The 72,089-nt window shown below is 38.2% G+C and overlaps 1 protein-coding gene across 3 annotated transcripts; it reads left to right on the top strand.

The window, feature by feature from the left end:
* Positions 1 to 15,994: 15,994 nt before the first annotated feature.
* On the top strand, positions 15,995 to 47,430 carry LOC149170709 (uncharacterized). 3 transcript variants are annotated; one of them, XM_089427336.1, is made up of 2 exons: positions 15,995 to 16,589; positions 47,143 to 47,430. In XM_089427336.1, exon 1 carries the CDS (start codon positions 16,094 to 16,096, stop codon positions 16,577 to 16,579), a length of 486 nt encoding a protein of 161 aa, XP_089283462.1. In that variant the 5' UTR covers positions 15,995 to 16,093; the 3' UTR covers positions 16,580 to 16,589; positions 47,143 to 47,430. The 3 variants fall into 3 exon arrangements, with proteins under 3 accessions (XP_089283462.1, XP_089283464.1, XP_089283463.1); XM_089427338.1 differs by lacking the exon at positions 47,143 to 47,430 and adding an exon at positions 46,817 to 46,835; XM_089427337.1 differs by lacking the exon at positions 47,143 to 47,430 and adding an exon at positions 16,991 to 17,450.
* The last annotated feature ends 24,659 nt before the right edge of the window (positions 47,431 to 72,089 follow it).

Raw genomic sequence — 72,089 nt, forward strand, 5'->3', positions numbered from 1 at the left:
CCCAACAAAATGCATTTGCGGAGTTGAAGCATTGCTTATGCTCTGCACCAATGCTCACATTACCAGACCTCCAGTAACCATTTAAGGTTGAGACATATGCCTTCGACTATGCTATTGGTGCAATTCTTACTCAACGGGGGCATCCAATGGCTTACCACAGTGAGACACTGTAGTGTTCTAGCTAGGGTACTAGACTAGACTATATTAATTATCGACCAGGATGCGTAAGCTTAGAGGCATGCGTCTAAAGTATATAGACATAAAGGATTGTTGGCTAAGTGGTTATGATGTAGGTCACAGGGCTTCTTTACGGAAGACTAGGGTATGTTACCTATCATCAAACACTCAGGTCACTCTGCTAATATACCTGATTACAATGCTATCATTAAATGCATTCACACTGAAACTAAACACTGTGTATCACTGCAACAATGATCTCAATCTCCTTACAAAGACATTACACATAAAACCCTTGTTCAGTAAACACCCAGCATTCGCTAACATTTATACAATATCAAAATATACAGAGATCATAAATGAATTGTGAAATGAAAACAAAGTTTATGATGGTGCTCTTAAAAGACAACACAGGGATCGAATCCCTTACAGGACGCACTTTCAGATCTCAGTGGTGACTGTTCAGCATTACCATAAACGCAAACCAACCATAAGCGCAAACCATATACACTCAATGGAAGTCAAAAGCTATGGAAATCGAAACCCAAGTAATCGTAACTACTGTGCAAACCATATAAGTCCTATTGAAATTGAAATCAAACCATACGATAACCTAAGTGTAAATAAAATGAAAAGAACAGTATACCGATTGAACGCAGGGCCCGTCCGCGTTCCAGAGGTACACTGGACTATATTCGATCGGCTGTCAAATCAATATACGAGACACAAATCGGAACTGTAACTGGTTCTTAGTATTAAGTTTCAAAAACAGAGTTTTTAGAATGATACAACCATTAACCTCCTATCCATTACTCGGACTGTATTTACATAACCATGTCATTTCGATAATGAATGTACATTCGGAATTTGGCTGTTGCCGCTTTTATTACATCGAGCTTTTCAAAATGTTTCTATCCTAACTGATAAAAAAGAACAAAAACTAAATCAAAATAGAATGAGCTGTTGTTTCTGCCTTTGTCGCCAGTGTGCCATGCTTTGACCTGAGTTGACCGCGCATGTAGGAGAGTCGATCCGGCTGTAAGATAGGTGTTTGTCCATGCTTGGACATTCTACTTTTCATCCATGCCTTTCGTTCTCGCCCAGATGTTGTGCCACATGTCAAACAATGAGCTAATTACAGGATGTTGGAACTTCCTGTAACTATTTCAAAAAAAACTTCTAATTCTTCAACATAAAATCCCTAAATCAATTCCAATGCATTTTAATAACTATAAGACTATTAATAATTAATTTTCAAGGATTCTAAGGAATATATGATGAAAAGGAATGGGTAAATGATGTGTTTTTAGGAGGAAAAAGGGGTCTTGGGATGATACCAACATCTCTCCCCGACTTAAGGAATTAGCATGTCCTCATGCTATCCCCGAAGTGCTTCCCTTGAACTCTGTCCTTGCCTGGATCTCCGCTACCTTGAGCAATGTGTCCACATTCTTTTTCACCTGGTTATCTTTTTTACCCTTGAGCTCCTGTTTTAACTTTTTGTATTTTTCTTTGAGGGTCTTCTTCTGATTGTACCAATTAGTGGCCCAGTTAGAGATCTCAGTTTGCTGAGCCTCCAGTTCACTGATTCTTTCCTTTAACTTTTCATTCTTCTTCTGAGTTTCTTTACTCTGCGCCCGGAGCATTTCATTTTCTCTCTTGATAACTTTTTCTAGCATATTAGCCTCCATGAGCTCCTCCTTTAATTCTTCAATTTGTTTTTCTAGTTTCTTCTGTCTCTTGATGGGAGGCGGTGAACATTTTTCCTGCTTGTTATTGCTTTCCACCTCTATATCAATTTCTGGTCCTGGTAGTGAGTGGTCACCACTCTCAACATCCATTTGTGCAGGTGCATTGGATTCAAGTTGGTCCTCTTGTAACTGGGCTTTTGGTGTCCTCCTTGTTCTTCATGAGTAAGTGGTGAAAATTTTATCTTTTACGGCCCTCTTAGCATCTTCCTTTCTCATGTTCCTAGTCTTTATGCTGCCCACAGGTAGAGGTGCCTTGCTGGTTTTGGATACTGGGATTTCTTCATCAATGTCCTTCATGAACCCTGAGTCCTCTTGCACTTCTTCTTTATCTTCCTCATCTCTAATTTGATTAACAGCTAGGAATTCTCTCCATGGTTTCCCTCTTCTCTGCAATTCATGCTCAATAAGGATTTTAATTAAGCCAAAGTGATACAGGCTTTTGTCTTCGTTCCCCTTCTGCTTCTGGATAGTCTTGGACATCTTGGTTAAACTTTGTAACAGAAAATATGGTACACTGATAACACATTGTTTCTTCAAATGGAGGAGTAGTTTAATGTGGTATAGATAGACAATACTGTAGCGGCCTTCACAGGTTATGAATTTTTGAAGGATGTAGACCATCTCATGCCAGGGATGCATCAACCAACTTCTTGGAACACCCTTCTTCCAGTTCATTGATGAGACTCTAGATCTAGACATAAACTGTGTCCACGATTTCTCTTTGAATTGCTTGGTTTTAAAATACTTCTCCCCTTCTGGACTAATCCCTATTGCCTGAGCTATAGTATCCTCTGAAACCCTGAATGAGAAGTTACCTATAAGGGCTTTTTCTCCATTGAAGGTGAAGGCAAATTGCTTGGTAACCTCCTCATTGCTTCCGTGAAATTTCTCTAGAAATGGTAACCACTGTATTTCTCTAAGAATTTCAATGCAATCCTCATGATATTGTGAACTGTCGAACACACTCGGTTCGACCCTATTAGTCATAGTGACAGAGGGTCGTGCTTCTAACCCTTCTCTGTTTATGTTTTTATAATTTTAACAAAGAAATTTCAAACTGGTTACCTGGTGTATCGCTTCCCTTAGTCTTCAAGATGATGCTCGGCCGGTCGATTGTCTTATGACTGTGGTGGAAATCGAAACAGAGTGGTGATACTTCCCTCTTTCGGCGCTCACTGCCTCCAATCCTCACTGTGTAAATCGACCCAAATGATAATACTTCTTGCGGCGCTTACTGCTTCTGATTTTACTTTGAAAGTTATGGGAATCGAATGCGGAAATGATAGATACCCGGCTGTACTCACTTCACAACGTATTCATTCATTTTAAAACAGAGGAGTGCTGTACGCTTACATAGATGTCACCACAAGCTGTACGCTTACATAGATGTCACCACAAGAGCGCTGGGAGCATGTATATATAATGCTGGGTATGGTTTTGGGAAGTCCCTTGAATCATTGGGTACGTCGGGTGGTGGAGTTATGATTTAGGTGTGTGGAATGAAATAGATAGGCCGCTTTACATTTGTCTCTTTCCCTTGTATTTAAAAACACAATCCGCCACGTGTCCTATTCCAGTTGGTATTCTGTCAGATGGAGGATGTTGGTATGACTGTAGGATGTATGACAAGGTTGATGTATTGGTAATGAGTTTGGAAGTATGAATAGGTTGATGTATGAGAATGATGAGAATCGGTGGAATAAGGGATGATAGGAAATGTATATATCCTTGAAATCAATCATAACAGTTCACAGTCATCAAAGTTACATTAAAAATCAATCTAAGAAATTAAATGTTTAAGAACAAGAAACATATTACCCTTTTGTTGGTCATTGTTGTATTAACATGCTGAGTAGCTAGTCCCTTTTTGACTGATCTTTGCTTGTTGTAACAGGTCCTCTAAGGAAGATTGAATGCATAGGTCCTTTGAGAAAAATTTGAAGATATAACAGGTCCCTTGAGAAAGATTGAATGTAACAGGTCCCTTGAGAAAAATTTGAAAATGTTCATGCAACTCCTTATATTGATACAGGTTTACTGAGCTTGGGCATTTGATGGAGCCTTGGTGCCCAAATCCTTGTAGAAGCTTGATGAAACTTTGTTGAAGTAGCCCTTGGTGTCAATTTCTTTAACAGGTCCCTTCTGAATGTCTTAAACAGGTCCCTTACTGCTGGTGTTGGTAGCATAGTTGTCTGGACAAAACAGGTCCCCATGCATAATGTTTATAACCAGGTCCCTCTGAGATAAAACAATGACAAAACAGCTTATTTATTGAAGTCTGGAATGCTGGAACAAGCTGCTTTGGAAATTTACAGTGAAGATATAGAATAAGAAATCTTTAAGAATTTACAATGGAGAGATAAAAGAACAAAGTGCTGATGCCTCTCTCCCCGACTAAAATTTTGACTTGTCCTCAAGTCATGATTCAGCTGATAAATCAAACAGTAAACAAAAGAAAGAGAATTCGTACCCGCCAGAGACTGGTTTTCAAGTAGGAATTCGAGGTTAGAGTGTGCCAGAGACTGGTTTTCACATCTAACCCATTATTTTTTTTTTTTATATTTTTTTTAGTTTTTGTTTTATATTAATTTTTTTTATTGTTTTTTTTTTTTTTTTTTTTACTCTGAAAATGAAAGGAAATGAAACTAAGGCAGTGGTACTGCAGCTGAGGGCTGCAATACCTCAACCTCTCTTTGCTGAGATAGTGTATGGAGAAAATCTTGCTTGCTGATGGGCTTGGTGTAGAGTTTCAGGCGATGACCATTGACTGTGAAAGAGTGACCTTCTCCATCAATAGTTTTGATCTTAACTGAACCATTGTCATAAGCCTGAATAATTTCATAGGGGCCCATCCAATGGGTGGTGAACTTGGCTTTATGATCTCTGAATTTTGAGTCGAAAAGTAAAGCCCAGTCACCTTCCTTAAACTGCTTCTTCTTAATATGTGCATCATGCCACTGCTTCCTTTGTTTTTGCATGAGGATTGTGGTTTCCTCTGCTTGCTGCCTCATCTCATCCAGCTGGTTCAACTGCTGAATTCTTTCTTTTTGTGCTTGGTCCAAATCAATTTGTAAATCTGCAGCCAGTTTAAAAGTATGTATTTGGAACTCAATAGGAAGCATTACCTCTTTGCCGTACACCAATTGATATGGTGTAAATCCTGTAGTATCTTTCCAGGTAATCCTGTAAGCCCAGAGTGCATCTTTGAGCTTCTCTTCCCAGTTTTTCCTGTTTATTGCAACAGTTTTAGTAATGATGCCTTCCAAGGTTTTGTTTGTGGATTCCACCTGCCCATTGGCCTGTGGATGGTAAGGGGTACTTTTCCTATGCTTGATTTGGTATTTGTCTGTGATGTCCTTCACTAGCTTTGAGGTGAATTGGGTACCTTGATCAGTCTCAATTTCCCTGGGTACTCCATACCTCACAAAATCCTCCTCAAAAAGGAAATTGACTACTGTGTGTTCGGTTGCTCTAACCAGTGCTTTTGCTTCAGCCCACTTTGTGACGTAATCAGTACATACTAAGATGTACTTCTTACCATTGGAGGTTGGGTTAATGGGTCCTATAAAGTCTAGAGCCCACTTATCAAATGGCTCTAAGTGAACTTGGGGCTGAAGGGGCATCTCATCGGTAGCTGTGGGCCTGCCCATTCTTTGGCAGCTGTCACAACTCTTTACATACTTCTTGGCATCCTTGAAAATGGACGGCCAGTAGTATCCAAGAGTAAGAACTTTGAATGCTGTCCGCTTCGCTGCAAAATGCCCACCACACGGTTCATCATGGCAAGATTTTAAAATATCAATTACCTCATCATTTCTTACACATCTCCTAATAATCATATCATAACCAGTGTAAAATAAATCGCCATTAAGCCATGAATATCTAGCACTTTGTTTGACTAGTCTCTTCCTTTCCTTTGCGATAAAGTGTGGAGGTGTCCTTCCTGTAGACAAATAATTGGCCAAATCAGCATACCAAGGAGTTACTATGGAAATTGCAAATAAATTTTCATCTGGAAAAGAATCTTCAACTGGAACAACCTCACCTGAATTTTGCAGTCTAGAGAGAAAATCTGCCACCTGGTTCTCTTTGCTTGGTCTATCTAACACTGTGATGTTAAATTCCTGTAACAATAGTAACCATCTGGTAACTCTGCCACTAGTTATTGGTTTATTCATTAAATGTCTAATGGCCGAATGATCAGTATGTACAAAGACCTCATAACCAGTTATGTAATGTCGGAATTTATTCACAGCATAAATGATGGCAAGTGTTTCCTTTTCTGTAACTGTGTAATTTAACTCTGCAGGTGTTAGATTTTTACTAACGAAATAAATGGCATAAGTACAAGATTCCTCTTTTTGGCCTAAGGATGCACCTACTGCAGTGTCGGATGCATCTGTAAAGATATGAAATGGTAGGCTCCAATTAGGCCCTCTCAAGACTGGTGCGGTAGATAGTTTCTTTTTGAGTTGTTCGAATGCTTGTTGGCAGTTCTCATTCCAGTTGAAAAGTACATCTTTGGTTAGAAGTTTAAACAAAGGTAAAGCTATCTTACTAAAATTTTCAATAAATCTGCGGTAATAGCTTGCATACCCAAGGAAACTTCTTACCTCTCTTTGATTCTGTGGAATTGGCAAATCAGCTATGATATGGATCTTGCCTGGGTTAACCTGAATGCCTTGAAAAGAAATATAGTGGCCTAAAACTATCCCTTCGTTTAACATCATAAAGCACTTTTCATTGCTGAGGGACAGGTTAGCTTCAATACATCTTTTCAAAACTCTCTCAAGATTTTCTAATGCATGTTCAAATGAATTGCCATATACTGAAAAATCATCCATGTAGACTTCAACACAATCATGAATTAAATCAGCGAAAATAGCTAACACAACTCTCTGAAATGTAGCTGGTGCGTTACAAAGTCCAAATGGCAAAACATTGTAGGCATAGGTTCCCCAAGGATAGGTGAATGTGGTTTTGTCCTGGTCTTCAGAGCCTATCCTGATCTGGTTGTAGCCACTGAAACCATCAAGAAAAGAAAATGATGATTTGCCAGCTAGGGTGTCTAACACTTGATCAATAAATGGCAGTGGGAAGTAGTCTTTGAGCGTTGCTTTGTTCAGCTGTCTGTAATCAACACAAATGCGCCACTTACCATTTTTCTTGGGCACTATAACCAATGGGGATACCCACTGACTGTCAGAAATAGGATATATAAAATTAACTCTCAAAAGTTTTTGCAATTCCTCTCTGACAATATCTTGGAGCATGGGGTTCATTCTTCTCTGTGGTTGCCTCACTGGTTTAATGGTGCTATCTGTATAGATGTGGTGAGTGCATGTGTCGGGGTGAATCCCATGCATATCGGTATAGTCCCAAGCAAAGGCTTTTTGGTATTTTCTCAAGAGTTTAATCAATTTCTCTTGTTGAGATGAGTCTAGGTGATTGCCTATGTTCAGAGTTTTCCCTGGACTAATCTCTATGATCTGACTCTGTGTATTGGTGATGGATTGAACTGGAAAAATGTCGTGAAATGTAGTTTGCAAAGATTGGATGGTGCATGTTTCTTGAAAGCTTTGGGCCAGAAGTACATCTGCAGCATGATATTGTTCACTTCTCAAATTTTCAGACATATCAGGTTGAGAAAGGAATAATTCTACCAAATCATTATTGTCTTCTTGGAAATCATAGATTTGGTCAATGCTAAAAACAGATTGTACTTCTTCTTTATCATTAAATTTATCATCAAGCCACAAATTATGTGTTACTGCTGGTGATTGTGCCGATGGATAAAGGGTGAGTTGTTTTCTTTCGGTCCCCCTTGAAATGATCATGTTGCCTGATCGACATCCTATAAATGCATCAGCAGTCGCTAACCAAGGTCTACCTAGAATGATAGGGTGTCCTCCTAAATTGGATTTGGGTTGAAGGACTAGGAAATCCACTGGATACTCCCAAGAGTCCAGTGAGACAATGATGTCTTCCAAAATCCCTTCAGGAATGACTTTGGACCTATCAGCTAGTTCAAGAACAATCGTGGTATGTTGCAAATTCATGAGTTGGAGTGTTCTCATGGTTTCAAGAGTCATGACATTGATTGCAGCTCCAAGATCTATCAAAGTGTTTGGAATCTGTATGTTGTTAATGATGGTGGTCACTTTGGGAATGCCAGGATCAACATACTTCTCCATGGAGATGGTATTGGTCATAAGGCTTGCTAAATTTCCTAAAACATGAATGGTTTGAGGATCAATCCTTTTCCTAGCAGGCTTCTTGAGGCACATGTCTTTGATGGCTTTGGTATAGATAGGAATGTCTTTTATAGCTTGCAGCAGTGGGATTTTTATGTAGACATTTTTAAGCTCATCTAAGACATCAAATTGTGGTATAGACAGTGGTGGTTTTACTTGGATCAATCGGTCTGGAAAAGGTGGATGCAGTGGTTGCATCTGTTTATCTTTGGTATCATTGATTGGTTTTGTTGGATTTGTCATTTCATTTTCCTTTTCTGAGTTTTCTTCTTGCTTATCTGTTATTGGAGAATCCTTGTGAAGCACCCTACCAGACCTCAAATTAATGTTTTGCAAAGGCAGTGTGGAATATGAGGTTCCTTCTTCTACATTGTAGGCTGGCCTCTCTGCTCTATTATTCGGATTTGGGACAGTTTGAGCAGGAATTTGAGTGGGTCTGGGAGGTTGTGAGTTAGCTGGAAATTGCAGCTGTGGTGCATTTATTGGTGGAGGAGCAGGCAGAGCTTGTTGAGGAGGTTGGGGCTGATAGACAACTTGCTGAGGATACTGCTGATATGGTTGAGAATGTGATGGATACGGTTGTTGGTATTGTTGATATGGTTGTGAGTAAGGTGGGTATGATTGAGGATATGTATGATAAGATTGGGAGTACTGTTGAGACGGTCTCCATTGGTGTTGTGGTTGGTTTTGTGGTTGCTGCCATGGCATAGGTACATTCCATGAGTTTTGTGCATACATTTGATCATTCATAGGAAACTGCAGATTTTGATTTGGAAACATACCTTGGGTTGCTGGCCTTGGTTGCCATGGTTGCTTTGTGCCAATGTAATACAAGTTTTCCATCTCTGCATTGGCTGCCATATTACAGTTCTGCAAAATTTTAACTTTAGGACAGTTAAACATATCATGATGTTCAGTACAGAAAGCACAAACTTGGATATTCTCTAGAGGGCAATCTTTTAATGCATGTTTCTTTCGGCACTTTGGGCAAAAGATAGCCATGATGTGATCTTCATCTTCTTGTTTCTTCTTGGCTTTTAAAGTGTCAATTTGGTTCCCTAGAGTGCTTAACAAATCTGTTTTAAACTCTTCTAAAAGATTCCCTATTTCGGCCCTTGTAACACTTGCAGAGGCAGATTTTGTGACCCTTGATGACAGGCTTCTCTTTCCCATTTTAGCTTTACTCCTTGAATACTTTTCGCACAACTCAGCGATTTCTTCAAAGGGTAAGGCAGAAATGTCACCTTTGCCCATCAGGTTGAGATCATCCATGCATTCCTCTCGGATACCTTTCAAGAATATTGTGCGGACCAGATCAGGAGGCATAGTTCGGTGTTTAGATTTTTGTAAGTTATAGACAAACCGTTCTAAATATTCCTCTAAGGTTTCATCCTCTTGCTGACTCATTCTAAAGATATCATCTTTAGAGTCTTTGGATCTGCAATAAGGCTGATATTTCCTAAGAAATATTCTCCTCATACCATCCCAATCAACTATAGCATGCTCACCAAGCCCCATGAACCATTTCAAGGCCGATGCCTTTAGTGTGGCTGGGAACAATCTAAGCCTATGGGCATCATCTGTATAGCCATAAGTTCGACATACAATGTCAAACTCGAACAAGAATGAGTCTGAATCCTCCAAAGCCATACCATAGAAATTTGGTAGCACGGATGGGGGTATGTTTTTCATTTTGATCTCCTCATCCTCCTGTGGTTCATGTATAGGGAACTTAAAAGTTGACTCCTCTTCATCTCCTTGGCGTGGTACTGAGCCGGATCCTTCCTCAGCCATTCTAATTGGTCTCTCTGTGTCAGTGTCACTTGGTGGAAAAAGGAGGAAGGAAGATTGTTCGGTAACTGTACTACTTTCTCCTTGTGTAGAAGGTTTAGGAGAGTACTTCTTCTGCGATTTATGTGTGAATAAAGTTTCCCTCTCAATAAGAGTAAGTTCCTGTCCTGAGTAAAAATTTTCTGCCAATGTTTGGATAACTTCCTCAGCTGGTGTTGTATTCCCTAGAGAGTCTGCTCCGGATGATGATGGGTTAGTTTTTAGATGGTGGGGGGTTTTTACAAATCTCCCTTGACTGTCTCTAAATCTAGGCATAAATGAACATGATTTCTAACTGTGTTTTTGTTTATTTTTGTGTGTTGAAATTTGTTTCTTTTTGTCTGAATCCTTTAAGTACGCCTCCCCAGCAACGGCGCCAAAATGTAGTGTTCTAGCTAGGGTACTAGACTAGACTATATTAATTATCGACCAGGATGCGTAAGCTTAGAGGCATGCGTCTAAAGTATATAGACATAAAGGATTGTTGGCTAAGTGGTTATGATGTAGGTCACAGGGCTTCTTTACGGAAGACTGGGGTATGTTACCTATCATCAAACACTCAGGTCACTCTGCTAATATATCTGATTACAATGCTATCATTAAATGCATTCACACTGAAACTAAACACTGTGTATCACTGCAACAATGATCTCAATCTCCTTACAAAGACATTACACATAAAACCCTTGTTCAATAAACACCCAGCATTCGCTAACATTTATACAATATCAAAATATACAGAGATCATAAATGAATTGTGAAATGAAAACAAAGTTTATGATGGTGCTCTTAAAAGACAACACAGGGATCGAATCCCTTACAGGACGCACTTCCAGATCTCAGTGGTGACTGTTCAGCATTACCATAAACGCAAACCAACCATAAGCGCAAACCATATACATTCAATGGAAGTCAAAAGCTATGGAAATCGAAACCCAAGTAATCGTAACTGCTGTGCAAACCATATAAGACCTATTGAAATTGAAATCAAACCATACGATAACCTAAGTGTAAATAAAATGAAAAGAACAATATACCGGTTGAACGCAGGGCCCGTCCGCGTTCCAGAGGTACACTGGACTATATTCGACCGGCTGTCAAATCAATATACGAGACACAAATCGAAACTGTAACTGGTTCTTAGTATTAAGTTTCAAAAACAGAGTTTTTAGAATGATACAACCATTAACCTCCTATCCATTACTCGCACTGTATTTACATAACCATGTCATTTCGATAATGAATGTACATTCGGAATTTGGCTGTTGCCGCTTTTATTACATCGAGCTTTTCAAAATGTTTCTATCCTAACTGATCAAAAAGAACAAAAACTAAATCAAAATAGAATGAGCTGCTGTTTCTGCCTTTGTCGCCAGTGTGCCATGCTTTGACCTGAGTTGACCACGCATGTAGGAGAGTGGATCCGGCTGTAAGATAGGTGTTTGTCCATGCTTGGACATTCTACTTTTCATCCATGCCTTTCGTTCTCGCCCAGCTGTTGTGCCACATGTCAAACAATGAGCTAATTACAGGATGTTGGAACTTCCTGTAACTATTTCACCAAAAACTTCTAATTCTTCAACATAAAATCCCTAAATCAATTCCAATGCATTTTAATAACTATAAGACTATTAATAATTAATTTTCAAGGATTCTAAGGAATATATGATGAAAAGGAATGGGTAAATGATGTGTTTTTAGGAGGAAAAAGGGGTCTTGGGATGATACCAACAGACACTTTCAGACACAATTCAAAAATTTCCCACTTACGACAAAGAAATGTATTCCATTGTGCAGGCATGTCGTCAATGGAAGCATTACATTATGGGAAAGGAAACGATCATCCACACAGACTACCAACCCCTATAGTTCATATAGACACGAGAAGTTGTAGAACGATCGCCATAAAAAATGGTCGACATACTTGTAGCAATTCCATTTGAACATTAAGTACAAGAAGGGCAGCACCAATAATGTTGCAGACTTCCTTAATGACCACCAGTCATGGCACTGATCACTGTGCTCGACTCCTGTGGGCACGAGACTTCGGGGTGGCCACATCTTACGAAAGCGATCCAAAATTCGACAGCGCATACTAGACACTCCTGGAAGGTAAACAAGTTCCAAAATTTCACCTCCAGGATGCACTGTTATGCCACCTGGGACACATATGTGTTCCTTCAAGCGAGCATGCCAAGATGATTTGGGAGGCGCACTATAGTCGGGTCGCTGGACATTTCAGAGTAGAGAAAATAGTGGCAATACTGTAGAAGTATTTTTATTGGCCAAACCTTCGTAGAGATGTTGGGAGGTACATTAAATCCTGCACTACCTGCACCATTTCCAAACCAACCATCAAGAAGCAAGGCCTATATACTCCTCTGCCTACTCCTATTAGACCTTGGGAATCCATCTCCATGGATTGCATGTCGGGCTTCCTTCTACTAAGCACGACAATGACTGCATTTTTGTGGTTGTCGACAAATTCTCGAAGATGGCCATTATGGCAGCCTACAAGAAGAGTATCACAACAGAGACCACTGCTAAGCTCTTCTTTAAGCGAGTGTGGGTACACTTTGGGATCCCACAATCCATTGTCTCTGATCGGGACAACATATTCCTAAGTGCATTTTGGTCAAGTCTCTAATCGATGTTGGATACCAAACTCACTAAGTCCACAACTTTCCATAAGTCGTTAACAGGATGATCATACACATTCTACACATGTACAACTCAAAGCATCCACACACATGGGATGAAAGCTTTCCCTATGTCCATCACAACTACAACAGAGTTCTCCACAGTTCAACAGGCCACAACCCCTTCAGATTGTGTTGGGATTTCAACCATTATGTCCCATTGATGTGGCCATACCATTTGCAACTACTTAGGCAGATTCGACTCATGTCCAGTCCGAAGCTGATAGGGCTAACAACTTCATTGAGTGCATTCAACACATCCGCCAACATGTTCATGATATATTGGACAAAGCCAATGCTAAGTAGAAGCAGCGCTATGATTAACATCGGGTGCCGCACAAGTTCCAGGTGGATGACAAAGTTTGGCTACATTTGTAGAAGGAGCGCTTCGCTGGACCCCATCGTAAGCTTCACCCGCTCCAATATGGGCCATACACCATCACCAAGGTTGTAGGGGACAATGCCTTTAAGCTGAACATTTCACTGTTCCTTGGTCCGCACCCAATGTTCAATGTAGACCGCCTTCGACCATACTGTCCACCATTGCTGGACACATTCGACATTGCAGAACAATTCACACCAACAATGCTAAACCCAAACTGCATGGAACATGCCACAACTGATCAGATCATGGACACACAAATCAAGAACACTTGCCAACAAAAGATCCAACTGTATCAGGTTGACAAAGCTGGCCAAATCCTGCACCAAGGCAAGTGGCTCACCAGGGACCAAGTTCAGCAAAAGTTTACCCATCTCATGGAGGCACTCAATGCAATGGGGACCATTGCTTCTTAAGGGGGGAGGACTGATCCAGGTGGATATTGGTGGCCACCCTCCTATTCCACTTGGACCCCAAACACTGTCTCTTTCGGTTTTTCAGTTTCCTTAATTGTAGCACAATTTACTATTTTTGACAGTTTTTTTGAGTCTTGAACTTCCAAAGCCGTTTTGAGGCCCTAAACGACGCTTTTTGGGAAAACAGAGAGATCAAAAAAATCTTGGTTGAGTACCTCTATTTGTTTTTGGCCTACTCTTCGAGATCTTCGAAACAAGGTATTATGATAGCCAAATGGAGATCGTATCCCAAAGTTACGACCACGGGAAGTTGATGTACCAATTTACCAAACAGGGCCCACAATTTTGGCGCTTCCTCTCCTAGGGTTAGGTTTCTGGATGTTTAGGGTTTTCCATTATTTCTCAATAAGAAATAGACTTTGGAGCCTCATTGTAACACAATTCAGAGGCATGTAGCCACTACATCTATTCTCAGAGATCAGCTATCATTGACCGAGCTAGTTTATTTTCATTCTGTTTGTAAGCATATTTCAGTATTCTGATATTAATGAAATGAAGTGTTATTTCTTTTGCATTTCTATGTTTATGTTTATATTTGTATTTTGTTGTGTTTTTGTTTAAGTTCAGATCACCCTCGTGGTTCCATTAATTTGCATTGTTTTAGGGATGATAATAATTATTGGTTGGCCAATCTATTAGCAATATAATTAAGATCGTTAAACACGTGTCTAACTTAGATTCTTGGGAATGAGGCTAGATTTTTCATGATTCTCTTATGAAGGAGGTTTAGATTAGAGTTTGTAGGAGCTGTTCCAAGATCGAGATGCTGGATTGTATTATTAGATTCCCCTATGATGATGAGGGATTTAATTGGAAAGGATGCAGCTAGATTGATGCCTTGGAGGAGGGCATACATTTTTGTCTAATTATTATAAGCTTTCCCTAGGTTCCATGAATAATATACTACTATTTGTACTTTAGGGCCATAGAGGACCCCCCTGGTAAATGCCACACTTAAAAGAAACAAATTTGGGAATACAATAATGTAAGAAATGTAATTCAAATATTAATTTATTAGTTTCAAAAAATAACCCCACCCATCCCGTCCCCACACAACCCCCACCCGTGCAAACCCAAAAAGGGGCATTGCCACATTCAATGTGGATCATGCTTAGATAACATTATTCCCTATAAATTCTTTTTCAATTGCATGTCAAAACTCAAAAGCATAGATGAGTTTCAAGAACTTTAATTTAAAAAACATCTAACGTATCAAATTTTCATTGCAACGTTTAACTAAAAGGTGGGACACATATTCATGGATTCACCCAAGGTTAATATCAAGAACTTTAATTTAAAAAACATCTAATGTATCAAATTTTCGTTGCAACGTTTAACTAAAAGGTGGGACACATATTCATGGATTCACCCAAGGTTAACATCAACCAATGCAACTTTGACACAAATATGACACAACTTTGCCACAAGACGATGCAATGTTGACACCAACATACACACTCGAGATGCCAAAATCAATAATACATTGATTCTTAGTTCTCAAGCATCCCTAATATTTTGAGCATAAGCATCTGCACTCTATTGAAAGGTAAGATGTTATATCGCACTTGATATCATGTATGATATTTGAACTCGACTTAACATATGTTGATGATGACTTTTACTGATCAAATTACCATATTGTAAAGACACATCAACAAAGAGAAAATGAACATATCAATTGAAAAAATGAAACTCTATCAAACATTTAGAACAACACACTCTCACCTACCCAACAAACCCCTCATTATGCACTAAAATTGAAATTACCCCCTCATTTTTATCCTTTTTAAGATATAGGAGAATTGATAACTAACCGAGATGACTTGGGCAAGGCCTAGTTCAAAGCTAATTAGCTACCACTATAAACTCTAAGCTAATACCAAAAACTTATGAGCCAATCTAACAACAAACCTTATAACTTAGTAAATACTTAAATGTCCAATTTGAACACACTTGTAAGTATCGCACTCCAAAGTGACATCTATCCTTCTAACCTTATTAGAAGAAGTCGTACATTGATGTGTGGTTTAACAATAAGTCTACTTGGGCGAAGCTCAAGAGACTGCAGTTCAAATCTCATTGAGTACATTGATCTGCTGTGGTGGCGGCTCAAGGAGCAGATTCCCCACCCCACCTTGGCTGCACATGAGTCTCGCTCTTGCTAAAATCATAGGATCTTAGTATATCGGACTTGCAGGTAGTTGAATGTACTCCTAGCGTTATAGTGGCAGCGACGAGAATTGATCTTAGGTCTCCCATAGATTAGCCCTGACAATGACCTATTCACCTTGTGTTAAAAAAAAAAAAAATTATTAATAGAAGCCATAAACCATATAGTGTATGAATGGTGAGTATGGTGTGTCCTCTTTAGGACACCATTCCTTAAAGTCCGTCAACTAACGGAAATGAAATCAACAGCAGCCCTATTTCACCGTCCTCTGACGTTTACTTGCATTCATTTTTTAATTCCAAAGCCCGCTCTGCAAGCAGCTGAGCTTAGAACTGTCTTTCATGGTGATTACGAATGGCCGTCCTACATCGATTTCTCAGGAACTCAACCTCAAAATCTCTAAAAGTCTCTTCTTACTACATTATTAAACCCTTTTCTTCTCTCCATGCACACGGGCAAAGGCCGGCCGACTCGCAGCCCTTGTTTACTCCCTGGCTGGCGCAATCGTTAAACCCTCAGCATCACGGCATTCTCGATCTGCTCAAGAAATCTGAGAGGCCCCCGCATTTTGTTCCCGGGGCCGAAATTTCTCGAAATCGTGGCGCACCCGAAAGTTTTCGGCAGCTTCTAGAAGAATGCGGCATTCGATCGCATTTAGAAGAAAAGCCGACGAATCGAGAACGTTTCGACCCGGAGATTCTCGAAGATTCTCGATCAAATGACGAGGAGGAGAGGCTGAAGGTCTGGGCGGACAGCGTGAAGAAGAAACGGAGAAAGAAAATGAACAAGCACAAGTACAAGAAGCTGCGGAAGCGTCTGCGGAGAAAGAAAAAGAAATAGAATTTTGAAGGTACTTCGTTCTGCAGTGCAAATTTTACACGATTGGAGGAGATTAGTCGGGGACAGATTTCTCCCCATTGCTCTGTCATTATTATGAATTTCTTTTCTCGTTTATTTTTGTCCCCGCCTAAAAAGCTGGATTTTAGAAATCTTCATTTTAAACAAGCAGCGGCAAATAAAAGATCGTGTTTCAGTTTGTTAACTTTATCAGAGAACAATGTGCTTTTTTGGCATTTTGCAAAAACTTATTCTAGAAAAGCAAGAAAATATGAACAGGCATTAAAATAAATTGAATTTTAGGGCCTGTTCACAGCAGTGGTAATTAGGGTTTCTGTGAGTATGGAAGTTTTCCTCAACGCAAAAAAACGTGATGCTAACTGGTGTAGTTCATGTGGACTTGCTGGCTTACAGTTATCAAATATATTGGTGTGTAGTCGATTGCTCTCACATCATGACACCATTGAACTCCCCGTTGCCTCTGGATTAATATCCACTGGGCCACTTCAGATTACAAATTAGTTATTAAAATTTTACAAGAAAGAGTTCATCTTTTAAATGAATCATGTTCTCTCTATGCCTGGTCGTGGTGCACGATGTCAGTGAAGCTGATCGAGTTTGTTCTTGACAGAAACCTTACAGCCTTTTTCCACGCAGAGTTTAACTAGTACAAAGTTAGAACTCGAGCAGCCTTGCATAATATTTTATAAATATCATGTTTACTTTATTGCATGTCCAAAATAAACTGCATCACCTCATCTTTTTATACGGAAGCATGGACAAAGTGTATAGCAAAGCCATTTCAAGTCCTTAATCCCATTTTACAGAGTGGTTGTTGTTGAGATACCTTTAATAAAAGTTGTCAGATTTAGTATTCTTAGTTCACTCTAATCTCAAAAGAAAATTGACATATTGCTATTCCAAATGATTGAAATTTGATTGGAAGCTTATCTTATGTTATATGCTAACCTGAAATGGCCTTGAGCTCAATTTGGTTTTTGCTAACCATAGCAGAAAATATTAATATACTACAGTTTCAAATGGATGAAATCTGATTAAGAGTTTATGTTAAATGGGCTACCCGTGTGAAGCAGCTCTTAATCTGCTTCGCCAAAGTGGCCCTTAGGTTGTCTTTCTTAAAGGTAAAGAATGATATTTGTCTTGTTTGTTGCAAAGATGTTGAGATTTTTGATGTAAATTTTATTGTGGGCAAGGGATTTACTTGCCTCTTCTTATTTAAGAAAGTTTGGGATTATGGGCTTCAGAATTACAATGCATTCAAAATGCAACTTAGATCCATTATAGAATTTATATGAACCTGTTGGACTTAATCTGATCATAAATTTAGCTTTTATTTTATTATGTGGTACCAAAATGATACTATAGCATCACAAAAGCTCATATTTAAAAACTATCAATGTGTGATATCCCTCTTAAGAAATTACACTTGGGGTGAGATTTTGGGTTAGGGTTTCCAGTAAGGACATGTATTTTATAACAGTAATTGGAGTACTTTTTCAATCTATAAAACAGTGATGATCATTGAATGCGCAAACAATTGATTTTACCAACAGCACTATAAGTAGGGCCAATTCAACAAGTAATTATAAGATTTGCAAATTCCACAGTTTTCCAACAACACAGATATAGTTTCCAAACTTACAAACTGTAGCTATCACACCAGCTAACCTACACTGTTATTCAGCCCCTGACTTCTCCCTTGGATCCTCACTGTTAGTCAACTGCAGCCCCAGATTCCTGAGTGGATCCCCCCTGGGCTACTTGATGCCTTGAATGAACTTGCTGTAGTTTTGTATCCAGTTACAGGCAGCCCACTAACCCTGTGCCACAGATAGCCAAACACTGTTCTTGTTTCGGTCCTTGCTGCCTAGACTCCAACCCTTGCATGCCCCAAAAAGATGATCCACTGCTTCGGGAGGGCTATTTCCAATCCTTGCTGGCCTCACCTCAGTAAGGTAACCCGCTGCCTCAGTAGGACTATTTCCAGCCCTCACTGAGCTTAGAAAGCTGGTTCGCTGTCCCAGGAGGATTAGTCCAGCCCTCGCTGCCTCAGCCACTAAGTTCCCAGCCTTCGCCTGCCTTAGAAAATGACCCTCTGCCTAAGAATGATCAGTCCAATGCTCCCTGCCTCAGAAATGAAGATTCCAGCCTTGGTGTTACCTCAGAAAGATGATCCTCCAATCAGAATTCAGCCCTGTAACGAGAAAGGTAGAAGGATTGGCTAGGGTGGGATCTTTCACCAATGAAACCAATAAACAAAAAGGGCCTTAAAACCCTCCAAGAGCCTCAGCCTAAAATCAGAAAGAACAACAATCCATGATGATCATAATGAATCTCCTCTCTCGATATTATATTCTCTCTGGGGTTTTTCCCTCCTAATTTCAATTTTGAGTGGCTAACAAGTTTCCCTCCATTTGCCCCGAAGTAACTATCATTATGTAATTTTACCCAAGTAACATTAAATAATAGTTCGTCCTTCCATTTGCCCCAAATTAACTATCATTGTCTAGTGTTACCTAATTAACATTAAATAATGGTTTCCCCCTTTTCAAATGACTACAACCTATGGGGTTAAATAGGCTACTACATCCTCCCTTGGGCAATTTAACTTGAAGAGGACATTACATAATGCATGTGTGTTATGAGCACAATACCAATGATGGAATGGAATTCACACATGTGTATATGTAAAGAGACAAATATGCAAGTACAAGAGAGAATTCCGTGCACTGTATGCATGTTGTAACTTGTACCCTTGTTTGTATCTCCTATGTATGAGAATACAAAATTGTGAAAGAGTGATTAAGTTTGACAAAGTCTATAATAAAATATAATAATTTTAGACTAAATCACCCAAAAGTATAAAGCGTATTACAACACGAACTAGGTAAACTGCAATTGTAATACATGTTTACACATGTTCCCCAGATTAAGTTTTGTCAATTCCTCTTTGCTTCAAGGAATTCATCTTCAATTGCTACTAAAGATGTGGAAATTGTTGCTCAAGCCTCAAACATCGAGGCATCCACTTGGAATTTGTGGGTAAACTGCCCTTGTGACCCACGATGGTGATGCAATGCTATCTTGTGGATACGATGCAGAAGTCAAGAATGTTATCTTCAATATGGGGAGGTTGAAAATATGGATTTATGGTCTTTGGGTGTATGATTTGAAAATATTCCTCCATGTGAGGGAGCTCATACAACTTGATTTTGATGACATTTGCCATGTCATGGATGCTATGTTGAGGTGGTATATTCAATTTAAAGGCGTTGGAACCCATCTTGCGTGATGGTGTAAGGACCATACAAACTTGAGGTTAAGCTTGTGACGTTGCTGGCTTTTGAAGTGTTGTTTATTAATGTGGTGCCAAATGCTATCGCCAACCTAATAACATGTTTAAACCCATTGCCAGTGTTCGAATGCCTTGTACATGGGCTCAGTTTGTTGAAGGATGTCATGGTTGATACGGGCCTTGGCTAAGTTTTGCACAAAAGGAATAAACTTTGTCTCTCTCCCTTTGTTGATGAAGTGTGGATGGATTTGGGAAAGCAATTGGAATCTCGTAAGCATAAAGAGGCCAAAAATTAAAGACTGGCCTCAAATGGGGGTGTCTTGTAGGGATGTGAGCAAACTCTTTGTAATTACACAACAATATATTCAAGCATTGATCCTTTGTTTGTTTTGTTGGCGGTAGCTTAGAGAGCATGAATTGAAGTTTTGTTCACTACCTTGGTTTGGCCATTAGTTTGTTGATGAAAAGAAAAAGAGAACCTGAGTTGATATCCCAAAATATTCAAGTACCGATCCCATTGTTTTTGTTGGTAGTTGCCGTAGAGAGCATGAACCAAGGTTCTATTCACTACCTTGGTTTGGCCATTACTTTGTGGATGAAAAACTTTAGCGAGCTTGTGTTGATAGCCTAAAAAATTCCATAAGCATTTTCAAAAGTCTTTTAAAAGTTTGGTGTCACAATTGAAAATGCTGTCAATGGCAACCAAAGTAGATTCAAGCTTGTTGGAAGACAAGTTTTGTAGCTTCAAGGATGTCAATGGCTTTGTTGCATACTACCACAAATATGTATTGCTTTCTCTAAGTGGTGGATAAATCATTAATGGAAGTCATGGAGATGGATTCCCAACGTATGGGGTGGAGATGGATTACTTTTGGAGATTTGGCAAAGATTTGTACAATCTAAGCTTCCTATTAGCAAGCTTGCTTTGGTTGCGTTGGGAACATCTCTTAGTGTCATCTTCCATTCGTTTTTGCATGGAAGGCCAACAAAAGTAACTTTGCATATGCAACATAGTTTTATGCACACTAAAATGCCCTCCATAAGATGAAGAGTAGGCCTTAATAAGAAGAAGGTAGCCTTTGCAAGAGGGTTCATTGGGTAGATCATTCACTTTATTTAAGTGACCTTTGGTATATTTGATGACTAAATGAAATTGCCTAGGAAATGTATTTGTTCTTGAAACTTAGATTAGGGATTAAAAATTAAGGGGCTGATTATTAGTGTGTTACATGGTTTCCTTACCAAGGAAGTAGTGCGGTCATTGCTTGAGTGCTTGAACCAGTGCATAAAATTTATTGTTTTAAGTGTCGTTGAGCTTGGCTTGGGACAAGGTCTTTCAATGTTATGCCATTGGATGTTCTCCTTGTTCAAGAACAACATCTATGGCATATTTGGAAGCATCTGTCCTAGTCTCAAAAGGTCACTACAAATATAGAAGAGCAAGCCCTAGGGTATACTAGAGAGCATCTTGGAACTTCTAGATGCCAGTTTTGCTTCCCAAGTTTGAAGAGTCTTTTGATTGTTGTTGGATTCAATGGGTGAGCCAAATCGGTTCAACTTTGTTAGAGTCCACACCTATTCAGCCGAGCTCGTACTAGGTTGGTTCACTCTAGGGTAAGGCACCATTTTGGGGGAATAACAATTTTTTTATAACTTAAACTAAAGTTTCTATCAATCCTAAACCCTAAAAGCAAATTTCATTGATTATTTGAGTTCTTTTGGAGTAGAAAGGTAGAAAGGGAAATATAAACTTTCTACCCTTTTACTTACACTTTTTTATATTTTCATTAATTATTTCAGGATGTTTGAGAAGGGTTTCAACCTCATCGTACCTCATACAGTGACAATAGAATTTCACGTCCCATGCAAATTTAGTAAACTTAGCAGTTTCATAATTCCAAAATACTAAACTACACTGAACTGAAGACAAGTCCACTAAACTATCAAAAGATGCCAAATATCACCCCACTCCTCTACTACATGCTACGTGAAAAATATAGACTTGCTAAAAATAGACATGCCAAAAACAATAGTTCCAACTCAGAAACAAGAGTTTGAGAATGGGAAAGTAATTGCTTTAGTTACTAAACAAAAGACCTGATACAGATCTCATTATGGTGGATGATATTGATCCAACCTCAGAATGGGTAGAGGAGACTTACTTGGTAGAGTTTGACCTTGATATTGATGACTTGGGGGTGGATTTGTTTGAATTTGGATCCACAAATAAGAGTAGCACCAGTCATGGCAGACACTAACTCATGTTGAGGATCCCATTTCCAATAGTCGAATTGAGTTTGATGATTGATCACGTTGATCGGTGATATGTGGTAGGCTAGTAGCTTGGGGCGTGTTGGTTTTTGGATTTTAAAGGCTATTTAGAGCCTTGTTGATTAGGCATTTTGTTTAGATATGTATTGCATGTGGTGCCATTTTGATATATTCACATTTACATGGTATATACATGAGTAAACCTTACATATTTAGTCTCTAATGGTTTGGAATATTTTAAAACATTTTTTTCTGTTGAAATTTTAATATTTAATGTAGTTCTTTGAAAACTGAGTCGTCAAATTCAAACCATTCTGATTCTGAGTTGAGTCTGAGCGAACCCTTTGCTGATTCTAAGGCCAAGTCTGAGGTTTGAAATATTGATACAAGCACAATATTGGTTATGGGATAGAGCTTACACAAAAGTGAAGGAACAAAGAGACAAGTATGCAAGTGTAAGAAAGAATTGTTGGAGTTGTAGACATGCTGCACCAGTCATTTGTATCATCTATATATAGGATTTACTCTCATCAAGATGTGGTTTTCAAGAAGGAAAACTGTTGACAAAATATGGAAGATATTTTGCAATTGAATTTTTTATCAGGTGAAATCACATGGATCATTAATTTGCATTATTTTCTGCTGTTGTATTTAATAATGCCATTGTAATGATACTAATAATTATGCATTTATTATTTTCTCTCAACTGATTTCAGTCCCCTTCCAAGTGAAGCACTTTGATCTATGGTAATGTCATTGGGTCGGAGCTACAACTCATTTGTCAACAAAATCATGCTTTCAAGAGCTTCAGAATAATAATTCACCCAATATTTATTATCCCCCCCTGCCCCCACTATTTGCACATGGGGTCGATTCTGACTGCTACCACTATAACCTCTAGGTGCCTATGTATGCCCCTTCTGCAGATATGGATAAGTTGGGCAGAGTTGAACCTTGAATCTCTTGTTACATAACACTTCATGATCATGGCACTTGCCAAACAAGCTGCCCTGGGGGCTATAGCAGCTGGAATTGTTAGTAATCATTTACTTAAAACATTGGGTGAGAAGGAGCTGCAAGCAGCCCTTTTTGCCTGAATGCCATCTTACTCTTGCCATTCCTTTCTTACTGGTTAGACAAGTGTTTTGCATTGCTGAGAATACGTAAAGATATTGACAACTAAAATTCCATTGAAAGTACTGAGCCAGATTGAGGGTAAAAGAAGAATGTTAAAATAGGAAAGTATTGTGCATAGCTTGCTTGTGGACTCGTTTTTTCTCATTTATAGCAGCTTATTGCGGGGAAGCTTGTCCTGTAGCATTGGAAGTGGAAAGTTTTATATTTCTTAGGATTAGGGATATTTGAAAGAGTAGTAGATCAGTATCATAGTGTACAGTCATCCCAATTTCTGCATATTTAGGAAAAGGTAAAGTACATGGAAAGCTTACATCTTCAAAAGTGATGAGCTGAAAATGCACGATCAAACAAAGGAGTTCCCTCAATTGGCACTTCTGGACAGATAGTATTTGAATTCATTGTTTGTTGATTTTCTTCATCTTGATTACCCTCTTCTGTTGGCATTGTTTGCTCAAGGGACCAACTTTTTGCTTTTGGTTTGAGCCCTTTTTTCCTTGGTGGATGAGTTTGCACATGGGGCCAAGTATCGTGGAGATGTCCTATCTGTTGGCAGATTTGGCACCGAAATGCTGTATTCTCATAATTCAAGACATGAGTCCATCTAAACTTTTTTTCTTTGATAATTATTTTGTTGAACACACCCTTACTAAGGCCTATCTCAACATAGATGTGGCCTTATGTGCACAATCCCACCTTGGCCCTCTCAATATTTGTTTTTATGTAGTTGTGCATAGCATTCCCAATATCCTTACGGATTGATAAGTGCCAAAAATGCTATGTTTCCGGATCTGGCATAGGGAGGGTGAAGAATGGCGGTTCCACTGATCTGAACCGGATCCGGATTTGCTAAAATACGGCTTAAATATGGATGCCTGCAGATTTGACGTTTTAGGAAACGTCTCATTCACGGACGAAACGGATCCCGAGCTAGTTTGGCAAGTTGTTGGAACCGCCGAAATGGGTTGACTGTCGCTTTAGGTTTTTTATGTTTTAGGTTTTAACTTTTAGCTTTATAAACTTGTGGTCCCTCCCCTTTGTCGGCACTCACACTGAATATCCCCCTGCTTCACACAACAACTGTTAAATATTGAACTGGGCCCTTGCTTCACACAACAACGTAGTGTTTGGAGGTTGGAACTGTGAGCACAACGACAAGAAGTTGGAACAACAAGATTGCACAACGACAGAGCTGTTAAGGAAGTTGTTGCCGGTCGGGACAAAGCCGTCAGTTAGCCGTCGCTGCCAAGTGTGCATTGTGAGAGGAATGCTCAGTTGAAGCCTTTGTTGCCGCTCAATTGACAAAGGTTAAATACTAATTTAAAATACACAACAAATGTTAAATACTATTTTTTTTGTTTTTCGTTGCTAACGTCCGATAATCAATTTTTTTTTTGTTTTGTTTTTCGTTGCCAAGTCTCGATAGTCGTTTTCTCCATAGTGTCGTTTTTAAAAGTCGTTTTCTCCATAGTGCGATTTTTAAAAATAAGTCATAAAATATTATATTATTTATTATTGTTCCATTACTCTCCATTAGGCATTTATAATTTTATTGTTCTCTCTTATATATATATATCTTTATATATATTATAATATATATTTTATCGTTTTCTCTTATAATATATATTATATATCTTTGTAAAGTTATATCTCATATTTGTCATCTCTAGCATGTATATGTTATATAATTATAAAGCGTTCGTTATTTAATTCCCCTTTCCAATTTTTGTTAAAATTGGCAACTAGGGCCAAACTCCATGTGGATCACCTTATTTATGGCTTCTGATATTTTTCCTAGATACCTCTTATCAAGAGGTGTAGGATTGATCTAAGGATCATCCGATTCCGATAAGTATTTATGGGGATATGAATTTATTTTGATTATGGACAAATTGTCAAGGTCGGCCAGCAAACTTATGTAGGCTCAGAAGCCCAACAGTCATGTCTATTCAACCTCAATGTTTGCATATAAATACAAGGAGCATTCTCCTCATTTGGACAATTCAATTCACTCATCTTCTCTCTCCTGCGCATAAAAGGAGCCTCTCTCTCTCTCACATGTGTGGATGAAAAGGAAGACATCCTAGGGCAAAGAAGACGCAGAAAGAACGACTCTAGGGCAACAGGTCATCTCTTTGACCAACGTTGACCAAGCCTTGACCTTCCAGAAGTGCGCATTGGGTGTGGTTGCCTCACCTAGGTAGGCCGCAATTTTTGGCACGAAAATCGAGGCCATTTGACCTCTAGTTTGACTAGTATTGACTGCCCTAGTTTAGGGCTGTAGTTGACTTCAGAAATTTGCAAATTGATTGAACTTTTGGGGCTGTTCAAGGGCTGTTTCTTCAGGCTGTTCGAGGACAAGTTGATTGGAAATTGACCAAGTATTTTAGAGGTCAATTTTAGCCAGTTTGACCAAGTTTGACTTTGCTAATCTAGGGTTTGCTGCTGCTGATATAAAATTACAGAATATAGATTTTGTACTATTTCTCTCTGCTGAACTATTGAAGATAAAAGAAGATTTGATCAAAGGGTTTCCCTGCATTGGGGTTTGTCCCTGGCTAGCTGCCACATCTTGTGTCTCTTGTCTTGGCTTGTTTTTTGTTGATCATTTAATGTTCTATCTGCACTTTACTTAATGAATATGTGATTGCTAATCTGTGGCTAATAAGAAGAAAAATAAGTAAACTGCTCTACATGGTATCGGAGTTGAGGTGAAGACAAAGTCCAAGCAAAAGCAAGAACAAAAGCAATCACCGAAGAGAAGGTTGGCAAGGCTATCTTAAAAAGAAATAAAGGGTTCCTCAACACACTTCCCTGCTGAAGACAAACTCTGTGAGAAGTCTGACTATCACGGATGGAAGATGTCTCTCGATCTAACATTAGAAGAGCAGGAAGTGTTGGACCATGTGAGAGTCGGGATTGTTGAGTCTCCATCAAATGCATCTGCTGTTGTTAGGAACAAATGGACCAAGGGAGAAGTCAAAGCAAGGAAGATCATCGGGGACTCTATCGACAAGTGCTTGGTGGCCTATGTTTTCGAGCTGAACACCCCCAAGGAAATCTATGATAGACTGGTGAGTTTATTTAAAGTTAATGATGCAAATCAAGTCTTGTTTCTTAGAAATAAGCTGAAGGAAATTAAGAAGGGCAAAGATGAGAGTATGCAAGCATATTCCTTAAGGAGCACCGAGATCAAGAACGATGTCTTACCTATTGGGGAAGTAATTCCTGATAGGGAAATGACACTCACAACTCTTGGAGGATTGCCATCTGAATGGTATATATTCAGGACTACTCTTCTCAACAATAACGTAATTCTTGGATTTGAGGAATTAATGGCCAGATGCATTCAAGAAGAAACGAGGATGGAAGAGCAAGATATGCCCATACTTAAAGGTCATATCTCTGCCTTTTCTTCTCATACTAAAAGAACAAACAATTCCATGGCTAAATTCAAAGGAAAGGCTGGACCAAAGGGTGGAAGAAAAGGATGATGTTACAATTGCAATAAAACGGGTCATTATGCAAGTCCCCTGATAAAAGGGACTCACACCGCGACGATGATCAAAATCCCTCTCAAGGCAATCAAAGGAATGGCAGACGTAAAAGAAGTGCCGGAAATCAAGGAAGAGGACAACCATTCAAGAAGGCAAGAAATTCCAGGTATGAATCTAACACTGTTAACAATAAGCAAGATTAATATTATCTACCAGCAGCTCTATCTACTACTGCTCCCCCAGACTTGCTGGGAAATTGGCTTATTGATAGTGGTGCCTCAAGGCACTTCACTGGTTACAAAGAAGCTCTCTATAATCTGATAGAGAAGGAAACCAACCTGGAAATTGTTCTTAGAGATAATTCAAAATATCCCATGAAAGGCGTAGGAAATGTCACTCTTCAATTGAATCAAGGTAATACCATCCACTTACAAGATGTATTATATGTACTTGATCTCAAAAAGAACCTAGTGTCGATTTCGGCAATGGAAGACAAAGGCTACAAGGTGGCCTTCAGCGATGGCAAGGTACGTGTATGGAAAAAGAACTTTAAAGATGCTTTTACTCTTGGGTTTCGAGTTGATTCATGATATCAGGTCGGTGGAAGTCCGCTGGGTGTCATGACTTATGACACATCTCTTCAGTCCGAACTATGGCATTGGAGGTTTGCTCATCTTCATTATAAAGCTCTACCCGATGTAAGAAAAATGGTGACCGGGATGCCCGAGTTCAGATTAGAGCAAGAAGGTGTATGCCCAGGATGTGCCGAAGGAAAGCTAAAAATGGTCCATTCCCCTCAAGCCAAAGCAAGACCTCCAATATACTGCAGTTGGTTCACTCAAACATATCCAGTATGATGCTTGTGAACTCCTTGGGAGGATATTTATATTACCTCACTTTTACAGATGATTATTCTTGCAAGAGTTGGATATACTTCTTGAAAAAGAAGGATGAAGTGTTCTCCTAGTTTCGGCACTTCAAAGCCTTGATCGAGAATCAAACCGAAAAGAAGATCAAGACCTTAAGGACTGATAATGGGACTAAATATGAATCCAATGAGTTTCATGACTTTTGTAAAGAGGTTGGCATTAAGAGGGAGACTACTACACCATATACTCCTGCGCAGAATATTGTGGCGGAAAGGAAAGAATCGTACAATTGTGGAAGCTGTTCGTGCTATGCTCCATGATCAAAGACTTCCAAAGTTTCTATGGGCCGAAGTTGCAAATACCACCGTATATGTGCAAAACTGATGCCCTCATCAAGCATTGGGTTCCAAGACTCCCGAAGAAATGTTCACCGGTAAAAAACCTGACGTATCTCATTTTAGAATTTTTGGAAGCCCTGTATATTTTCATGTGTCGAAAGAGAAAACGAATAAATTGGGTGCATCTGGAAAGAAAGGAATCTTCGTGGACTATAGAGAAAATACTAAGGGCTATAAAATCTATGTAGCTGGTCAAAGGGAAGTCGAGATTAGTCATGATGTCACCTTTGACGAAGATATGGCTCTTAGCAAAGTAGATAATCTTCTTACTTTAAGGGGATCTAAAGAAGCTGACACCAGGGAATTGAAGGAAAAGGAAGATGAGACGATGCCCGATGTGGAAGAACCTATGGATCTTATTGATCCTCCTCCACAAGAGCCTTCCTCTTCTAGGAAGAGGCCTTCATGGCTTAGGGGGACACTTGATGATGCTGAAGGACACATTGCACCCAGAGGAACCTTCCGTGAAAGTAAGAAGCCGAACAGGTATCAGGGATACCTGACCATCATGAGCACGATCATCCAAAATGAGCCTTCGTCATTCACAGATGCTGTCAAGCATCAAGTATGGAAGGATGCTATGACCGAGGAATATGAGTCCATTATGAAAAACGATGTTTGGGATGTGGTCCCCAGACCCCAAGACAAAGCAGTTGTCACTTCAAAATGGCTTTACAAGATAAAGCATGTAGTTGATGGAAGTGCGGAAAAGTATAAGGCTCGTTTTGTCGCTCGTGGCTTCTCCCAGAAGGAAGGTATAGACTATGACGAGATATTTGCACTTGTTGCCCGATATACCACCATCTGCGCGATTATAGCCCTTGCTGTTTCGTAAGGATGGAACCTACATCAGATGGATGTCAAGACCGCATTCTTATGGTTCGATCAAAGAGGAGGTCTATGTGGATCAACTCGGAGGATTTGAGATTTATGATTGAGAATCTGATGTGTGCAGGTTGAAGAAGGCCCTCTATGGGCTAAAGCAAGCACCCCGAGCATGGTATGAGAGGATTGATAGCTACTTGATGAAGCTGGGATTCACTAAGATTGAAGCTGACCCTAACCTTTACTTTAAGGTTATAGATGACAAGCCTCTCATACTGGTGCTATATGTTGACGACCTCTTTCTAATAGGTGCAGACCCTGTCATTCACGAATGTAAGAGGGAGCTGGCTTCTGAGTTCGAGATGAAAGACCTAGGACTTATGCACTATTTCCTAGGACTGGAAGTCTGACAGAAACCAGGGGAGATTTTCCTATCTTAAGGAAAATATGTGGTGAAGATATTGGAAAGATTCGGCATGGTGGACTGCAAGCTCGTAACTACCCTGATGGAGCTTGACTTCAAGAAGTTAAGCGGTAGTGTCGTCAGACCTGTTTTATGAAATGCTACCGAGTATCGTCAACTCGTCGGAGCATTAATGTTCTTGGTGAACTACCGTTCGGATATATGCTTTGCAATCAACACATTGAGTCAACATATGGTTGAGCCTCACCACTCACATTGGATTGGTGCCAAGAATCTGTTGAGATATCTTCGTGGCACAATCACTCATGGGTTGAGATACACTGCCGGAGATGTGAGACTACTTGGGTATACTGATGCTGATTGGGCAGGCAGTGTGGTGGACCGAAAGAGCACTTCCGGGTGCTGTTTCTCTTTGGGATTTGCCTCGATATCTTGGATGAGCAGGAAGCAGAAGTCGGTGGCTTTGAGCACCGCCGAGGTAGAATACATTGCTGCTAGCATGGCCTCCTGTGAGGCAGTCTGGTTGCAAAAGCTCTTCAGTGAGCTGTTCGGATTTACATTGGATACCACTGTGATTCTGTGTAACAACCATAGCGAGATCCGTTTATCAGAGAATCCCATATTTCATTATTGCTCCAAGCATATCGATATTAGGTACCATTGTAGTCGAGATATGGTGCAGCAAGGAGCAATAAGGCTCCAACATATCGATACAGATGAACAGGTTGCCGACATTTTGACAAAGCCCCTAGGAAAAGTCAAATTCTTGACTTTCCGAGAACGACTTGGTGTCGTTCAGAGACCCTCTTATGAGGGTCGAGTATGATGTATTGAGCTCTGGGATAGACAACTACAGACAATCTGTGGATAGACAGCTATAGACAATTCGGGATACATGGGCAGAAATAGGGGTGTTCATCATTTCTGATGGATGGAGAGACCAAAGAAACTGCCCATTAATTAATGTTGTTGTAGTATGCCCCCAAGGGGCAATGTTTTTGAAGGCTGTTGATTGTAGTGGAATAGAGAAAGCTGCATCTTTCATATCCACAATTCTTATTGATGCAATAGAAAGTGTGGGGCCACATAATGTTGTCCAAGTCATTACGAACAATGCACATGTTTGTAAAGCTACAGGTTTGATTGTGGAGGGTCGATATGATCACATTTTTTGGACTCCATGTGCAGTACATTCATTGAACCTTATGCATGTCAAGATTGGTGAGATTGAATGGATTAATGAAATATATGTAGCAACAAAAGAAATCCAACTGTTCATAACCAATCATTCAATGTCTCAAGCCAGATATCGATGTTTCACAAAGTTGGAGCTATTGAAGGTACTATTTTTTTAATCAATATTATTTCAAATTTGTGTTGGAAATTCTTAATTTTAACTACAAATGGTTCTCATTTGAGATTTGACTTTTTGTCATTTTTAGACTTGTGGGTTGTTGAAACTCGTTTTGGCTCCCGCACTCTTGTCATAAAGAGGCTTGTGGAGGTGAGACAAGCATTACAAGCAATGGTCATTCACCCTCTTTGGGAATCATGGAGGACTTCCAATTTTGATAGAGGGCAAAAAATCAAGTCCATCATTCTCGATGATGCATGGTGGGACAAGGTCTGATACCTTTTACGGTTCACCGAACCAATCTTGACCTTGATCAGGGCATTTGATACAGATACACCTTGCTTGGGGGAAGTTTATGAAAACATTGATAATATGTTGGAGAGGATAAGAGAAATTATCAAGGCAAGTGAAAATGACTCTTATGAAACATTCTATTATTTAGTGAAGGACATAGTTATAGAAAGGTGGAACAAAATGACCACACCATTACATCTTTTGGCATATGCATTGCATCCTAAATACTATCATTCCAAAATTTTGTCTTTATCTAGTAGAACAACGCCAAACAAGGATTTTGAAGTGGTACAAGGATACAAGACAACTTTGAGGAAAATTTATAGAGATATGGGAGTTGCAATGGAAGTTCGCCAAGAATTTGGAGGGTTTGTACAATCTACTGGCAACTTTTCAGGGCCAGTGGCTATGGACGATCGAGGGCATCTTGATCCTATTACTTGGTGGGGATAACATTCATCTCTCTACTCTAGCCACCAGGTTGTTAGTTCCTCATCAGCTGAGAGGAATTGGAGCACATATGGCTTCATCCATTCAGTGAAGCGAAACAGGTTGGGAGCGACAAAGGCTGAGGATCTTGTGTATGTTCATTCCAATCTCCGTCTTCTATCACATGTTGAACCAGAGTATAAAAAATGTCCGAGCAGGATGTGGGATGTGGAGCCTGAGATCTCTGACTTGAACCTGACACTAAATGCCATGACTCACCTCAACCTACTTGAGGATATTGTTCCACCACCAGTCCAACCTATTGATGCAACTTCCTACATTCTAGGACCACCATCACCTATTCATGATGTAGAGTTGCAATATGCAGAAGATATAGATCCATTTGAGGATATGTAAATGTATTTACTATTATCATTTATGATATTATGATCCTTTTTGTTACTTTGTATGAGGGAGGATGGATCATTTTAGTGTTCCAGTCTTCATATTTATAATATATGTAATGGTTTCAATTCTACAAGTTTTTGATGGTTTCATGGAGTATTTGATTTTTGAACTCTAAAGTGCTTTTTAAAATATAAAAAATATTATTATATTTTATTTTTTTGTACGTGATGTATCCTTGCCGTATTCGGATCCTGGATTTTCAAAAAACTAACGGATCCAGATCCATATTCGTATTCGTATCCGAATCTTGGTAACATAGCAAAAATATAATGGCAGATTTGGGAGGCAGACCTAACTTGGCACTATAGTGATTGACATAGGTGTTGGGGTCAAATTCTAAAAATCACAGGGTGATAAAAGCCCTGCTCTTCCCCAAAACCAATGACCCTCCTCAAACATTTTTTGATATCAATATGATTGAAGAAAGACAATACAAAAACCTTTGATTATAGAGATAACTCACAATGTTTTGTCTAGTGTGAGTGGATCCACTAGTACAAATCTGATGAAGGAGGTCAATGCCCATTAAATCTACATATGACATTTGGTTGCACTATTGAGTGGAATTTTGTGACCTTATGCTTTGAGAACTCCAACAATGACACCTCTTATGATTTTTCCATGATATATGCGTGAGGCATAGGAGGGATCAAAGTAGTTTGAGACTTTGAGTGGATGGTTTTTATACATCTTTCAAAGAAACATGTTTGGAGGATGAAGAGGCACCTTTGCCTATTGCTCCTCCATGCAGTGTAAAACAAGAAAGGGAGTTGAATCCTTGCATATGCTAAAGGATGATGACATCACTCAATCCTTAGTTTGAACCCAAAAATAGAAGTTGGTTTTGGTCCATAGTGTCTATTGCACGTGCGCCATTTTGAGCTTTATATCTTCCATAGAATCTCTAGATTGCACCCACAACATCAAAGTTTTCGTTGTGAGGGATTTACCTATGATCTAAAAGCGTGTTTGTGGAGCAAACTTTACTCTGAACTAATGTGGATGTTGAAAATGGTAGCGTGGAATGACTTCTTTGGCTCGTGCCTTAGCCAGAAAGACCACATGGTTGCCCTTCCTTTGACCATGGAGCAAGTTCATGGAGATGGTGAGTTTATTCCCAGTTTGCGAGAATAATATTCACAAGTTCATGCGTAGTGTTGTTGGATCAATTACATGGATCCTTCTTCAGTTTGACTACATGATCGAGTTGTAGTTATGAGTGTATATAAAATGAGTTGGAGCTTCAGTCATTGATTGAAGTAAGGACAAGTTGTGTCTCCAATTATGATTTTAGAGAGAACTAGTTTGAACTCAGTTAACTTGTCAACCACACGAGTTCTAAATTTGTACCTGCCAATTTTAGCATGGATTGAATCTATAAAGGAAGGATGAAGGCACAAAGTTTTATGTGAGAGATCTCTTTGCTTATGGAGTGCATATTGAGGAGGCTTTCTTTTGGCAGAATTGCTCTAAGAAATAGGAGGCAATTTTGTGCTAGAATTTAGGAGTTGCATCCTAAAGAATAGGAGGCTCTTTGCGCTAGGAAATCAGAGGCTTGTGCGCAAGGAAATAGGGCTAGGCAAACTGCAAGGAAGCAAGAGTTGGTTCATTGCATTTGCAAGGTGTTTCAAGCTAGTTCAATAGAGAACAAGCTTGTTCTCAGTGAAACAAATTACCTTGTAATTTATTCATTTGCTCAATCAATAAAATACTACAATGAAGAAGAGGGTTTTCCCAGTTGGGTTTCCCATGAAATCAAGTGTGTAGATTTGTGTGACTGTGTTTTTATCTTTGTGTTTATATTCCGCTGTGTATCAGTTAAGAAATTCTGTATCTTGGTAAAAGTAAATTTGGTTTCAATATTCGCTGCCTTGTTTTTAGTTATTCACTAAGTAGTTGTAGAATTTCGTGGAAAATTAACATGGTATCAAAGAAGAGATTAGTATAAAGACCAACACCAAGTTGATCATTAGTGAAGAGCACAAATCAGAGTTTTGAAGAAGCAATTCTTGGGGTAAGCAAGATGTCGGTTCAAGCATTGAGGGCAATTCACTGTTTAGAGGGAGCCTCTAACTTCTGCTCATGGAATGAGCATATTTCATAGTGTTGGAAGATCATGGGGTGCTTGAGTTTATAAAGCAGGCTATAGTGCCACCCCAAGATCCCCAACAGTTGGTCCAACATATTGATACCATATCATTCCTCATCTCCATGGGAAGAAGACAACATTTGAGATGTTTAAAGCCATCTTAGATCTGTATTAGGGTTCTAGTGATGTCAGGAAGCAAGCTCTCAAAGAGAAGCTAAGAAGTATCAGGATGAGCAAAGGAGAGCCCATTGTCGCATATCCTTCAAAATTCACTCGAGTGCGGGATGAGCTAAGTGTTGTGGGCGAGACAGTAGCAAAAAAGACCTTGTGAGTTTTGCGCTTATGGGACTCCATAAGTCTTGGTATGGTTTCCAAGATGCAATGAGTTGGGAAAGGTTTTGGAGTGACCATGTTCAAGAAGAAATTTGGAGAGGGACACAAGAGATGGTAGATCAGTGAAAATAGAGGACGGGGAGAACTTTGCCTTGGCAGGAAAAGGAAACAAAGCTAAGGGAAAGAAGGGCAAATGAAAGGCCGAGACTAGTCATAAGGGCGAGAATATGAAGAATGATCCAAGTAAGATCGAGTGCTTCCATTGCCATGAGTTTGGGCACTATGCTATAAAGTGTCCTAGCAGGAAGAAGGGGTCTAGTAAAGAACATATGGCTGCATCAGTTGAGGTAGATGGGTTTGCTTCTTAGTTCAAGAAAGTTTTCTCATTGATATATTGCATGGCAAGCTCAATAGGGAGCAACACGTGGTATATTGATTTTGGAGCATCCTTCCATATGATTAAGAAGAGGGAGTATTTTAGCTAGTTGGAGGAGAAGGACATGCAGGTTCATGTTGAGCTAAGAGAAATTGACAAGTACGCGACTAGGGGAGTTGGTACTGTCGGCTTTGAGAGGGAGTCTGGGAGCTCTCTCCATCACAAAGATGTCCTCAATGTTCCAAGCCTGAACAAGAACCTTGTTTCGGTGGCAACCCTAGAGGACAAGGGTTATGACGTCATGACAAAGTTGTTAGACACAAAGCTCAAAGCCTTCTTGATATAAGGAGGCAGCCTCTCGGCAAGTTTGGCAGGATGCCATGGTGGAGGAATATTCCTCCATCATGAAGAACGATGTCTGGGAGATTGTGCCATGACAAGAGGGCAAATCAGTATTAGGCTCACACTGGGTGTATAAGGTGAAGCATGGAGTAGATGGGAGTGTGCAAAAGTACAAGGCCAGGTTTGTGGCCAAGGGCTTCTCACAGATTGAGGGCATAGACTATGATGAGACCTTTTTCCGTAGTCGCACGATATTCATCCATTAGGACGATTCTGTCACTTACAACACAGATGGGGTGAAAGATCCACTAGATGGATGTGAAGACATCATTCCTCAACAGAGTGGTTGAGGAGGAGATATAGATGGAGCAACCAGAGGGGTTTGAGTAGCTCAATAGAGACACACGTATGCAGGCAAAAGAGAGTTCTTTTTGCGCTCAAGCAGTCTCTGAGAGCATGGTACACTAATATTGACAACTACTTTTGAGGATTGGGCTTCAGTAAGAGTGAGGTGGACCCCAACCTGTACTACATAATGGTTGGAGGGCTTTTGCTCATTCTAGTGATGTATGTTGACGATCTTATATTTACTGTGTTAGAAAATCAGAATGGTACAAATATTTTCTTATCTTGATAGTTACTTGTGATTTCTTAGCAATCTTATTAACTTCTTTTATGTCTTCTTTTATCTTCTTATCATCAAGCAACTATCAAAACATAAATGCATGAAGATCAAAACAATAAGGACACAAGATATAGGCTCTTAGCCAGGGAAAACCCAAAAATTCTCCTCTTCCTTTAGAACCAAATCAAATGAGACAACCAAGACCCTTGACCAAGACAAAGACCTCCTCCAATCCACCAAGTCAGCCTCCCAAAGTAGTCCTCCCAATCAATGTCTTTAATAATGCATCAACCAAAATTTTGGCCCTACTGCATCAGAATTTCAGCCTAACTACAGATTTGCAATTTCGGCCCCTTTTGCAACCTAGAAACTCGCACATGTGACAAAAATGAGCGAATTTCGGCTCCTTTTGCTTGATAGATGATCCTTCGTCCTTCGCTTTAGATTCTCCTTTTCTAGTTTTTTTTGTACCCTTTTCCTTCACTTCCAATTGCAAATCGAACTTGGCGAGTGAGTGAGCAAATGAGGTCGAGTTCCTTCTTATATATAGTGGCTGGATCATCCCTTTCTAGGACGATTTGACTGCACTTGAGGCCGACTTGGTGGAGCAGTGACAAGTGACACTTTTTACATGTAAAACAATTTTCTTCTTTGATATAATGAGCCCAAGAAGGGTCTAGTACATAATGACAAGGACCATGATATATGACATAACCTTAGAAGCACACAATGGGTGCTTAGACCTAGAAACAAAATAAATAAAGTATGAAACCCTTCTTATAAATAATTTTTCTTTTTCTTTATTTTGATAAATATATTACATCCAAATACAATTATGAAGACCTTAAAACAAATATATTACATTTCTCAATAGATTGGTGCAAACAACTTGATCCAGGATTGTAAGGAAGACCTTGCAACAAAGTTTGAGATGAAGGATATGGGGCTTATGCACTATTTCCTTGGATTGGAGGTTTGGTAGGGTGATGGTGAGATCTTTGTGGGACAGGGGAAGTGCACTATAGAGATTCTTCAGAGATTCATGTGCAAGATTGCAGGCCCATTCCTTTGGTCACAAACTGGAGGAAGGTGGATGCTAACAGAGCAGAATGAATAGAGATGCTACATTATACATGCAACTCATTGGGTCGTTAATGTAGTTGGTCAACACAAAATCCGATGTTTGTTTTGCAGTAAACCAACTGAGTCAATTTATGATGGAATCAACCAAAGTTCAATGGGTTGCTGTGAAGCATGTTTTGAGGTATCTCAAAGGCACAACATATTATGGATTATGGTACAAACAGGTTGATGGAGTGAGGCTTGAGGGCTTCACAGATGCAAATTGGGTAGGGAGCTCCACAGATCGGAAGAGTACTTCAAGTGGTGTCTTCAACATTGGATCAACCACTGTTTCTTGATACAACAGGAAGTAGAGATCAACTTCACTCAGTTCAACAGAGGCTGAGTACATTTCTGCCAGTTTGGCAGCATGCGAGGCTATCTGGATGAGGAAGTTGCTTGTGGGACTTTTCAGACAGGGGATGGAGCCTACTGTGATACACTGTGACAATCAGAGTTGCATTAAGCTCTCTGAGAATCCAGTGTTTCATGATCACTCCAAGCATATCGAGATTAGGTATCATCATCTCAGAGATTGTGTGTAGAAAGGGATAGTGAAGCTACTGTACATTACAACAGAGGAGCAAACAACAAATATTTTGACCAAAGCATTGGCAAGAAGCAGTTTCGTCTATTTCAAAGATAAGTTGGGAGTTGTACAAAATCCCTTCCTTGTTAAGAAGAAGTGTTGAAAATGGTAGTGTGGAAGGTCTTCTTTGGCTTGTGCCTTAGCCTTCTTGTTAGAATGAGGCAACCTCTTGACAAGTTTGGCAGGATGCCATGGTGGAGGAATATTCCTCCATCAGGAAAAACAATGTTTGGGAGATTGTGCCACGACCTGAGGGCAAATCAGTATTAGGCTCGCGTTGGGTGTAGAAGGTGAAGTGTGGAGCAGATGGGAGTGTGCAGAAGTACAAGGCCAAGTATGTGGCTAAGGGCTTCTCACAGATTGAGGGCATATACTATGATGAGACCTTTTGCCCTAGTAGCACGACATTCGTCCATTAGGATGCTTCTGGCACTTACAACACAAATGGGGTGAAAGATCCACTAGATGGATGTGAAGACATCTTTCCTCAACGAAGTGGTTGAGGAGGAGATATAGATGGAGCAACCAGAGGGGTTTGAGCAGTTCAACAGAGACACACGTGTGCCAACAAAAGAGTTCTTTTTGGGCTCAAGCAGTCTCTGAGAGCATGGTACACTAATATTGACAACTACCTTCGAGGATTGGGCTTTAGTAAAAGTGAGGTGGATCCCAACCTGTACTCCATAATGGTTGGAGGGCTTTTGCTCATTCTAGTGATGTATGTTGACGATCTTATATTCACCGTGTTAGAAAATTAGAATGGCTGAAATATTTTCTTGTCTTGATAGTTACTTGTGATTTCATTGCAATCTTATTAACTTCTTTTATGTCTTCTTTTATCTTTTTATCATCAAGCAACTATCGAAACATAAATGCATGAAGATCAAAACAATAAGGACACAAGATATAGGCTCTTATCCAGGGAAAAACCCCTATACTAGGGGAAAACCCAAAAATTCTCTTCTCTTCCTTTAGAACCAAATAAAATGAGACAACCAAGACCCTTGACCAAGACAAAGACCTCCTCCAATCTACCAAGTTAGCCTCCCAAAGTAGTCCTTCCAATCAACTTCCAAAGCAGTCTTCCCAATCAACTTCTTTAATACTGCATCAACCAAAATTTTGGCCCCACTGCACTGGAATTTCGGCCTAACTACAAATCTGCAATTTCGTCCCCTTCTGCAACCCAGAAACTTGCACACGTGACAAAAATGAGCAAATTTTGGCTCTTTTAGCTTGATAGATGATCCTTCTTCCTTCGCTTTAGATTCTCCTTTTCTAGGCTTTTTTGTACCCTTTTCCTTCACTTCCAATTGCAAATTGAACTTGGCGAGTGAGTGAGCAAATGTGGTCGAGTTCCTTCTTATATATAGTGGCTGGATCATCCCTTTTTAGGCCGATTTGACTGCACTTGAGGCCGACTTGGTGGAGCATTGACAAGTGACACTTTTTACATGAAAAACAATTTTCTTCTTTGATACAATGAGCCCAAGAAGGGTCTAGTACATAATGACAATGACCATGATATATGACATAAACCCTAGAAGCACACAATGGGTGCTTAGACTTAGAAACAAAATAAATAAAGTATGAAACCCATGCTTATAAATATTTTTTTCTTTTCTTTGTTTTGATAACATCATGACCCAAATACAATTATGAAGACCTTAAAACAAGTATATTACATTTTCAATATTGGAGCAGACAACTTGATCTAGGATTGCAAGGAAGACCTTGCAACAGAGTTTGAGATGAAGGATATGGGGCTTATGCACTATTTCCTTGGATTGGAGGTTTGACAGGGTGGTGGTGAGATCTTTGTGGGACAAGGGAAGTGCACTACGGAGATTCTTCGAAGATTTCATATGCAAGATTGTAGGCCCATGGCCAATTCCTTTGGTCACAAACTAGAGGAAGGTGGATGCTAACAGAGTAGAACGAGGAGATACTACATTATACAAGCAACTCATCGGGTCGTTAATGTATTTGATCAACACACAACCCAATGTTTGTTTTGCAGTAAACCTGCTGAGTCAATTTATGATGGAATCGACCAGAGTTCAATGGGTTGCTGTGAAGCATGTTCTGAGGTATCTCAAAGGCACAACATATTATAGATTATGGTATAGACAAGTTGATGGAGTGAGGCTTGAGGGCTTCACAGATGCAGATTGGGCAGGGAGCTCCACAGGTCGGAAGAGTACTTCAAGCGATGTCTTCAACATTGGGTTAGCAATGGTTTCTTGATACAACATGAAGTAGAGATCAGCTTCACGCAGTTCAACAGAGGCCGAGTACATGGCTGCTAGTTTGGCAGAATGCGAGGGTATCTGGATGAGGAAGTTGCTTGTGGCACTTTTCAGACAGGGGATGGAGCCTACTTTGATACTTTGTGACAATCAGAGTTGCATTAAGCTCTCTGAGAATCCAGTGTTTCATGATCACTCCAAGCATATCGAGATTAAGTATCATCATCTCAGAGATTGTGTGTGGAAAGGGATAGTGAAGCTACTGTACATTACAACAGAGGAGCAGACAACAAATATTTTGACCAAAGCATTGGCAAGAAGCAGTTTCGTCTATTTCAAAGACAAGTTGGGAGTTGTACAGAGTCTCTTCCTTGCTAAGAGGGAGTGCTGAAAATGGTAGCGTGGAAGGTCTTCTCTGGCTTGTGCTTTAGCCAGAAAGACCACAAGTTTGTCCTTCCTTTGACCATTCGGCAAGTTCATGGAGATTGTGAGTTTATTTCCAGTTTGAGGGAATAATATTCACAAGTTTTGTGTAGTGTTAGAGGATCAGTTACGTGGTTCCTTCTTCAGTTTGACTACAGGATCGAGTGGCAGTTATGAGTGCAGATAGAACGAGTTGGAGCTTCAGTCATTGATTGAAGTAAGGATGAGTTGTGACTCCAATTATGATTGGAGAGAGAACCAATTCAAACTCAGTTAACTTGTCAACCATAGGAGTTCTAAATTTGTACTTGCCAATTTTAGCTTGGATTGAACCTTTAAAGGAAGGACGAAGGCACAAAGTTGATTCATTATTGTGTGCACAAAGTTTTGTGTGAGAGATCTCTTTCTTTGTGGGGTGCATGTTAAGGAGGCTTTCTTGTGGCAGGATTGCGCTAAGAAATATGAGGCAATTCTGGGCTAGGATTTAGGAGCTGTGTCATAAAGAATAAGTGGCTCTTTGTGCTATGAAATAGGAAGCCTGTGCACAAGAAAATAGGGCCAGACAGACCGCAAGGAAGCAGGAGCTGGGTCAGTGCATTCGTAGGGTATTTCAGGCTAGTTCAGCAGAAAACAAGTTTGTTCTCAGTGAAACAGATTACCTTGTAATTGATTCAATTTCTCAATTAATAAAATACTACAGCAAAGAAGAGGGTTTTCCTAGTTGGGATTCCCAATAAATCAAATGTGTAAATTTGTGTGACTGTGTTTTTATCTCTGCATTTATATTCCGCTGCTTATCAGTTAAGAAATTCTGTATCTTTGTAAAGGTAAATTTGGTTTCAATATTCATTGCCTTGTTTTCAGTTATTCACCAATTATTTGCAGAATTTCGTGGAAAATTAACAGTTGATAACACATTTTTTTTCCTTGTGAGGGATTTAACTATGATTTGAAAGCATGTTTGTGGAGCAAACGTCATTCTGAACCGGTGTTGATAACATCGCTGAATTTTCAGTGACGTGTCCAAAATTTGTGATTTTTTTTTTTGTTTATTTTCTCTTCGGTCAGCTGATTTTTTTTTTGTTAAATTGTGTTTGTTGTCTGATTTTGAAAAAAATGAATATAATTTGTATTTTTTAATGTTTTCCGTGGTTTGCTGATTTTTTCGCCGATTTTTCTTAGAAAATGTTTCTTGGACCCTTGCCAAATTTTTGCCGATGCTGATGTTTTCAACATTGCTCTGAACACTTGACCTGCGATCATTTTGTCAGACACTTGGCATGCAACATCAGATTGTAGTGGTTGCAAGTACAATGACTTTATACTGGCTTGTATTGGAATTATATCAAACATTTTGTGAGAAAACCTTTCATCAGACACATGGCATACAAACTTCGCTGCCATGCTATTATTGCCTGCCAAGAAGAAATAGTCAAAATATTTGATGAAAAAAACCAAGGATTAAAGAGGGTGAAAGAAAAATTACCAATCATGTTGTAATCCTTGGTCTTTTACTTCCCTACCAGACTGTTATTAATGATTTATTGAATGTGTAAATCTATGTTGCACTGGCTGTGGGGACGGGGCGACAAGTTTCCGTGACGGCTAGAGCGCACCCCTAAATTTTCAGGGGACGGCGGGTTGGGGACGACAAGTGCGGCAACTAATTTTAATATTTATTAAAAAAAAATTAAATTTTTTTTTAGTAATACAACATAAACACGAATCAAATTGATAATTTAAAATATAAAAATTAGAATTATTACTATTTTGAAATTCAAATTACAAAATAAATACTAAAATGATAAATCTAAAGACTAAATTCTAATACAAATAGTATCTAATCGTCATTGAGAATTGTGCATCACAAAAACAAATTTCGTCATCATTGCATAACTTAAGAAGTACTATTAGTTTGTTACAAACTTACAGTTACAAGTTATAACCTACAATCTACTTTAGTCTAGTATCTCAATAATCATTCTATGATGCATGATGAATCATTTCAAAATTTAAATAGCATATAAAGCGTAAAAGTAAATAGTTCTAAAATTTAATAAAGCTATAAACATGAACAAGTCATTAAAATTTAAATATAAATCTCAAGTTAAGAGTCTAAAAAACCATGGATTATAAATTTATAAATTATAGACTATAGTCCAAGAACCAAAATGGCAAAAATTAAAATAATATAGTCACTAGTATAGTTGCCAAATGGAAAAATCAAAATGTCTCAAGACAACAAAAAAGGAAGTATGAGTCAATATCCATAGTAACATGAAGGTTGAAGCTACTTAGAGATTCATATTTTCTACATCGAGTCTATCTGAGAATGCTTGAGCCTCACTATCTTCTCTCCCATCATCATCAATGCCTTGCGACTCAAGCTTAATGTCATCTAATGGTACATTAACCAATCTTGTATGGATAGATGGCCCATCATCATTATCATCAACTTGTGAAGCATCCTCAGGATCTACATCCCACTGTGTTGCAGGTCCTTGTAAATACTCTAGAGTCTTCCTTGTAAGAAGGCGAACACTGTTGTGCACATAAACTAGTTTCTCCGCTCTTTTAGAGGTAAGCCTATTCCTCTTAATAAAGTGGATAAAACTAAATGTAGACCAATTCCTTTTTACAGCTGAAGAACTAGCAACCTGAGATAGTAAATGCATAGCAAGAGTGCGTATTTCTAGTGCTTTGCCCCTATACATCCCCCACCATCCATTGGGACTTTTTTGTGCCATACCCAACAATTCTTTCTTTGCGGCTCTAGAGAAAGTGGGGCTACTAAGCAAATCAAAATCAAAAAACTGTTATCGAAATATGGTTGCTTGTTCTGATGTATACATCTTTTCTATGGCATCAATAAAGCCTTGTTTCACTTCAGGGTCATCTATTGGTGGAACTCTGCCTTCCCTCTCCACATACCACTTTGGATTAAGTGCATAAGCGGCCATATGAAGAGGTGTGTTTAACCTGTTCCATCTCTTTTCAATCAACCTTTGGAGTTCATTAAATAACCCCAAAGAGGGCTCCCTTTGACGAATGATGGACTTGATCTTTCCAATCATGCTATCAATTGACTCATATATTTCCCCAAGGCAAGGGGAATTTGAATTTGCATACCTGATTAGCTCTACTATTGGAGCAATGAATGAGACAATGTATTTCACATCAACCCACCAATCATCATTTAACACCAACTGCCTTACTTTTATTCCTTGATCTATTTTGGATTCCCCCCATGTAGGCCACTTAGAACTTGTAACAATGGCCTTTAAGACATGTTGCACCTCTAGCATGCGGTCAAAAAGGAGATAGTAGTTGGCATACCTTGTATCTGCTGGTTTCAAGAACTTTTTTTGCATAAATTCTATAAATAGCTAAAGAGGCATGGTGGTTGAAAATGAACATTTACACTTCTTTTGCATCCAAAATAATGCGAGTGATCCAAGAAATTTTACCAATGCCTTTGAGTGCATTATTTATAGCATGCGCACAACAAGGAGTCCAAAACATATGCTTGTCCCTGCTTTGAATCATTAACTCTGCAGACCTACAAACTAGTGCAACATCTGTGATAACTTGAACTACGTTTGTAGGACCAATCTCCTCAATTGCATCTTTTAATACCTCATACTGAAAGGCCGCATCCTTCATCTTTCCAGTACAATCAATTGCCCTTAAGAAATATGGTCTAGTTGGAGAGGTGACAATGATGTTTAACAAAGGCCTTTGTTGAATATTTGTCCAACCATCCATGACGATTGAACATCCATATTCAACCCATGATTTTTTAAGGCCTTCCATCACTGCCTGCATTTTTGTGACTCCTCTATCTAACAATGTTGTTTTCAATTTATTGTAACCAACAGGCTAAAATGATGGACCAACAACAATGCATTTCTTTATCATCTCTTTGTATTGAGTGGAATGAGTGGCATTAAATGATATTCCATTGGCAAAGAAGAATTCAACCACTGCATCCTCTGATTCATTCTTGTGTTGCACATTGAACCACTCTGCCATAACAACTTTTCCTTTCTTACTTGAATTAGATTTACTAGAACCTAAATCAGTTGAATCTTTTTTTTTTGATTTCTCTTTGAGAGTCCTCTTCTTCTATGCTTAAAATTTTTGGTTTTTTGAAGACAATAGAGTTGTCCTCCTCCATCTCTACAATGCTACCTGTGGCTGCCATGTGAAATTTAGTAAGTTCAATTCTCTTTTGCAATGGACAAGTGCATGCATTTACTCCATCTCTAGGAATAGACAAAAGATGATGGTAAACCTATTGTAGGTTCCCTTGAAATTATGACCACAAAGGTTGCATGACCACTCTTTTGAACCACCATTGTTTTTCTTTTTATTCTTGATGAGTTTTTTGATAAACTGAAGCAAGGGTTTATTTGTGTTGATAAAAACAATTTTTTCACCCTCAGGTTGAATAATTGTTGAAGTATTATTGCTGTTCATTTGATTTGTTTTTAGAGGTGAGGTCTGAAATTTAAAAATACAATAGATTTGTTTTAAAATTTTATTTTTTAAGGAAATAAATTAAAAATATTAGACCATACTATTGGTTAAATATATATATATATATATATATATATTTTAAACTTACTTGGCAACCAAAAACTCATTGCTGCTCCAAGTTTTTTGATAGCTCCAAGCAAGGAACTGAAAACTTTGATAAAAAATAAAAACACTCAATTTTTTTTTACCATTTATGGATTCTAGTGATGACAGATAAATCATAAACTAAAGTTAAAAATTTTGCAGCCTTTTAACCTGTTTTTTTACCATTTATGGATTCTAGTGATGACAGATAAATCATAAACTAAAGTTAAACATTTTGCAGCCTTTTAACCTGTTTGTTTGTTTGTTTTTTTTTTTTGTTTTTTAAAATTTTTGGTCTGGCTTGACTTCTGGCTTTTGGCTCAAAAAACGCAAAACTGTGTTTAGCTGCTCATTGCTTGGTGTTTAAACTGCTGGGCGTGAAGGGCGTGAACCACTGGGCATGAATTGATGGGAGTGAAGGTTGCTCACTGCTCGTTGCTGGGCGTGAAGCCTGCCCCAAACCCTGCGTTAAATGCTGAAAACCCTCCTGCGTGCATGAAGAAAACCGCCTGCGTGAAGCTTGAAATCTCCCTGTCGGCTGAATGGTAAAAGAAAGCAAAATGTTTTATGTTTTAACTTTTAGGTATGTGCTAGGGTAGGTAATGATTTCATTTTTTTTTTAATTTACAATTTTGAATTAAGTTTTGTTTTTTTGTTTTTGTTTTGTTTTGTTTTTTGTTTGTTGTTTTTTTTTTTTTTTAGAAAATGAAAAAATATAATATTTATTTTAAGTTGTAAATTTAAATTATATTGGGGATGTTTAGAAGTCCCTGATTTATTGAGGGACATTTTGGAAGTCCCCAAAAAGTCCCCGATTTTTCGAGGGATGACTAGGGGACAACCTTGAAGTCCCCAAGTCCCCGATGGAGTCCCCGACAAATTTGGAACGTTTCTGACGAGTTCCAAAGTCCCCGGATTGCTAGAATGGAGGAAACATCATGAATTATGGTGGGGACGGGTCCCTGTGCAACATAGGTGTAAGTAAGTTACGCAATGTATCATTGGATTTCCATTTGAGATTCAATGTGCCTAATTATCAATAACATTGATAATTTGAATATTAAGTGAAATATTTATTTTAAGATTCTCGTTTAAATGTTTCCTGTTAATATATTACACAACTTATTGACCTTTTTGGTTGGAGTTGTTTTGTGTTTTAAGGTATTTGTATCAATTGTAAATTAAGATGGGTGAAATTGATGATCACTTTGACCCATTTTCCTATTCTTGTTGACAATGGGCTTAATAACAAATGGAGGCTTAGTCAGGGTCATAGGGTCAATCAACCTTATGGATGTAAGGGTTGTTTAACTTTGTTTATTGCGATCAATGGTTTTTTGGTTAGAGGTCTTTTAATTGTTCAATGGTTTTGTTAAGTGTGTCCAAAGCATAGAGAATCTTCTTCTTAAATGTCTCGTAATTTTTCCATGAATGATTTGTATCCAAACCCTCGATTGCAATGCTTAAGTGGTTCAATGTACGTAACACCTTTTGCTTAAAGTTGATTTATTGTTCAGCTTGTAGCTCATCTCTCAACAAAATTCTCCAATTGCCTTGCAACATCAAGGATATGTTCGTTGGAAACTTGATTCCTAGAATGTCCTTCAAGAGTTCTCGGGTTCCTTTTAGAGCCATGCCTTTCCAGGAACCTTCTAGCCACCCTCGTGTCCCATATGGAACTTTTTGTCTTGGTCTTTCCCCTGGAGGGATATTTTTGTTGTTTGAGACCTTGTGCACAAGCAACCCCCTCTTATTTTATCATCTCCTTCCTATATCTGCACGAGTAATAGAAATACAAGGGAAAGACAACAAAATAACAAAATATGGCTTACAAACCAAGGAAAGTAGAATGAACAAAAGATGGAGAAGATGAACGATCTCCTTGAATATGAAGAGGAGGTGACAAAATTCTATGGGGTTGACAGATGGTGTAGTTTGTACCATCAACCTAAAAAGGGATGCCTTCTTATCTATGGCATGCAATAGAATGATTTGGAGAAGGCGTTGAATCTACGATGAGAGAATAATGAGTTAATGCTCATAAGTTAGCTCCTTTTGTAAATACTTTCATGCTGCAGGGTGTCTTTACATTGGATTCTAGTAGGAATACGCTTGTGAAAAACTTTTTGCAAGTCATCCTCTTCTTTTGGGGTGGATTTGTCATATTGATTGACATGGGAATTCTTGCAGGCAATGGCCCTTTTGGATAACCAGTCACAAGCAGGTTAGCCATTCTCACATGAACGGACTTGTAATTCTAAACGTTCTCAATGTCTATTCTGATCTAGTTTGTATGGTTGTTTGTCTTTGTTGAGGAATTCTGGTTGAATCTGTTAAGATTGCCAATGATCAATCTGGGAATCCCCTTTAAAGATGATGTTTTTAACCTTGTTTCAAAGATTCCTTCATTCACCTGAGTAGACCTGCTATTTATCCTTGATAATTTTCCTGGAATTAAATGAATTCAAATGTAATTGCTCTGAGATCTTTCTTACTCCTTAATGCACCTCATGCAGAGCCTAGTCTCAAGTTGATGCTGGTAACCCTGTCAACGTTGAACTTGATCCATTTGCTGTCACTGGTGGAGGTAACCATAGTTGGTGCCCTATATGTGTGTTGTCAATCGTTGTGCCATAAGAAATAGATGTACAACCTATTTGGAGAATGAGTATTATATGTATTTAGTGAAAATTCAAAAGTTTTCTAAGTGTCTTTTTGTTTCCTTCATTTGCTTCACGGTTACATTTTTGTTTGTCTTCCATAAAGTGTTCAGATCTTATTTGGAAGTTCAATACAAAATTTAGAAAATATATACATGCAATTGTTATGATGTACTTCATCGGTGATAGAGCTGAATTTAAATTGGTAATGATTTTTGGTAGAGCTGAATCTAAATTGGTAAATTTTTTTGTTCGTATTCATTTAGAAAAGAATGAGACTTATTATTTTTGATATATATATATATATATATATATATATATATATATATATATATAAGAAGTTCCATGGGAATACAGGAGGTGTTACAAGATTTTCAAACACATGTATAACGGGCCCTTTTAGTCAAGTTCTAGGATACCACTCATGTTGAGCAGGCGAATAGAACTAGCTATGAATGTACATTTAAAAATTTATTAGCAGAAAATTTCAGATGAAGATGTTTCTTGCAGTTACTTTTGAGTATACCGCTTTTAGCAGGATTTTCCTTTCTAGTCTTGCACTGATCAATATCACTGGCTACAACTCAAGGCACAGGCACAGACACCTTTAATAACTTCATGATTTTCGCCACCTTGATTTAATCCTCTGTTCCACTCTTCAGCCTGCTTCTAACATGCTTGCATTCTCCGTTGTGAGAATTGTGGAAAATCGCATAAGCTCCATAGCAATTCTGTTTCCTTCCACGATGCTTCTAAAATAATCTAGGGAAAATAATGTTTTTCTCCTTGAAATAAAGGGACAGACTTAAGAGATGGATGACCATGCTTGACAACTTTCATGGTGCCAAATCACACTCTAAACAAGCCTTGCCATGATATATTTTCCTTGGCTTTCATTTTACCATTTTTAGAATTTGTGTTCGTTGCTAGTCTAAGAATTATTGCTGACCTAAGTTGGATTAGTGCATTTCCCTTACAAGGTGGCTTTAGTTTATCTTACTAAGATAAAATTATCTTTCCATCAGCGATATTTCCCAAATGCTTTGGGAATGATGGCTTTTAGACGTTTTAAGATTTTTCAACGGCAGAGCTTACTCCCACTATTGATTATTTTAGAAGATTAAATCATAGAGATCTATATCATATGTACATTGTAAATATTAAATCTGTTAACTATATAATAGAAAATATCATGAGAATATAATGTGATGCATACATAATCACTGTTATGCCTCTCATATGTGCTTAATGACAACATTACATAGTTGGAACATATTTCGTCAATGCTACACCAAAAAACGTTGTTTTTCTTTTACTACTAGGATAAACAAAACATTTACATACGGTGCACTTTATAAAGAACAATGAATGGTTTTCTTTTAATATTTACATACAATGTATTTTATATTATATAAAAACACTGAGTTACGCACATAACAACTATAATCAGACTTCAACAACTACAAGTTAGAAGACCCCGTCCTTGAGTCTAGACTCACGAGTTCCTAACTTCAAAGTACAAAATTAGTACTGCTAAATGTAATTATTAATAATAGAATATTAGGCAAATTAGCTCTTATGATCCAAAAAATGGAATATATATATATATATATAATTTTCAATTGTAATATATTCTATTTTTAACTCTATAATTTGTACTTCTCTAAATTACTTTAATATTCATTTATTTTAAACTCTGCTTTCTCTTATAGGGTAAACATACTTCTAGGTTATTGAGTTTCATTTTACCTCTAAAGGCGGCCCCTGTAGGAAGGGGTATATACTTATATAAGGGGGATGAATAAGGGATACTAAATATAAGATAACTCTTTATGGGAGATTGGTTTGCTATTCTAGGTTATTGAGTTTCATTTTACCTCTAAAGGCGGCCCCTATAAGAAGGGGTATATACTTATATAAGGGGGATGAATAAGGGATACTAAATATAAGATAACTCTTTATTGGAGATTGGTTCGCTACTTTGGAAGATTGAGATCTCTCAAACATACCTATTGTCCTTTCTCTGATCTTTTATCTTGGTAAGTTTTCGCTCTGAAATGCCTTCCTTTCGCCTTCTGGATAAACTCCGGATAGAGTTTCCCTTGAGATTAACCAACCGCACTTGCCAGTTTTTAGATGTTGGTTTTGCAATCAACATAAGTTTCCACCTTTTTCGCTTAGGGTCCCTCTATCCGGGGAAGGTTCTTTTCTTAACTCTATAATTTGTATTTCTCTAAATTACTTTAATATTTATTTATTTTAAACTCTGTAATTTGTACTTCTCTAAATTACTCCAATATTTATGTATATATATATATATATATATATATATATATATATTTTAAAATGATGATTATTATTATTTGTTTTTAATTTTATTTTTATTCAACGTTACACATGTTTAGAACTCTCAAAATTAACTAAACAAAATTTATTATAAAATCAAAAAAAGTTTTGTTTTAGCATTTTTTTGTTTGTAAACTTGGTAGTACTTTCTCTATTAATATGGTCTGACCACTAACATGTCTTTAACAGTAGTTACAAGTGGCCTCAACCTGCTCGTAGGAAACCAGGTTGGCCACCTGTTTGCGTTAAATGATGTCCAAAATTTAAATAAGTCTTTCTCCACCATCCATGCAACATTTGTTGTTCTATCTATTATAAACAACAACTTAGGAAAGTAAAGGCTAATCGACATATAACAAAATTCTGACTAGAAACCTGTTTCACTCGTCTGAGGAATCCACCGGGGCTGGGGCTTTCGCACTGGACCTCGACATCTCGCTTCTCTTCATATCCTGTAGACTTTGCTCTATCCTGCTCAGTGCTAAATTGTTTCTGTATACTTGTATCTGAACTGCAGCAATCTCTCTATGGAGATCCTTCATGTTGGGCTCCTTTGTTTTGGCGTCCTCCTGTACCTCCTGTTCCTTGTTTAAAGCCATAGCTCAGGCTATTATGTTCTTCATAACCCAATATTGCTGTATTGTTTGCCAGAAAAGAGTATGGCGGCCATGGGTATTCCCTGGGTCTTTCACCATAGCTTCCCACTCTTCTGTCTCTATGTCCTGGTTGGTTATGCTGTCATTAAGTTCCCTTTCCCATCCTGCTATTTGAGCTCTTACCTCTGGCGGGTTGCCAACCATGTAAGCGCTAATGAGAGTCTACATGTGCTCCTTTCCTGACTTTTTGCCTTTTTTGCTTTGACCTCTGCTGGAGGTTGCTTCCCCCCTTGTGGTCCTTTTCCCTGCCTTCCCAGTTCCTCTAGTGCCTCTTTTAGTCGCTTCTTTTCCCTCTTTAGCCATGCTCTCTTTGTCCCAACTTCGTTGTTCTTCGCTCGAATCGCTCTCCACAGTCGGTTTTCTCGCTGAAGCGTGATGTGTGGTCTGGACCTCCAGGCTGTGCAACACCCTAGTTATTTTAATACCTATAACAGTAACACAAGAAATTTCATTATCAGTCTGGATACATTTACACAAATTGATCATAATTTTCTTTGCTTTGGACTTGGCCACTCGCTCTAGTCCTAGCGACTTGGGTTTGCCCTCCTTCTCCCTCAGTTTCCTGGCTGACTGCTCTTGAAATAACAGGCTTCGGCCTCTCTGTTCCTCTCCTCTCAGTTTACCCCCTCCCGAACAACCCAGAGCATGCAGGTCATCTTGTGCGATTCTACAGGAGTCCCTAATTTGGGTTCCCTTATCCATATTCAGGGTCACAATTGAGTTTCCTGTCTAGGGCTCTCTCATCTCAGGTATCCTCGCCCGATTTTTTCCCTTGATTATCCCCTGAGTCTTGCTTCTAACATTCCAGTTTGGGTCAAGCCAAGCTAGCCATAGCCTTGCTGCTTTGGCCGTTGCGATACTGGCCTCTCTGTCTTTGATAAATGTTTTTTCCTTTCCATGCCTCAGGTGCCACCTGGCCGGGACTGCAATCTTCCTACGCTCTCCATTAAGGGAATCCCAATTGTCATCCCAACTTACCTCGTTCCCTCTCTTCTCGTCTACCCAGAGATACCCTATAACTTCCCCGTATCCCCTCACTCCATTCACATTCCAGGCCAGGTTAAATTCCCATGAGCCCCAGGTCTCGACTCGTTCCGAGTCGTGGCTTCCCCAACCCCCTCCCCAAAATCCTTAGAATTAGTCATTTCTTCAATTCTATCAGGTAAGGCAACCAAAGTAACATACCATTGATTTGCATCGACGCCTGTTGTCCTCCCGACGTCCTCCAGCCTGCGTCCACCACCTTCTGCTTCTCGTTCCTTCGCCTTCTCCCTTTGCATGCAACTATCTCCTCTCTCGTCTACCTTTGCCTCTTGTTGTTTTGTTCGACTACCCCACCTTTCTTCCGTCCAGCCTCCCACGTGCCCTCTTCCTCCTCCCGCCACCCATTCTTTCCTTCCTTTTCCTCGGAATGATGTTCCTCTGACTCTTCCATCACTGTGTGTCATTACTTCCCTCATGCCTCCGGCTGCTCCTACCATGGGTCTCTTTCTGCTGTTGTGCCACTTGCCAACGCTGTTTTGCCCGCCCTCTCGCTTGCCCGCAACCGTGTGTCGCTCCCTTCCTTCCTCAGCCACACCTGTCCTTTCTTGATGCCATCCTGTTCCCTGCCCTGTCTTGCTTGCTGCCCTTCCTGCCGTCTCGTTCTCCCACATCCTGATGGCCCCTCTGTCCTTGGGTCTAGGTGGTTGGCATCTAGCGCCTCTACCTCCCATCCTCTCTGGCCCACCTCGCCTTCCTTGTCGCACCCCGATCGGGGGTAAGTTTTGTTATAACATTAAAAAGATATAATATAACATTAAACAAATATAAAATGCAATTTATTTGTTTTTAATTTTATTTTTATTCAACGTTACACATGTTTAGAACTCTCAAAATTAATTAAACTAAATTTATTATAAAAATGTTTTGTTACAACATTAAAAAGATATAATATAACATTAAACACATGTTTAGAACTCTCAAAATTAATTAAACTAAATTTATTATAAAAATGTTTTGTTACAACATTAAAAAGATATAATATAACATTAAACGAATATAAAATTCAATTTACAAAATTTTATAATAAAACCTTTTACCATCCCTATCTTATGTTATAATCTTACCGCTTTACATTGATTACCATTCTAGCTTATAATGTTTTCCAATTCAGTGATCACAATGTTTGATATTGGGATTATTATTGTTTCAATTTTTTTTGAAAGTTGGGTTGTTTGGAGTGGGAATGATATCTTGACGTTATAAATTGCTTAAAAAGTTTGAATATAATAATGTGATGTTTACATAAAAGTTACGTAATAATTAATTTGATTATTTCTTTCCTTGGATGATATGAAATAGTATTATTGATATTACATGATATGAATTACATGATATGTAATTCATCTTATGTTCAGTTTACATGTGATATTTAAAACAAAATTATATTAATAACAAAAAACATTTACAATGAACTATAAGTAAAATATATTTCAGTAAATAACATGATTTTAACAAAATTATATTAATAACAAAAAACATTTACAATCAACCATGAGTAAAATATATTTGAGTGTCCATCTTAAATAACATGGTTTTATATAAATAAAATATTTCAATAACTGCTTTTTAATTCAATATATGAAGATATTTGTAATTATTTTAGAAAATATTAATAATAAAAATAATTAAAGGTATGAATACAACGAAAAAAATGAGGGGACCTGTTTTAGCATTTTAGTGTGGAGAACTTGAATTATAAATAAAATATTTCAATGGTAACTACATATATATTATACCAACGTAGATCCATCTTAATTCCTGATCTACCAAGTATCGAGAGGAATCAAATCCCTTTTCGCTCTAAAATATCATTGCATCTCAAGAGATTTGATTCCTCTCGGCGCTTGGCAAATTTGGAGTTAAGATGGATCTAGGCTGGTTTTAATGAGAATAATAAATATTTATATTATAAACTTGTGCTTGGGTATATCAATACATCAAAGTGCAAAAATGTTACATGTCATGGTGCTTATATCACCTTTTTCTTGTTGCCTTTGTTAAAAAGGAAGTGAACTCCAATCTACTTATATTATAAAACAATAGAAGGTATATATCCTCAAATAGATCCTAGAAGGCTACACCATCTAACTTGCATATATTTACTATTAATTGGAGTGTTTCTATCACTTTTGGTATCTTCAATCAAAGTTTCCTAAGTGTCTTGACTAGGAACAATAATATTGTGGTCATGAATACTCAGAATGTTGTTACTTATTGAATTGCATGAGGAAGGAGAGGTTTGTTGAAGGTGATCTAGGATTTGTTTGAGATGCTCAACTTTTTGACATATGCTATCCATTTTTTCATTTTTCTCCCAAATTGAATGTTGTGCTCCACAATCTACTCCAATGCATAGGACAAACTTAGACATATTGATTATGATGTATTTGAAGTTGCCATATCTCATTTTGAAGTCATCCCACCTCTTCTTTCCATTCATTTTGATTAGACTCCCTGGCTCCTTTCTTATGCACCATATGCAATTGAAACACTCCATCTCTGTTCCCTAACTAGGGTGTTGTTCCTAATGTAATAATTTGTCTTATACTTAGCAACCTGATCCCTTCCAATAAGTGAGTTTTGAAAGCACAACACTAAACCCCCAATATAGTGCGTCCTTGTATCTTTCGCCACCCTCATTTGTTTGGAAATCCTTTCTGTGAATGGAGTTTCAATTTCATAACCAACCAACCCCTTATTTCCTTAGAGTGCACTAAAAGGGATTGCTCTATTTCCTCCAAGAGCCTCACACTACAATTATTACAAATAATGCCAATTACAATTTCGATTGTTGTACTTCTTCATGGATCTGATTCCACACTTTCCACAACCCACACATCAAGTAATTAAGGGGTTTTGTACTTGGTAATTTGTTACTTAATCACCTTTGGTGATGAGCGATCCTTTCATCATAAAATAACCATTGGTCCAAACGTTACGTGGAATGGATGGCCATGCAAATTCCAAGCATGCATAACCATAATCTCCCTTTGTGTCATTCTCCCTTTAAGCATCACATTGCTTTGCTTCCATGCTCGGATGAATTTTTCCTATTGCTTATACCCAACCATCAACAATACCTTTACATGCTTTGCACTTCCACTTAAGGACACTTGAAGACTATGAATTAAGTGGTTTGATTTATGCATATGAAATATATATTTTTTGTAAGCTAGAATGCATTATATTACTGGAAATTCATAGATTGTACAACATGAAAAAACATCTGTGGACCTTGTCTGACTTGAGCATGATCATAAAAAAAATAGGGTGTGACTAGGCTAAGGAAAGACCATTTGACCATGCATGGGAAATAAGATGCCCCCCTAAGAGTCTTAAGACAAAATTTTGACATCTAAAGCAGAGTGAGTAAGCAAAAAAGTCAAAGGAAATTGGTGAGTTATTTCCTAGCATCTGGTGGTGCTTTTATTCATTGTGGTAGTTAGCCGGTTGGGCCATGATGTCCCTCTGGCAGCCAATTCAATCTTTCCCATTCTATAGTAGCTTGTCCCCAACAGGTGTCATTGGCTTGATGCAAAGTAGCGTCTCTTGGCTCATCAACAACATCAAATAGACAGTTGGAGTAATATTTTACCAATGTTTGGCAAACACTGGCTTCTGCTCATTGGGTGGATGGTTGCTAAGAAGGCTCAATTTCGGCTGGGTGGAAGGATGCGAAGAGCCTTAAATTTTCTATGAGATTGTGTGCATATGAGAATCATGTTGTTGGAGTACATTCCTACAGAGGAACATGATGCATATATTTTGGCAAAGGCATTGTTAAGATGCAAATTTGAGTTTCATAGAGGTAAAATTGGGGTTGCAGATAATCCATTTCTTGTTGAGAAGGGAGTGTTGAAAATGGAATAAGAAAATCTTAATTTAATTTTTTCCTTTAATTAAATTGGGAATAAAATTGTAGTTCCACATCTCATGACAACTTGTATTAGTTAACTAAGTTAATTTGACTTAGTTGGTTCAGTTAATTCGAGTTGAGGGTCTAACTAGAGTGTCTTCTACATTATAAGAGCCTTAGTGGAGTTTATTTTGAGTTGTAAATAATTAATTCAGTCTAATTGTGTTAAAAGTCAGTGAAACTAGTTCCAACTGATGTAGGAACTAATGGGATGTCTAGTAGTGTGGTGCTGCCTGTAGTGATCAACCAGTAAACTGAAGATTCACTCATAAATAAATCTTGCATATCAGATCTGAGAAAGACCCAATTGAAATTGGAGTTTAGGGACTATGCACTATTAGTTGTATAATCATCTGAATTGTATGGGTGGTGCATGCAATCATAGTAAGGCCTATGAGGATTGCACAATTCATATTGATGAATTTCCCTAATTAATAGGGGGATCATTGCTTGAGGAAAAACGCATGGAAATAGGGACTTGGGCAAGCAAAAAATCAGTTAAGTATTGGCCTGGGCTTGTCTAGGAAGCAATGAGATAGATAGAGATCGTGCAGAGGTTGCTGAAGCTTGAGAAAAGCATTGTAATCTTCTCATATTTTTTTACTAATGCAATATACATATAGCCGGGATTTTTAACTATGGCTTTCCATAGGAAATCATTGTGTAATATGTTGATTGAATTCTTTCTCTTGTAGTTGCATGATTTTGTGATCATTTAATTGTTTCCGCTGATGAGTAGAGTAGATTCAAGTCTATTGTTTTAACATATTACAATTACTAGTTTGAATCTACAAGGAATTTATATAGTAGCAAACTCTTCCGCATCAACACTTTGATTCTCTCCTTTCCCCATGTTTCTGAGTTCATAAATACTCTTAAGATGCATGCCATACACAATATGAAAATGATTTTTTCTTGTGCTCCTATTAGGAGAATCATTATAGGAAAACTCAACTTGTGGGATAACTTTATCCCATTTCTTATTATGCTCATGAACTAGACACCTTAATAAATTTCCTAGACTTTTATTAACTACTTCAGTTTGCCCATTTGTTTGGGGATGGTAGGTTGAACTATATGTCAAGTTTGTCCCTAGTTTCTTCCATAAAGTCCTCCAAAAGTGACCCACAAAATTGGTGTCTTGATATGAGACAATGCTCCTAGGCAGTCCATGTAGTCTCACCACTTGGAAAAACAAATTTGCAATGTGGGAAGCATCATTTGTTTTTGAAAAATGTTTGAAGTGTGTTGTTTTTGAAAACTTGTACACTACTACAAAAATCGAGTCATTTTTCTTATGAGTTCTTGGAAAACCTAGAACAAAGTCCATACTAATGGCTTCCCTAGGTCTGTTGGGTATGTGAAGTGGCTGATATAGCCCTGCATTCTATTGTGTCCCTTTAGCACGATTGATTATTCTACATCTATCCATTGACCTTTTGATATTTTCCCTCAGAACTGACCAATAATAAAAAGAGCTTAATTGTGCGTATGTCTTGTCATGGACAAAGTGACTAGCAATTCCTCCGCTACGTTTCTCTTTCATTCGATTACCCCTCATCAATCCTCTTTTAATGAATAACTTTCTTCCCTTAGACAACAATTCTTCTTGAATCATGTACTCAAGCCATTAAATTCTATCTCTAGCCACATGGTTTTCACAAGCTTCATAAAGTTCCTTGAAATTTGGATCTTCCTTGTACAATTCTTGGAGGTGTTCATACCCCAAAGTGTTGACTTTTAGCTCCTGTAGAACCAAACATCTCTTGCGCAAACCATCAACAACTTTGCTATCACTTCCATTAATATGTTTCAGAACAAAAGAAAAAAATTTCATGTATTCAACCCATTTGACATGTCTCTATTCAACTTGTCTTGTTTGGTTAGAAATTTCAATGCATGATTATTTGTGTATAGAATAAACTCCTTGGGCATAAGGTAATGCCTCCACTTCTTAAGGGATTGAATTATTGCATAAAATTCCTTGTCGTAAGTGGAATATTTTTGCTTGGTATCATTAAATTATTGCTGAAATATGCAACTGACTTGTCATCTTGGCTAAGTAGAACTCCAATAACTGTTCCACTGGCATGGAAATAAAGAAAAAACAAAATAGGTTGTTCTATGATTTTCTTCTTCAACAATTGGAATACTTCTTCTACCGCTGCTATCCATTGAAAAGTTTGTTGTTCCTTTTCAATAGTTTCCACCATCGGTGCACATATACAACTAAAATTTTGAATTTATTTATGGTAACAATTAAACAACCCGTGGAAATTTCTCACTTCATGGATACTTGTTGGAGAAGGAAAATATTTAATGTAATACACCTTCTTAGGGTCCATTTTCAGCCCTTCAAAATAATTTACAAATCCTAAATAAGCCAATTTTTTCTTAAGGAAAGAACACTTCTTTAGATTTATTAGAAATTTCTCCTGCTGTAATGTTCTTAATACAAGCTTTAGAAATATGAGATGTTCTTCCTTAGTTTTTATATACACGAAGTTATCATCCAAATAAACATCTTGAACTTACTAATGAATTCCTTGAGGACTTCATTCACGAGTCTCATAAAACTGTTGGGTGCATTGGTCAAGCCAAAAGTCATAACCAACCACTCGTACAATCCATAATTGGTTTTGAAGGTTGCCTTCCACTTGTTCCCTTCTCTCATTCAATTTTAATGATACTCACTCTTTAAATCTATTTTGGAAAAATATCTGGCACCATTGAGACAATCCATTATATCGTCCATGCGAGGTAAAGGGAATCTATACTTGATGGTTATCTTGTTAATAGCTTTGGAATCAATGCACATCCTCCATCCTTCATCTTTTTTTGGACTCAAGATAGCTGGGATGACACAATGACTCAAAACTTTCTCTAATCAATCCTTTGTTCAACAACTCCTGGACTTGATTTCTAATTTCTTCATTCTCTTTAGGTGTCATCTGACAAGCTTCCTTATTAGGTAAGCTGGCTCTTGGAATTAAATCTATATGATGAATAATGCTCCTTACAGGTGGTAAGGCATTCGACAACTCATCGAAAATAACATCAACAAATTCATCTAATAATGATTGAATTTCAACAAGTAACTCATTCATATTGGTACAAGTAAGGACAATCTTAGGCTTACCAATTAAAACAAATTGCACCTCTTCTTCTACTTTACTTCTTGTAGTATCCCCTTCTTGGTTATCATTAATACACTTAGACCTACATCTTCTTTGACTCCTTTCTCTTCCAAGGGTAACAACACGTGCCTGTAGTTGTCTTTCTCAAAAGAGTAGGTATTCTTCCTCCCGTCATGGATAGCACCTATGTTACACTTCCATGACCTTTCTAATAAGACATGGAAAACGTCCATAGGCATGATGTCGCACAACACCTCGTCCTTGTAGTTTTTGATTCAAAACTCTACCTTGCTCTGTTCATTGACTAGATTTTGATGTCCCTTTTGTAACCATGTCACGTGATAAGGTGTAGGGTGTGTCATCCTTTGCAACCCTAATTTCTCCACCATTTCTACAGAAACCAAGTTATCAATGCTGCCACTATCAATAATTACTTTGCAACATTTTCCTTTGGACTTGCAGACTATTCTAAACAAGTTCCTTCTCTGTGCTGGCTCTTGCTTCTCCTTTTCTCCTTTAATTAAAATCCTCTTCAACATTAGGGATTTCACCCAACTCACGGGTTTCCTATTTTATCTTTGTTTTTTTTGCCTCATCACTGGCTTCTGCAAACATGCACTCCTCTCTGATATGATGATTTATTTTCCGGACAATTCCATGACATATGGCCCGTCTTTCCACATATGTATCATCTAAATTCCCTGTGTCTGCCTCTACCTCTTGATAAAAATTTTCTACCCCTTGATTCTCCTCCTCTTGGAGATTGAATACTTGAACTCCCTACTTCCTCTGTTGGGTCCCTATAATACTAGTGATTACCCCATTACTATTGTAGTTATACCCCTTATTTATATTGATGTACCCATGTAGGCCCATATTGTTACTATTGTGCCACATAGAAGCCCACTATTGTTATTATTGTGCCCTACAATATTATTGTTATGTAGGCTTTGATTATATTGGGACCACTTAGACTCCTATATATAGAAAGGAGGTATTTTCATTTGTATCATCCAAGAATTGTTCATTTATGTAATGTAAAGGAGGTTGCCCCCTCGAAGAGGCTGAATTCTAAGGCGTTGATCTTTCTTTTCTATCTTTTCTTGAGCTGGTTTCATAACATTTGGTATCAGAGCTTTGGATTCTAGGGTTTCGCTGCTCCAAACAGGTCATCGTGGCATTTTCGCTATAACTTTTTTTCTGTGACGTTTCAGAAGTCGCAAAAAAAACCCATTTGAGAAGAATTGGCGCTGAACCTTGGGTCCGAATTTCAGAGCTTTTCGCGCGATATTTTCGGAGATATGATCTGAGGAAGTTGGTCTTTTTGCAGACTCCTGAATTACATTCAAAACAGGTGACCTGGGGAAAATCGTCATAACTCTCTCTCTGAGGATCGGATTGAAATTTCGTAAAAAGGTACAAAAAGAGGACGGACTTTAGTTTCTTTATGTGTGTTTTAGATTCAAAGGTTGAAACAGTGACTCGTGGCACGTCGTACAAGTTCGCTCTACTGAACCAGTCTAAAAGCAAGTCACTGTGGGAGATTTCACATAACTCTTCCTTGGAGAATCCAATTTGGCTCAGACTTGTGGCATTGGAAAGAGGACGCAGAAGGCTACTACAGGTAGCAATTTCAGAACTAGATGATTCAAAATTACAGAGATACATCAGATTCAATATCAGGCTTCTATAAAGTGAAAAAAGGTGTGTAGTTTTTTTTTTAAATTTTTGTGTAAGCTTGGTTTAAAGGAATTCAAAGGGCATAGTAAAGCATTATTATCGGTAACTGATGCCCCGAGGAAAGAAAATGCAAACACCTAGTAAGGAACCTGAAAGCTCTAGCATGACTCATGAAGAAGAGGAAGAAATGCTACATGATATATCAAAATTACAAGAACAAGTGCAACAAATGTCACGCTCACAAAAGCTAACAGAAGCTAAGATAAGTGGCGTGGAATCTAAGATAAAGGGCATGGAAGCTAAGATGGATGATTCAAAGACAGATTTGAAGAGAGACATGGCAGATTTGAAGATAGATTTGAAGACAGATTTGAAGAGAGACATGGCAGATTTGAAGATAGATTTGAAGACAGATATGGAAGAATTGAAGAAGTTGCTACAAGAAAGTGTCACTAATGGTGAAAAGGTAGTAAAGGAAACTCATGATGAGAACAAAAGAAATGTTAATCATGATACCATAGACGCTAATGTTGGATCGAAGACTCACCATGTTCCAAAAATCGATATGAGGAAGTTTGATGGCAAGGATCCCGCCACATGGATATTACAGATGGAGCAATTCTTCGATCTCAATAATGTGCAAAACACACAAAAGGTACGTATGGCAACTTTATATTTGGAACCAAATCAGTTTGTATGGTATCAATGGCTTTGTTCTCGTAAACAATTTATCACTTGGGCAATTTTTACGGAAGAATTGATAGCACATTATGAGGATACAAAAAGCAACACTTTTTTTAGCCAATTGATAAGTCTCAAACAAAAGGGTTCAATAATGGAGCACATTGAGGAGTTCCAAAAATTGAACATAAGGGTAAAAGATATTCCAGAGGAGCATAGGATTGATGTGTTCATAGGGTCTTTAAAGGATAATATCCAACATGATGTGCGCCTTTGGGAACCTGATTCATTAGAGAAGGCATTCAGGTTAGCAAGAAAAATGGAAAGCAAAATTATGGCAACTAGGAAGCATACCATTCACAACTATAAAGACGGAAGTGTTGTTGCCCATAGTCTTCCACAACCTACAAGGTTGACACCACAACAATTGGAAGAAAAAAGAGCAAAAGGGCTTTGTTACAATTGTGATAGCAAATACACAAAAGGTCATAAGTGTGCTGAGAAGAAATTATTCTACATAGATTGTGAAGAGGAAGAAGAAAAGGAGCAAGAAAGGTCAAAAGAAGAGGATATATTCCAGGAACAAAGCCTAGATGAAGAACAAATAAATCCGACCATATCTTGTAATGCATTGGCGGGAATTACCACTCCTCAAACCATCAAGATAGAAGGACAAATCAAGAAGAAAAAGGTAATAGTGTTGATTGATTCAGGAAGCACCCACAATTTTATTCATTGTAGGGTAGCAAAAGAATTGAATTGCTTCCTATATCCAGCACCAGAGTGTCAAGTGATGATTGCAAATGGAGGAACAATAAATTGCTCTGGAAAGTGCCATAATATCAAGCTATCCATGGGAGAATATGTATTGACTAGCCCAATGCTTTCCATTCCAATGGGAGGTGCTGATGTTGTACTAGGAGTCCAATGGCTACAATCCTTGGGTACAATAGCTTTTAATTTTCAAGAACTTTTCATGAAATTTTCTGTGGAAGGAAAGGAAGTTGAATTAAGGGGTATTGCAGGGAAACCAGGAAAGATAATCAGCTCTAATGGTATGACAAAGCTTCTAAAAAAGGAGCAAAGAGGTGTAATTGCACAATTATGTTCGCTAGATGTTTCCACATTGGAATCATCTATTTCTCCAGATCTCCAAAAAGTCCTGGACAATCATTCCAAGGTATTTGAGACTCCCAAAGGTCTCCCACCTATGCGTGATCATGATCATGCTATTCATCTGATTCCAGGAAGTGTTCCTCCAAACATCAGGCCGTACAGATATCCCTATGTCCAAAAAAGTGAAATTGAACGTATGGTTGCAGAAATGCTAGAGGCTGGTATAATTCAACCGAGTCAAAGTTCTTTCTCTGCTCCAGTAGTATTGGTGCACAAGAAGGATGGATCATGGCGCATGTGTCCGGATTATAGGGAGCTCAACAAGCTCACTATTAAAGATAAGTTCCCCATTCCTGTCATTGATGAATTACTGGATGAATTGCATGGATCAATTTACTTCACCAAGTTGGATCTTCGTTCAGGATATCATCAAATCAGAATGAAGATTGAAGACATTCCGAAAACAACATTTAGAACTCATGAGGGTCATTATGAATTTTTGGTCATGCCTTTTGGCCTTACCAATGCACCTTCAACATTTCAAGGTTTGATGAATTCAATTTTCAAACCATTCCTTAGAAAATTTGTGTTAGTATTTTTTGATGATATACTAATCTACAGCAAGTCTTGGAAGGATCATGTTGAACATGTTGACAGGGTGCTACAACTATTGGAGGAGAAACAATTATATGCAAAAAGATCCAAATGTTTCTTTGGAGTCCAGGAGGTGGAATATTTGGGTCATATTGTATCTCATGAAGGAGTTAAGGTAGACCCTAGCAAAATTAAAGCCATTAAGGAATGGAAAATCCCCACATCCATAAAGCATCTGCGAGGATTTCTTGGGTTGACAGGGTATTATCGCAAGTTTGTTAAGAATTATGGGAGAATAGCAGCACCTCTAACAACATTATTGAAGAAAGATGCATTTTCATGGACTCCGGAAGCAACAAAGGCCTTTGAACATCTTAAAGAGGCAATGTGCCAAGCACCGGTCTTAGCTACACCGGACTTCACAAAAACCTTTATTGTGGAATGTGATGCTTCAGGAAATGGAATTGGTGCTGTTCTAATGCAAGATGAAAGACCCATTGCTTTTGAAAGTCGTCCAATCAAGGGAAAGTTTTTAAGAAAAGCTATTTATGAGAAGGAAATGTTGGCAATACTCCATGCACTTAAGAAATGGCGACCCTACCTAATGGGAAGACACTTCAAGGTAAAAACGGATCATGATAGCCTTAAATACTTTTTAGAACAAAGATTATCCTCTGAAGAGCAACAAAAGTGGGTCACAAAGATGTTGGGTTATGACTTTGAAATCATCTACAAAAAAGGGAAGCAAAATGTGGTGGCAGATGCACTCTCAAGAAAGGATGAGGATGTGGAAGCATTGTTGTGCCATTTCTATTATCCAACCAGATTGGATAAACGAAGCAAGGGAGGAATGGAAGAATGACGAAGAAGTGTGGGCACTTATTCGAAAGCTACAACAAGATTCCAGTACGTCTGATACATTTAGCTGGAAAAATGATTCGTTATGGTACAAAGATCGCTTATACCTCTGTAAGAATTCCCAGCTAAAACAAAAGATTCTTATGGAATTGCACACTTCTCCCTTAGGAGGGCACTCAGGATTTTTAAAAACTTACCACAGGGTTAAGAAGGAATTTTTTTGGGATGGCCTTAAATCAGATATTCAAAAGTTTGTGGCAGAATGTTTGGTTTGCCAACAAAATAAAGTTGAAACAATTAAGACACCGGGTCTATTACAACCTTTATCCATTCCAAGCCAACGTTGGGAGGAGGTTTCAATGGATTTTATCACAGGTTTACCCAAGTCTGAGGGAAAGAGTGTCATCATGGTGGTAGTTGACAGACTTACCAAGTATGCACACTTTTGTGCATTATCACATCCATTTAAAGCCAGTACAGTTTCTACTGCATTTATGGAAACAATTCAAAAGCTACATGGAAACCCAAAGATTATTGTAAGTGACAGAGATCCCATTTTCACTGGAAATTTTTGGACAGAATTATTTTCTTGTCTTGGTACTCAGTTAGCTCATAGCTCATCTTATCATCCTCAATCTGATGGGCAAACTGAGATAGTAAACAAATGTTTGGAAGGATATCTTCGTTGCTTTGTATCTGATAAACAGACACAATGGGTCAAATGGTTGCCTCTGGCTGAATGGTGGTATAACACTTCCTTCCATACAGCAACAAAAATGACCCCATTTATGGCACTTTATGGGTATCAACCACCATCCATCACATCATATTTAAGAGAAAATTCTAAGGTTCAGGCAGTGGAACATCACATCGAACATCAACAACAAGTCCTCCAACTCTTAAAGGATAACCTCGTGTTGGCACAAAATAGAATGAAACAACAGGCAGATCAACATCGCAGTGAAAGAAGTTTTGATGTAGGTGATTGGGTATTCCTACGGCTACAACCATATAAGCAAATGTCCCTCAAGCAAGCTAAGAAGGATAATAAATTATCACCAAAGTATTATGGTCCGTACAAGGTGTTGCAAAAGATTGGTACTATGGCATACAAATTGGAGCTTCCTGCAGCTTCTCGATTGCACCCAGTTTTCCATGTTTCATGTTTAAAGAAGGTTATAGGCGACAAGCTCCCAGTTCAAACAATATTGCCAGAACTTGACGAGAAGGAAAAATTATATTGGAACCGGAAGCAGTCACAGAAACAAGAACTCGACAGCTACGAAATCGATCAATTTCAGAGTATCTTATCAAGTGGAAGAACTTATCCGCTGAAGATTCCACATGGGAGGATGAGAATTTTATGCAGAAGTATCCAGAACTACTCAAGCGTTGAGGACAACACTTTTTTGAAGGAGAGGGGCATGTTGGGTCCCTATAATACTAGTGATTACCCCATTACTATTGTAGTTATACCCCTTATTTATATTGTTGTACCCATGTAGGCCCCATATTGTTACTATTGTGCCACATAGAATCCCACTATTGTTATTTTTGTGCCCTACAATATTATTGTTATGTAGGCTTTGATTGTATTGGACCACTTAGACTCCTATATATAGAAAGGAGGTTTTTCATTTGTATCATCCAAGAATTGTTCATTTATGTAATGTAAAGGAGGTTGCCCCCTCGAAGAGGCTGAATTCTAAGGCGTTGATCTTTCTTTTCTATCTTTTCTTGAGCTGGTTTCATAACATCCTCTCTTGGAGTCTGTACTCTTCCCATATTGGGAGACCCTTTCCCTCTAGCTCGACTCCTTGCTCTGCTATTTTGGCTCTGCTTTTTGCCAACTTTTCTTATGCCCTTAGTGCTCCCCGATAGGCATCCTCCACAATCTTCAAGTGTAAGATGCTAATTTCATCTTGGTTTTCAAGCCTTAGGCCATTTATATACCTAACCACCTTCTCCGCATCCTCCATTTATTTCATTGTCATAGACTTCTACCTCAGATTTTGTAGCTCCCTGAACAAATTCATCTGGTAATCCTTGGGCATGAACTTACTCTTGACTTTTTCCACCATTTTTTCCACCATCTTCACTTTTCCCTTTTTCTCAAATATGCCTATAAGTCATCTCACCATAGTGCTACATGTCCCCTTAATCTGGTTACAGTGTACTTGACCTTCTGGACCTCCTCAACATCCTCATAGTCAAAATACTTATCTGGAGTGCTCATCCAATCCAATAGCTCTTCCACATTCAGGTTTCCATCATATAAAAACACTTCCATCTTTGTTCTGGACTCGACCTTGGTATCCCATTTAATCAACTGCTCTCTTCTTAGGTTCCTTCAACCTCTTTCTCAGAACTGATGTCCTCACTCTCACTGATGTCTCTCGCATCAGGTTCTCATCTTTGGGTAGTTTCCATAGCCTTTATTCTTTCTTGGATACTCCTCATTCTAATCTCAGGTCGTCTTCCATTCCACACCCTTCTCGACTATCTCTTTTGGGCAACATACTAACAACACTACTTTTAACAACACCTCAAATTCTACTTGTAGTTACAAGTTTTTTTGCATATCTCGAAAGTGCACTCTGGTACCACAAATGATGCATCAGTCATGTGGTCAATCCCTTCACTTTTCAAAAAAATCACAACAAAAAAAGGACTCCTCCACACATGTTCTTTCTACATTGTCCAAGCAAATTCCTCTTTCTTGAACCCTCTTTCTCTCTTTAAGAAAAATTAAGACCAAAATCCAATTGGAGCTGCCCACACATAATTCTCGAGGCAGGTTGGGAGTTGGGACTCCCCAATAGGTCAGGATTAGGACTTTTACCAGATGCAACGTCGCTTGATTGTATCAAAGGGCCACGTAGGTCGAGGTTGGATCCGGCTTCAGGTTAGGGTGGGCTCACTCTCCTATTCACAGAGTTTTACGCTCGATTGCCCCCTCTGGTTGTCGACTAACCGATGGGACCCACTGCACGAGTTCAGGGCCAGTCTATATTACGGGCTTTGCTGAATGAAGGGGTTCAGAGGGGCCAACCTCCGAATAATGGAAGAACACCTTGGTTCTTGACTCGTGAGTTGGAGACTTAGCCTTTATCACATTTCTTCCTTCCATTGGGTTCCCTTTGCATTAACAATATACTCGAACTTTGTAATAGGGACTCAGACCAAGTGATTTTGAAATACAAGTCTCGCTCAATTTTTCAAATACAAGTCCTATCAATTTATAAAAGGGATTATGAATGATTCAAGGTCTAGTTAGGAACTAGGCTACCATCCTGGGCTTGTTTCACTAGAAATTTACTTGAGTGCAAATCTTTGCAATTCAAGGAAATAATATACATGAATTAACTTAAAACTAAGAGTTCATACAATAGTAGAACACGAGATAAAATGTTCATGGCAGAAAATAGTTTATTCTTTTCCTCTGACCTTCACGCCCATGACGTCCTCGACATACACATATAAATCCAAGAAGGGAATAACTTCAAAATTGAAAGAGGAGGCATTGGCTAACAATGAACTCTATAAAACTCAATAGCTAGGCTTCTCTAGATGCTTTATACTAACGACCTATCCATATGTCCCAACTAAGAGGACACATCAATAAAAAGAACAACATTTGGCATAATTGTCCCTCAAGGGACACATAAGCAAACTGTAAAATATATTGACATAGGGAAATTTTTTCTCAAGAAAACAAAAGGTGGAGTGATGCTCTTACATCATCTTACCAGTGACTCATCCAAACTCCACTGGTTCACCTTTGTTCATAACAAGAAGGAATGAGGGTGAGAGGTAGGGGAGTTTATCAATGATTAGAGGAATTGAGCAAAAATGAGCTAAAGAAAATAAAAGCGATGATAATTGCAAGCATAAACAAACAAAGCAAAACATGCGGTGAAAGAAATGCTTAAACCATAAGAAATAAACTCAAAATTGTGAATCAGAAGTAAAAATCATAACATAAAAGGAAAGATAAGACCAAAACGATGTGGAAAGCAAAAAAAAGGGTAAAATGAAGAATTTTTTAATGTATTATGATTTTTATTATTATTTAAAGAAAGTTTTATTTATGTGTGAGGTTAATACTTCAAGGCTTTCTTGTGATCATACAAGATGAAACTGTGCATAGAGGAATGGGTCTTGAATATTACATGAGATATTTGTGGCTTGTTGGATGGAAATCAGGAAAGAGTGACCGCCATGCCAACAGACATGTGCGACTCTTTCACTGGCTTAACAATAAGCCAGAAGTACTGTTGGCCCCAACACATGACATGCCAACCAACGAATGTGTGCTTAAATTCACATACCATACTAGAAAGAAAAAAAGACTCGTGCAATGAGCTCAAGGCTCATATCAAGAGATATATCGATGTGGTATTGGTAATACTTTGCGTTGCAAAAGAGGGAGGCATGAATGCATAACATGTTTCAGACTTGAACATTTCACATTTAGTCGATGGAACTAAAGAAGTATCCCCAAAACCAAAACCAAAATATTCCTTCTCAACTTCATTAAATAATGTCTCGTCATCTATATCAGGAGAGTAGGAAGCATTTCCAAGATTTAAAGAGGGTACTTCTCTTTTAAGTTCATTAAAGAACAATTCATCGTCCTCCATGTCATGGCAGGGGTTTTCATCATTAAGGCCCTAGTATTCACAAACAAGAACTTTCTCAGGGACTTAATTAAATAAAGTATTACCTTCCATATCATGAAAGCCTTACTGACAACCAAAGTTCAACCCATCTTGATCATAATCATCATAAATAACATTGTTACTAAGATAAATAAGGTCAAAATTAACTTTAGGGTCGATGTCATCATCGTATATGCGAGGTTTAGGATCTTCTTGAAAGAGAAGGTAATCGAATGGATAAACACGACATAGGGTTTCTTGTTCAATCAAGTAGGGATCAGAGACAATTTCTTCGCATGAACTAGGAGTCACAAGTTCAAAAGCTTTAAACTCCCATCCATAAGAAGTGATAGGGTTTTCCTTATCTAGCTTGTATTGCTTCTTGGCCTCTCAGAGTATTTGGCAAGTTGAAGGGTCATGAGGATTTTCACAGAAACAACAATAGAGTTCAAAATAAGGCAAGTCAGGAAAATCATTGATGAATTTCTCTAAGAGAACAACCCCAACAAGATTAGGACACTAGTCCTCTGCCTCTCTCAAAAGCAAGAGATAAAACAAGCGGGAGGCAGTATGAATGTCGTAAAGTCTTGTAGATTGACAAAAATTTATGAATTTGTTAACATAGTCATGGGAGACTTTGAAGGAAGATTGACAAAGGTGGATAGTCATGGGAGACTTTGAAGGAAGATTGACAAAGGTGGATAGTCATGGGAGACTTTGAAGGAAGATTGACAAAGGTGGAGAAAATATATTAAGGCAATAAATCGACCATGACTTGAAAAGAGTTGTTCATGCTCTACAAAGAGGAAAACTAAGGAGAGCGAAATTATTCACTCTCCAGTATGGTCGCCAGAATAAATCGACCATGACTTGAAAAGAGTTGTTCATGCTTTACAAAGAGAATAAATCGACCATGACTTGAAAAGAGTTGTTCATGCTTTACAAAGAGAAAAACTAAGGAGAGCGAAATTATTCACTCTCCAGTATGGTCACCAAAATATGTTGATGGTTTCGAATATAAGGTGTTGCTCCAACACTACATCAACATATCAAAATTCTCGTTGGCTAACGAGGAGTAATGAGAGTGCTATCTTAGAGTTTATATCCACGCGAGTAGGGGTTGAATCCACACCAAGAGTGACACAACTCAACCCTCTCACTTGTCAAAAGAGTTACAACTTGATAGGAAGAGTCTTGCGGCTTGCAATCGTGATGGACGAAAGGAAAATAAAACATTAGTTACTCTAACCCTATGAAAGGAAATTCACCACAATATTTATTTATACAAGAAAAATTAAATGAATTGTATCTCCATGTATTTAAAAGTGAAATATTCAAATACATACATGAATGGTGAAATAAGTGAAGACATCTTTTAATGTATGAATTATTTATTGTATAGTTAAATTGTTGCTTTAAATGTTTATATTGTGAAATTAGAAATATTAACCAATTATAGAGAATGTGTAATTACATACATATTAAATAATATTTTTTTAAAAGAAAACAACAATTAAGCATTAAGAAATATTATAGCCAATAAACAATTTTAAATTAAAACATAAATAAATTATGCACAAATATATAAAACAAGATTAAAACAAGTAAAACTACAAATAAAGTTTAAAATAAACTTATCGCAAATATTAAACAAAAGCTAATAGTTAATGTGGTAATTAACAAAGTATTACGAGAAATAGGGTTAAATGTAAAAGAAAGTAAAATAAGGCAAATTGAACAACATTTACATAACATGGTAACTTAAATAAAAATAAATAGAGGAACACACAACCATACGAGAAAATAAAAAAACACATTTATACAAAGAAAGGTAGGAATCAGATTTGAACATTATTAAAAGAGATAAGCCCAAATGTCAGAAGAATCATTGAGGCGGGATATGACTCGAAAATGATTTTTTTTATTTATTACACTTTCAACATCTAAGTATATTTCTAGCAGGATGGAATATGCATGTGTGTTGACGGTGCTGGACCCGCCAACATTCAGGGGATCACCCCAGTATGCAGTCCCAACTAGACCTCACACTGTTTGGTTTGGGAGTCCCATCCGATATGATGGCCCAGTTGTCATTGTCTTAAGGATTTGCACAGGAGAGTGGTCTGCTTTGTCTTTGAGAAGTGATGTTCGCATGACTGGTGATCGCTAGTGTTACTTGTGTCAATGGTTCTTTCATTGTAGAGGGAGAGGGTGAGAGTGAGTCTCAAGTCAGTTGGGAGGAAGCTCCAAATCTGCTAAGAACACACAACACAACAAGACATGCACAGCTTCTGGAGGAGTAGTCCACACGGAAGCGACAGTCGCAACACACAAGGGAAGATAACATGTACAACACTCAACGGATGAGTCCGCATGAGTGCAACGGTTGTGTTATGAATATAATTCATAACAAGTGAGATAAATAAAATTAGTATAAATATTAAATAATTAAATTATTAAATATTGGTTATGTTAAATAGTCATTAAGTTAAGTGAAAAGACATGTGTAAAAGACATGCCCAATCACGAAAGGACACCTGCTTAGGTATATATATGTGGGTCCTCATTGTAACATTCATCACATATACATTTTTATATATAATAAATTATTATTATTAAATACCTCGTGTATTTTTACATTTAAGCCTACAAGCTATCAGTTTTTATGCTTCAATGGTATCAGAGCCATGGCACACAATATAATGATGCGAGTCTTTGAATGTTGTTCGCCACACAATGTGCCATTACGTTCACGTCTTGAATGCATTGAGTAGTTTAGTAAAATTCAAGAAGCATTTCAGCGTCTAGAAAACTCATTTGCAGAAGTTAAAGCGTGTCGAAAGGAAATCAATAATAAGGAAGATAATAGTGACAATGAAGAAGACATTGAAGATGATGAAGAGGAAAATGTGGAAGAAGAAAGAGGAAGAATTCGATCAAAATGTTGATAAAGATGAATATGAAAATGATACAGATCAAGATGATGATTCTAATGATAATGAGGATGAAGATGGGGTGGATGAGGACTATTTTGACAAACAAGAAGATGAAAATGATCTCAACAATGATTGTGACAAGAAGGATAGTCAAAGTGGGTATATGAAAACTAGAGAAGAAGATTGCGCAAAATTCGAATCCAATTGGGAATATGAAAAAAAGAAGAAGTAGCTTATCTTGTTCTCATTCGGAACAACATGAGCTTACAGAGTCCCCCGAAATCCCATGGACTTCCAATGGAAAAATGTTGGTTGTCATACAACAACAAGAAAATTCTATTTTTAAACTTGTCCAACATGCAATTCAAACACAAGATCTAAATATTGAAGGTATTGATGGGAGGTCTGTTAAGGGTAGAATCTGTAAGCTGCAATGCATTGTAGATAATTTGGATTTGATTGAAGACTCAAGCACCTGCAACCCAATTGCTGGATCATTGGATTTTTCTGAGATTATTTCCAAAAACAAAGTAGATCCTAAGAGTCTGATCAACTGGGACAATGTTAAGATTCATATTGCTGAGGTTTTTAAAAGGGAAAAATGTCCTGATTTGAGTTGTGTTGTGTCTCAATGTGTTTTGCTTAGGAGTTCCATTTTAGAAAAGGCAGGGAATGAAGATGAATATATGGATAGAATTAGAGATGAAATTATTGATAGGCTTCAACAGGAAAATGGTGAATTCTGGAAGGGAAAACCTGCATGGCATGTGCTTTTAGGGTTTTTATCAAACCGTAGAATTACTAGAACTTCTACATTCAAAGAAGCTGCTAGAAAGGTGCAAGAGGATATAATAAAGTCATTGTGTTTGCATCAACCATCAATACTTCAAACATCATTTAATCGACCAAATATCTTTTATGAAGTTCAATACAAAGACCTCTTGAATGATGCATATATTGATTTACGAGATATGTTGAAGGCAGCTAAGCAAGACTGCACAATAACTTATTGTCTTGCTCGAAATACATGTGATGATATTGGGGCCCATCTTTTGAAAGATGGCATTTCTTGTCGTGTATATCATGCATGATTGAGTGATAGTGTTCATAGCCAAGCACTGAATCGCTGGGCATCAGGAAAAGTTCCAGTTGTGGTGGCTACAGTAGCCTCTGGGATG

This window comes from Pinus tabuliformis, chromosome 4_2, assembly GCF_031772625.1.
Source record: "Pinus tabuliformis cultivar Carrire ecotype Pingquan chromosome 4_2, CPIR1, whole genome shotgun sequence".
NCBI classification, from domain to species: Eukaryota; Viridiplantae; Streptophyta; class Pinopsida; order Pinales; family Pinaceae; genus Pinus; species Pinus tabuliformis.

Coding starts and splice junctions, on each gene's coding strand:
- LOC149170709 (XM_089427336.1), top strand. CDS start 16,094: ATGGCCGTCCTACATCGATTTCTCAGGAACTCAACCTCAAAATCTCTA.